The 60,948-nt window shown below is 35.9% G+C and overlaps 4 protein-coding genes across 4 annotated transcripts; all 4 read left to right on the forward strand.

The window, feature by feature from the left end:
- The first annotated feature begins 43,228 nt into the window (after positions 1–43,228).
- LOC108471850 (TMV resistance protein N-like) lies at positions 43,229–46,284 on the forward strand. Its single transcript, XM_053021438.1, has 4 exons — positions 43,229–43,905; positions 44,178–45,314; positions 45,414–45,454; positions 46,110–46,284. Exons 2-4 carry the CDS (start codon positions 44,382–44,384, stop codon positions 46,282–46,284), a joined length of 1,149 nt encoding a protein of 382 aa, XP_052877398.1. The 5' UTR covers positions 43,229–43,905; positions 44,178–44,381.
- LOC128283988 (disease resistance protein RPV1-like) lies at positions 43,418–43,909 on the forward strand. The gene has a single exon (XM_053021437.1). It carries the CDS (start codon positions 43,418–43,420, stop codon positions 43,907–43,909), a length of 492 nt encoding a protein of 163 aa, XP_052877397.1.
- On the forward strand, positions 46,237–48,096 carry LOC108471849 (disease resistance protein RPV1-like). Its single transcript, XM_053021580.1, has 2 exons — positions 46,237–47,620; positions 47,981–48,096. Exons 1-2 carry the CDS (start codon positions 46,435–46,437, stop codon positions 48,010–48,012), a joined length of 1,218 nt encoding a protein of 405 aa, XP_052877540.1. The 5' UTR covers positions 46,237–46,434; the 3' UTR covers positions 48,013–48,096.
- Positions 48,097–55,890: 7,794 nt separating this feature from the next.
- Positions 55,891–56,921, forward strand: LOC108471848 (uncharacterized). Its single transcript, XM_017773401.1, has 3 exons — positions 55,891–56,235; positions 56,332–56,599; positions 56,818–56,921. The coding sequence occupies exons 1-3, from the start codon at positions 55,891–55,893 to the stop codon at positions 56,919–56,921; spliced, it is 717 nt and encodes a 238-aa protein (XP_017628890.1).
- Positions 56,922–60,948: the final 4,027 nt, after the last annotated feature.

Raw genomic sequence — 60,948 nt, forward strand, 5'->3', positions numbered from 1 at the left:
GCATTTGTTCCGTGTAACGCCCCCACACCCGAGACCGTCGCCGGAGTCGAGTATGAGGTGTTACTAAGCTTAGTTTAACATTTTTAGAACTTTGAATTATTTGTTTCTACATTCACAGCTTTTAAGCTACTTGCGTCACAGTCACAAGAAAAATCATATCTCGAGTTACGAAACTCGAAATTAAGATCCGTAAATTTTCCTGAATATAGACTCATAAAACTATCTACTAATTTTTTCTATAATTTTTGTTGGGCCAATTAGTACAGTTTATTAGTTAAAGTTACCCCTATTTCAAGACTCGACTGGTCTGACCTCTGTTTACTACGAACTACATTTCTCTCTATACAAAATTCATATGACTATGAGGTTTGTTTATAATAAAACTAGACTCAATAAGGATTCTGAGGATATAAAATAAACCACCTAATTATATCTTTACAATTTATGGTGAATTTCTAAATTAGGAACAGGGGATTCAGAAACTGCTATGACTCTGTTTCACTAAAATTAAAATATATTCTAACATATACTTCCTTTACTTGTTTCATTTGTTTCATGTGAAACTAGACATAATAAGCTTCAATTTGATATGTATTTCACCACCAAATTCAATTTCTATGATTTTTAGTAAATTTTCAAACTCGCATTAGTATTGCTGTGGTATTCTGTTTATGGTAAATTTCATCCTTTTTATGAGTTTTTATGCACTAAGTATCTTAATAGTTTTCCTTAACATCAAACATAATCTAAACTAACCATTTTCATAATTTATCATTATCAAGCATTTCCTCAACCATTTCACAACCATACCATAAGATCATTTACACAAAATGGGTATATTGCTATACATGCCATACTTAAATTTACAAGCCATTTACCAAAAATCTTCGGATAGTGTGATGAGCCTTGACCTATCCCGACTCTGAGTGGCTTGTCCAAAACTACAATGAGTAAGAAGGAGGAGTAAGCATAAATGCTTAGTAAGTTCATATGCAAATAATAAGTAACATAACAAACAGTTATACCAGTCAACATTAGCATACATCACTAAAACACATATCACATTTTTAATCATTCTTCATCATCTTATTACCTTATCGTGGTTGTATCAATACTCAACCCGAGGGTTAAATACATACCTGTCCAAAATATCCATTTAACATCACTCACCAATACGTCTCTTTACATCTCGAATATTCCTCCATTGAGTAGAACTTTACCCGTTGAACACATCGGAATATAATTCGGATACATGGAAAGTTTGCACATAAGTGCCACGTATTCAATCAAGCAATCATGTAACCCGCCCATAAGCGAACTCGGACTCAACTCAACGAGCTCGGGCGTTCGCATCCATAAGTGAACTCGGACTCAACTCAACGAGTTCGGATGCCTAGTTACATCTCACGAACTCGGACTCAACTCAACGAGCTCGGACATTCGCATCCATAAGTGAACTCGGACTCAACTCAACGAGTTCGGATGCTCAACCATCCTAGTGACATGTCACTTGTATCCTAATCTATTCCTAAGGTTCAAATGGGCTTTTTCCTCGAACACTTATCCTTGCCGTCTTCCGTAGAATGCCAAAATCAATACTCGGTAACAATTATATTTAACAAGTAGTTCACATAATTTACGTATTATTTGAAATTAACCACAAAGCATACATTTCATAATAAAATTCAGCATAACACATAATTAATATCAATAACTTAAAAATAACAATTATGCTACATTATTTACACATGAACTTACCTTGGTACCAAAATACAAAGATTTTGCAATTTAGTCCACAATCTTTTCTTTTCCTCGATTGAGGTCGATTCCACGTCTTTCTTGATCTAAAATAACACATTTAGCTTATTTAATACTCACATTATCAAATTAATCCTTAACTCAAATTTTGGCAAAATTACAATTTTACCCTAAACTTTTGCATATTTACATTTTTGCCCCTAGGCTCTGGATTAAACTTTATTCCTTATTCTTATGTTTTACAACATGCTGATCACTTTTCTCTTCTATGGCAACATCAAATTCTCACTCTAACATGTACTTGTGACTATTAGGTATTTTTACCGATTAAGCCCTTTACTCGTTTTTGCTTAAAATCGAGTAGTACAAGTTGTCTAACATAATTTAAAACCTCATACTCTATCATAAAACATCAAAATACACAAATTTCACCTATGGGTATTTTTCCAAATATAAACCCTAGGTTGAATTATTGCTAACATAAGCTTAATCGAGCTACAGGATTCCAAAAGCGTAAAAATCATTAAAAACGGGCTTGGAATCACTTACTATGGAGCTTGGAAGCTTGAAACAAACCCTAGCTATGGAGAACCCTTGAAATTTCGGCCTAATGAAGAAGATGGACAAAATTGGCTTTTAATTTTGTTTTAATTCATTTTAATAACTAAATGACCAAAATACCCTTACTACTAAACTTTCCAAAATTCCTTCCATGACCTAATTTTGTCCATGAACTTAAAATTGGTCAAATTGCTATTTAAGACCTCCTCATTAATATTCCAAAACAATTTCATACTAAAAACTTCTAGAATGCAAGTTTTGCAACTTATTCGATTTAGTCCCTACTTTCAATTTAAGCACTTTAGGCATAGAATTTCATCACGAAATTTTCACACAATCATGCAATCATATCATAATCATCAAAATAATTATAAAATAATTATTTCTATCTCGGATTTGTGGTCACGAAACCACTATTCCGATTAGGCCCTAATTCGGGATATTACAACTCTCCCCCCCTTTAAGGATTTTCGTCCTCGAAAATCTTACCCAAAATAGATGTGGGTATTGATTTCTCATAGTTTCTTGATTCCCATGTAGCTTCTTCTACTCCATGCCTTTGCCACAACACCTTCACAAGTGCAACATTTTTATTCCTTAGTTGTTTGACCTCTCGAGCTAAAATCTTAATCGGTTCTTCTTCGTAGGTCATACACGGTTGTAGTTCAATTTCGTCGGTGAAACTACATGTGAAGGATCTGAACGATCTCGACGTAACATAGATACGTGGAACACATCATGAATCTTTTCTAATTCAGTGGTAATGCTAACCGATATGCTACCGGTCCAACTTTTTCAATTACTTCATACGGCCCAATAAACGCGGACTTAATTTGCCCTTCCGTCCAAATCTAAGGACTTTCTTCCACGGAGACACCTTTAAAAATACTTTATCACCAACTTGAAATTTAATGTCCTTTCGTTTTAAATCGCATAAGATTTACATCTGCTCTGAAGCGACTTTCAAACAATCTCGAATTACCTTCACTTTTCTTGACTTCTTTTATTAGATCAACTCCATAAATCTGATTTTCCTTGAGTTCAGTCCAATACAAAGGCGTTCAACACTTACGACCATACAATGCTTCATAAGGTGCCATTTTCAAGCTCGTCTGATAACTATTGTTGTAAGCAAATTCTACCAGCGGCAAATGTCTTTCCCAACTTCTTTGAAATTCCAATACACAACATCGAGCATGTCTTCAAGAATCAATTACTCTCTCGATTGTCCAGCGGTTTGTGGATGAAAAGCGATCTCGAATTTAACTTTGTACCTAACGCGTCTTGCAACTTTTGCCAAAATCGCGAGGTAAACCTTGGATCTCTATCTGAAATAATCGATAATGGTATTCCGTGTAATCTAACAATTTCTCTAATATACAGTTCAGCCAACTTGTTAAGAGAATAATCAGACGTCTCGGGATAAAATGAGCCGACTTAGTTAATCATCAACTATTACCCAGATGGCATCTTTCTTTCCGAGTCAATGGTAATCCGAAACAAAATCCATAGTAATCCGATCCCATTTCCATTCAGGAACCATAATAGGCTGGAGTAATCCTGAAGGTACTTGGTGTTTAGCTTTCACCTGTTGACAAATTAAGCATTTGGACACAAACTCTGATATATCTCTTTTCATTCCATTCCACCAATACATTTTCTTCAAGTCATTATACATTTTCGTACTACTCGGATGAATCGAGAAATAACCACTATGTGCTTCCTGTAGGATCTTTTGAATCAATTCCTCATTCTTCGGTACACAAATCCGATCTTTAAACATTAAGCACCCCAAGGTGAAAAACTCGGTCTCACAAAGCCTTTATCAGTCAACTCTTGCAACTGCGACTTTAATTCTTTCAACTCTGTTGGTGCCATTCTATATGGAGCAATCGAGATCGGAGCTGTTCCCATATCAAATCAATACCAAATTCTACTTCCACGATGAGGCAAACCCGCAATTCTTCCGGAAATACGTCCAAAATTCACACACAACCCAAGACCGATTCAACTTTCTTTTCAACTTCTTTTGTATTAATTACATACGCCAAATAAGCTTCATAACCCTTTCTCGATATCTTTGAGCCGACATTGAAGAAATCACACTAGGCAATGCCTCTGATTTATCCGATTCAACCCGCAGAGTTTCACCATTTCCACACTTTAATTCTATAACCTTTTCTTTGCAATTTACTATAGCATCATGCAATGTCAACCAATCCATACCCAAAATAACATCAAACTCATCAAACGGCAACAACATCAAGTCGGTAGGAAAGTAATGATCCCGAATCATTAAAGGACATTTCTTACATACTTTATCAACAATACACATTTGCCTAACTGATTCGACACTCTAATCATAAATTCGTATTCTCAACGGTATATTCATACTAGACACCAATTTCATGCACACATATGAATGAGTAGAACCGGATCAATCAAAGCAATAACATTAACATTATAGAGAGAAATGTACCAGTAATCACATCGGTGAGGAAGCATCTTCACGCTTTAATAGCATAAGTTCTAGCCGAGCCCTTCCTTCAGTCTAACCGGTGCATCCTCGCTACATTCTTCTTGCTTGTTTCACTTCCAACTTTTCTCGGATACCTTCCCTCGATCGCACCACTAGCTTTTACATTCTGAAATTTTTCTTTCTCGGCTCTCTCGGCGTCTCTAATAAAATGATCCGGAGAACCACATCGAAAACATTCATTTGCTCTGCACGGACCAAAATGATTTCTACCACACAGCTGGCACTCAGGTTTAACAATACTCGTATTTCCCACACTAACCGCAGAAGTAGTCTGAGATTTAGGACCCACATTTTGCTTCTTAAAATTTCCATATGATTGCCCAAATGAAACTTGGGAACGAGGATTCATATTTCTTGACTTTCCGGTTTCTTTGTGAGGTGCATTACTCATTGGTCTTTTCTTCCAATTTCGTGTTTGATTCTACCTTTTCTTTTCCTTCATAATTCTTCACCTTGCAAGCTCGATCGACAAGTACCACCATTTCTTTTAGTTCAAGGATCCCAACAAATACCTTAATGTCTTCGTTAAGCCCGTCTTCAAATCGTAGGCACATCTTGGCTTCAGAGGAACATATTCCCCGCATACTTACTTAATTGAACAAACTCTCTTTCATATTCGAGATCATCATATTACCTTGCTTCACTCAAGAAACTCTTTACATTTCGATCAATAAATCTTTCACTAATATATTTCTTCCAAACTCTTCTTGAAAGAATTCCCGGTTACCCTCTCTTTCGGTACCACCAAATCAAAGTCTTCCACCAATTATAGGCTGAATCTCTCAACAAAGATGTAGCACATTTCAAACATTCTTCGTGTACAAGATAATTCATCAAATACCGGATAGAATTTTCAAGCGAACTCGCTTTCTCGCATCATCATCAATATTTGCTTTAAATTCTTCAGCCCCTTGTTTACTTAATTCTATCAACGGGGTTCGTGAAATTTTATCATATCCACTCCTTGAGGCATTGGAGGCATAGGTTGAGGAATTGGGGAGGTAGGGAGGTCGTACATTTGGGTTCGTCTGAACGAACTCGGTGTACCATGCACTCATCATTTGGAGAAAGGCTTCCGATCCCTTTCTCCTCCTCCCGACCAATAGTAGGGGTGGGTTTTCATCGGCGCTGCTCCATCAGCCGAGCTGGCGCGATTACTCAGACTTCATCTGCCACAATGGATCGGGATCCATTTACTATATAAAAATTTCATTTAAAAGGTCAAGTCGTCACACTATTACAATTCATACATATGGCATGTATAGCAAAATCCGTACATACAACACGTAGTCCGAGAACCGACTAAACCTGCTCTGATACCACTAAATGTAACGCCCCCACACCCGAGACCGTCGCCGGAGTCGAGTATGAGGTGTTACTAAGCTTAGTTTAACATTTTTAGAACTTTGAATTATTTGTTTCTACATTCACAGCTTTTAAGCTACTTGTGTCACAGTCACAAGAAAAATCATATCTCGAGTTACGAAACTCGAAATTAAGATCCGTAAATTTTCCCTGAATATAGACTCATAAAAATATCTACTAATTTTTTTCTATAATTTTTTGTTGGGCCAATTAGTACAGTTTATTAGTTAAAGTTACCCCTATTTCAAGACTCGACTGGTCTGACCTCTGTTTACTACGAACTACATTTCTCTCTATACAAAATTCATATGACTATGAGGTTTGTTTATAATAAAACTAGACTCAATAAGGATTCTGAGGATATAAAATAAACCACCTAATTACATCTTTACAATTTATGGTGAATTTCTAAAGTAGGAACAGGGGATTCAGAAACTGCTATGACTCTGTTTCACTAAAATTAAAATATATTCTAACATATACTTCCTTTGCTTGTTTCATTTGTTTCATGTGAAACTAGACATAATAAGCTTCAATTTGATATGTATTTCACCACCAAATTCAATTTCTATGATTTTAGTAAATTTTCAAACTCGCATTAGTATTGCTGCGGTATTCTGTTTATGGTAAATTTCATCCTTTTATGAGTTTTATGCACTAAGTATCTTAATAGTTTTCCTTAACATCAAACATAATCTAAACTAACCATTTTCATAATTTATCATTATCAAGCATTTCCTCAACCATTTCACAACCATACCATAAGATCATTTACACAAAATGGGTATATTGCTATACATGCCATACTTAAATTTACAAACCATTTACCAAAAATCTTCGGATAGTGTGGTGAGCCTTCGACCTATCCCGACTCTGAAATGGCTTGTCCAAAACTACAATGAGTAAGAAGGAGGAGTAAGCATAAATGCTTAGTAAGTTCATATGCAAATAATAAGTAACATAACAAGCAGTTATACCACCAACATTAGCATACATCACTAAAACACATATCACATTTTAATCATTCTTCATCATCTTATTACCTTATCGTGGTTGTATCAATACTCAACCCGAGGGTTAAATACATACCTGTCCAAAATATCCATTTAACATCACTCACCAATACGTCTCTTTACATCTCGAATATTCCTCCATTGAGTAGAACTTTACCCGTTGAACACATCTAATATAATTCGGATACATGGAAAGTTTGCACATAAGTGCCACATATTCAATCAAGCAATCATGTAACCCGCCCATAAGCGAACTCGGACTCAACTCAACGAGCTCGGGCGTCAGATCCATAAGTGAACTCGGACTCAACTCAACGAGTTCGGATGCCTAGTTACATCTCACGAACTCGGACTCAACTCAACGAGCTCGGACATTCGCATCCATAAGTGAACTCGGACTCAACTCAACGAGTTCGGATGCTCAACCATCCTAGTGACATGTCACTTGTATCCTAATCTATTCCTAAGGTTCAAACGGGCTTTTCCTCGAACACTTATCCTTGCCGTCTTCCGTAGAATGCCAAAATCAATACTCAGTAACAATTATATTTAACAAGTAGTTCACATAATTTACATATTATTTGAAATTAACCACAAAGCATACATTTCATAATAAAATTCAGCATAACACATAATTAATATCAATAACTTAAAAATAACAATTATGCTACATTATTTACACATGAACTTACCTTGGTACCAAAATACAAAGATTTTGCAATTTAGTCCACAATCTTTTCTTTTCCTCGATTGAGGTCGATTCCACGTCTTTCTTGATCTAAAATAACACATTTAGCTTATTTAATACTCATATTATCAAATTAATCCTTAACTCAAATTTTGGCAAAATTACAATTTTACCCTAAACTTTTGCATATTTACATTTTTGCCCCTAGGCTCTGGATTAAACTTTATTCCTTATTCTTATGTTTTACAACATGCTGATCACTTTTCTCTTCTATGGCAACATCAAATTCTCACTCTAACATGTACTTGTGACTATTAGGTATTTTTACCGATTAAGCCCTTTTACTCGTTTTTGCTTAAAATCGAGTAGTACAAGTTGTCTAACATAATTTAAAACCTCATACTCTATCATAAAACATCAAAATACACAAATTTAACCTATGGGTATTTTTCCAAATATAAACCCTAGGTTGAATTATTGCTAACATAAGCTTAATCGAGCTACCGGGATTCCAAAAACGTAAAAATCATTAAAAACGGGGCTTGGAATCACTTACTATGGAGCTTGGAAGATTGAAACAAACCCTAGCTATGGAGAACCCTTGAAATTTCGGCCTAATGAAGAAGATGGACAAAATTGGCTTTTAATTTTGTTTTAATTCATTTTAATAACTAAATGACCAAAATACCCTTACTACTAAACTTTCCAAAATTCCTTCCATGTCCTAATTTTGTCCATGAACTTAAAATTGGTCAAATTGCTATTTAAGACCTCCTCATTAATATTCCAAAACAATTTCATACTAAAAACTTCTAGAATGCAAGTTTTGCAACTTATTCGATTTAGTCCCTACTTTCAATTTAAGCACTTTAGGCATAGAATTTCATCACGAAATTTTCACACAATCATGCAATCATATCATAATCATCAAAATAATTATAAAATAATTATTTCTATCTCGGATTTGTGGTCACGAAACCACTATTCCGATTAGGCCCTAATTCGGGATATTACATTCCGAGCCTTGGTGCAGTTTTGGAATTCTGCATATAAGTGTTTCACCTTTAGAGAAGTGGATTTGGTACTTACTATAGAGGAATACACTACGCTACTTAGGTGTCCAAAGATTCAGGTCCGGAAGACTTATGCCCGGGTTTTTAGTAGTCAGGCTTTTTTGAAGAAACTGATGAGCATTTCTGGGATGAGCGAGCCTTGGGTCACCGCTCGGATTCAGCAAAAAGGAGATAGCAAATGTGTCCCTTGGGAGAATTTGCGAGATTTGATCTTGACTCATTCAGATGAAAGAAAGAGGGTCGATATATTTGCCTTAAGCATCTACGGATTAGTGATCTTTCCTAAGGCTTTGAGGCACGTGGACGAGGCGGTCATCGACTTGTTCGATCGCCTTGAGAAGGGAATCACTCCAGTACCGGCGATATTGGTAGAAACTTTCAGATCTTTGAGCTTATGTCGAAAGACAGACGAGGGGCGATTTATTGGATGTGCTCAACTATTGATGGTATGGTTTCATGGGCACTTTTGGAAGGTAGACAAGGTTTCCTACCGAGTCTTTTCCGAAGGTTATTCCCTTTGAAGGAAGAAGCGACTATCTGAGAGGAGAGAGGATATCTCGGAGGAGAAATGGATGGATATTCTTCAAAACCTCAAGGAGGGGGATATTGAATGGAGAGCTTATTGGATGGTCCCTGATGAGATCATGTACCGATGTGGTAACTTCGATTGGGTGCCACTGTTAGGAATCTGGGGAGCTACCGGGTATACTCCGTTGATAGCCTTGAGGCAATACAAGTCGAGGCAGTTTGTACCCATGACCTACGGACTTGCTCAGAGTGAATTCTCTTTTAAGGGTGCTCATTATAAAAAGAGAGTTCGGGAGTTATCGGATGCTTGGAAGCAAACTTGTTGGATGAAAAGGTTAGCCGTTGGTTCCATGGTAACGCCCGAGTACAACGAGTGGTTTAAGAAGAGGATTAATGACAATATTCCTAGGCCAAACTTAGAGAGTGCTCGACCTATCGGGGAACAATTACAAGTCGCCCCATCAAAATTGGAAATTATAAAGCAAGATTTCGAGAAAAAGAGTTTGGAGCTTGGGAAGAAGATCAAGCAATTGGAAGAAGAAAAGATGCACTTAAGGTTAGACGCCGATGTTCAGAGGTCAGAGGCTGAGAAGTGGAGAAAAGGAAAAACCAAGGCCAAAAAAGACCTAGACAGCCTGAAGATGGACTACAAGAAGCTACACCTATCTATGAGGACTGCGGGCTTAGGTAAGACTTCCGAACAATGGCGCCATAAAATTCGGGAAGAAAAGGCCAATACCGACCTGTGGGAAAGGAAATTCCGAGAAGCTCAGGCACAAAACGAAGATTTGGAGAAGAGTCTGTCAGAAAGTAGAAACGAGCGAGGTGAATTAAGGGCTAGAGTAACAAAACTCGAGAAGTCTCTGCATCAGTACCGAAATCGTAACACCGCAATAGAGCTGAGGGCAAGTTTGAGCAAGATAGAAGAAATGAAAGGAAGAATAAGAGAGTTAGAGGCATCACTGCAGAACTGTGAGATGCGGATCTAGTTTTTCGAGGCAAACGAGGATCGTTGGAAAGAGCAGCTTCACCATGTGCAAGACCAAGTTAGAAACAGAGATTATCTTATGGGGGAAGCCATAACCCAAATTCGGGAGGTAGCCAACTAATTGCAGACTTTAGCGGTTCAAGTGGACACACTGAGCGTGAAATATGAGTTGGAGTCGGATCGCGGACAAGAGCTGGCCTCGTTGCTTAAAAAAATTAGGACTTTAAGTGTTAGAGCGAAATTTTATTTGTAACTCGACTTTATGTAAAATATTTTATTTTCAAGTAAAACTTTCTAAGGGCAATTGAATCAAAAAATTGATGCCTCCTTTGCATTCATGCATTTGCATTTGTATCATATCATTATGCATAAAAGGCCATAAGAGTTTTCTAATTAATTAATTAAAAATTATTTCAGTAACCTGGAAACCAATGAAAACCAACCAACCACACACCCCTACGATACAGGAAAAAAATCAATGGATAAGAGACTCAAGAAATTGGAGCAGATGCAAAAAGAAATACAAGAACAAATGCAGTCTCAGATGCAAGAGCAACTAGCCAAGATTCAGCCAGAGATGAAAGAGCAAATGATGGAGTCTCAAAGGGAAATGATGAGTCAGTTATCCCAGCTGCTGTTGGGAGGAACGGATAAGGGAAAGGGCCCTATGGACAAAGTTGAAGAAACTAACGAGGATCCTCAATACCCCCTGGCTTCACTCCGATGCATGTATCGATGAAGCCCAAGATTAATTTACCGAAACCATCTGTCACGATCATGCCCCAAAGAGTTCAGCCGGAGCTTGATGCATCGATGAATTTCAAACCGCTCAGCTCTAACTTTGTCAACAACCCGAACTATCCGCCCGTTCCCGACTTGGATGAAATTGTCGAAGAGGAAAAGGCGAGGATGGATTCAAAAAAACAATTGGAAGAACGATGCAGATGGCTCGAGGAAAAATTCAAAGCCATGGAAAGCACGGATCATCATCAAGGGATTGATGCCAAGGACCTGAGTTTGGTCCCAGATTTAGTCCTTCCCCCCAAATTCAAAATGCCCGAATTTGAGAAATACAATGGAACGAGCTGCCCTGAAGCCCACATCACTATGTTCTGTACGCAAATGACGGGATATGTTAACAACGATCAGTTATTAATCCATTACTTTCAAGATAGTCTGGTCGGGGCGGCGTCTAAGTGGTACAACCAATGAAGTCGCTCTAAGATTAACTCGTGGAAGGACCTGGCCCAGGCCTTTATGAAGCAATACAATCACGTGATGTACATGACCCCGACGTAATCACTCTCGAAATATGGAAAAAATCGAATGAAAGCTTCAGGCAATACGTACAAAGATGGAGGGAGGTGGCCATACAAGTTCAGCCACTACTTCTAGAAAAGGAGACATATTAATAACTTGAAGGCTCCTTTTATCACTCATATGTTGGGAAGTACCACCAAGAGCTTCTCTGATATAGTAATGATGGGAGAAATGATCGAAAATGCTGTAAGGAGCGGCAAGATAGAAACCGAAGAAAGTACCAGAAAGTCGGTCCCGAGGAAAAGAGACAATGAAGTGAACAACACGAGCACATCTAGCAAAGGTCAGCCTAAGTCATTCACTGTAAATCAACCCAAGGCGGTGACCACCAATCAGCAAAGCTCTATAAGACAAGAATCCAACGCAAGGGAGAATACAAAAAGATCACAATTCACCCCTATACCCATGATGTATAGGGAGTTGTACCAGAACCTGTTCAACGCTCATGTGGTCTCCCCTTTCTACCTGAAGCCACTGCAGCCCCCGTATCCCAAATGGTATGACGCAAACGCCCAATGTGAGTACCAGGCGGAAATCGCTGGACACTCTATCGAAAACTGTGCAGCATTTAAAAAATTAGTTGAAAGACTCATTAAGATGGGGATCGTGAGATTTGACAACCCAGCCACATCCAATATAGCGGGAAACCCGCTCCCTAATCATACCGACCAAGGAGTGAATGGGATATGTGAAGGCTTGAATAAGAAGACCAAGTATGAGGTTGCGGAAGTCAGGACTCCGTTGAGGCGAGTATGAATGGAGATGGTCAAAGAGGATTGATCGTGTTGGATTCGAGGGAAGAACCTGAAGAAGAGAGAAATTACTGTGAGTTTCACGACAAAGTGGGGCATGAAATCCAAGATTGCGTGGAGTTCAAGGCCCTAATACAAAACATGATGAATAATAAAGAAATGAAATTTTATGAAGAAGCCAAAAACTCCGTAGTGGGAGATATATGCGCATCAGAGGGAGAATCTACGGCACAAAATCGAACACCTAACTATCCTGTGGTGATCATTTCGAGACCCAAAAATAATAAAGCTGGAGTACAAATGCCACCGAGGGTCATAATCCAAAGACCTGCAGTCTTCCCTTACAAAGACAGCAAAAAGGTCCCATGGAATTATGATTGCAATGTGATGACACCGGGAAAGGAGAGCCCGATTGACGCTTCAAGAGGGGATCAGGACAAGGGATCCTATACACGTAGCGGGAGACGTTACAATACGGCGAATGAGAAGGCACAACCCACAAAAGGAAAAGCCCAGATGGTCGAGGAAATGAAAGGAAAAGCAACCAAACCTGTTAACGAGCCAGTTAACGAAGAGGAGGCCAAGGAGTTTTTAAAATTCCTAAAGCATAGCGAATACAGTGTGGTGGAACAGCTACGCAAACAACCAGCCCGCATTTCAGTGCTGGCCTTGCTTCTGAGCTCGGAAGTCCATCGCAGCGCGTTAATGAAGGTCTTGAATGAAATGTATGTTCCCAATGATATCTCCGTTAACAAGTTGGACCGCTTGGTTAACAACATCAGTGCCGATAACTATATCTTCTTTAATGACGATGAGATACCACCCGGGGGCATGGGGTCGACTAAAGCTCTGCATATCACCACACACTGTAAAGGGTATACACTGCCAGGCGTACTAATTGACAATGGATCCGCCCTGAACGTCCTGCCATTGACCACGCTGAATAGATTACCTATAGACAGCTCTCACATGAAGGAGTGCCAGAACATCGTGAAGGCATTCGATGGCACGGAGAGAAAGGTGATGGGCAGAATCGAGGTACCCCTTCAGATTGGGCCAAACACATATGAGGTGGATTTCCTTGTAATGGACATCAAGCCCTCATATAATTGCTTATTGGGGAGGCCCTGGATACATTCAACTGGGGCAGTGCCTTCCTCGTTGCATCAAAAATTGAAGCTGGTGTCGGAGGGAAGGTTGATAACGATTAAGGCTGAAGAAGATATTATTGCAGCTGTGAGCAATAATGCACCCTATTTGGAGACAGATGACGAAGCAATCGAATGCTCATTTTGATCTTTGGAATTTGTTAACGCGACGTTCATCGCCGAGGGAAGCAAAATTCTGGTGCCGAAATTGTCCAAAACCACGAGGATGAGCCTCTAGCTGACATTTGGAAAAGGGGCCCTACCCGGAAAAGGACTTGGGAGACATCTACAAGGAAGAACTGAAACGCCAATGCTGAAAGACAAGAGAGACCGCTTCGGCTTAGGATTTAAGTCGGATGCGAAACAAAGGAGAAGGGAGCTGGAAAAGAAGCAGGAAAGAAGGAGAACTAGATTAACGGGGAAGGAAATCAAGTGGGAACCAATGATATTCCCCCATATATCGAAAACATTTGTGTCCGGGGCAATCATCCATCCCGAAAGAGACACATCAATGATGGGAGCTATAGAAAAAAGCCTGGAAAGTTTGGACATCAACGTCATGTACAAAGAGGAGACCGGAAGAGAAAGTTTATCGGACATTGGCCCTTACACACCTGGAAGTGTTCTGGACAACTGGACTGCGAAAGAGATCCCTGTAATTTTTAGAACGAATACAGAGTAATGTCCAAAACACACTTATTGCTCTAGGCCTAGGAGTGATAAGAATCTTTTGTGAAATAGGATATTTCAATAAAATACATGGTTTTAATCATTTTTGAGCAGATGTTATCTCGTCCTTTCAATTTCATTCATAACCATACAAATGATTACTTTCAAATTCTTTTATTCTTGAAACATTTTTTAAATACTCTTTCATTCGTCATTCATAATCATATCACGCAAATAAACATTTCGAATTCTTTTGATTCTTTGTATCTGCCTTCGTCCTCATAACAGGTCCCCAGATATTAATGATACGAGTGACATTGCTAGCAACTCAGAATTTCCTTTCGAGCAAGATGTGTGTATGGATGATTCTTAGGATTTTGAAGATGACCAAGGCTGTAGCCTATCTCCTGATTTGCTGAGGATGGTAGAACAAGACGAGAAACAAATCCTAACTCATAAAGAATTAGTTGAAATTGTAAGCTTAGGAGAATGACAAGAGGTGAAGATCGGAACATGTATCACTACGGAGATAAAGCGAGACCTCATTGAATTACTTTAAGAATTCAAAGATGTCTTCGCATGGTCATACCAAGATATGCCCGGGTTGGACACTGACATCGTGGTGCATCGACTCCCCATAAAAGAAGAGTGTAAGCCAGTTCAGCAAAAACTCCGAAGAATGAGGCCCGATGTCTTGTTAAAAATAAAGGAAGAGGTCCGAAAGTAGTTTGACGCTGGATTTCTGAAGGCGGTAAAATACTCAGATTGGGTAGCCAACATCGTCCCTGTCCCTAAGAAAGATGGAAAAGTGCGAATGTGTGTGGACTACAGAGATTTGAATAAAGCCAGCCCAAAAGACAATTTCCCACTACTTCATATCGACACCCTAGTGGACAATACGGTGGGACATTCACTTTTTTCGTTCATGGATGGTTTCTCGGGATACAACCAGATTAAGATGCATCCTGAAGATATGGAGAAAACCACGTTTGTAACCATGTAGGGCACGTTCTGTTACAAAGTGATGCCGTTTGGACTGAAGAATGCGAGGGCAATTTATCAAAGAGCCATGGTAACCCTTTTTCACGACATGATGCATAAAGAAATTGAGGTCTATGTTGATGACATGATAGCTAAGTCCCGAACAGAGAAGGAGCACATACAAGTCCTGAGAAAACTATTCTTGAGGTTGAGGAAGTTCTAGCTAAAACTCAACCCAGCCAAATGTACCTTCGGAGCTAAGTCTGAAAAGTTGCTCGGATTTGTAGTTAGTGAGAAAGGGATTGAGATCGATCCAGACAAAGTTAGAGCCATACAAGAGCTATCCCCACCGCGCACTCAGAAAGAAGTTCGAGGCTTTCTAGGAAGATTAAATTACATTGCTCGGTTCATATCACAACTGACCGAGAAATATGACCCTGTCTTTCGCCTCCTCAGGAAACGTAACCCTGGTGAATGGGATGAAGAATGCCAAAGGGCTTTCGAGAAGGTCAAACAGTACTTATCCAACGCCCCGGTGCTGATGCCACCTAATCCCGATAAGCCGTTGATACTGTACTTGGCAGTATTTGAGAATTCCATGGGGTGCGTATTAGGTCAGCATGACGAGTCAGGAAGGAAAGAAAAAGCCATTTATTATCTTAGTAAAAAGTTCACAGAATGTGAGATAAGGTACCCGCCAATAGAGAAGTTATGTTCTGCCCTAATTTGGACAACCTGAAGGCTAAGGCAGTATATGTTGTATCACACCACTTGGCTCATATCAAAATTGGACCCTTTAAAGTACATGATAGAGTCAACAACCTTGAATGGAAGGATGGCCCGATGGCAGATTCTGCTTTCTGAATTCGACATAGTCTATGTGAACTAAAAAGCAGTAAAAGGAAGTGCAATAGTAAATTTTCTGGCCAGTAGAGCTTTGGAATACTACGAGCCTCTGAACTTCGACTTTCTGAATGAAGACCTAATGTGTATTGCTACGGCTGAAGAAGGTGCTCTGGAAGAACTTCATTGGAAATTGAACTTCGATGGGGCATCAAATGCTGTGGGCAATGGAATCGGGGCCGTCTTGGTATCCCCAAACGGAGATCATTATCCATTAACTAGTAAATTGGATTTTGATTATACAAACAATATGGCGGAATATGAAGCATGCATTATGGGTATCCGCGCAGCCATAGAACGCAAGATTAGAGTGCTAGAGGTGTATGAGGATTCCGCGCTAGTGATTTATCAACTCAAGGGAGAATGGGAAACCAGAGACCCCAAGTTGATCGACTATCGAAAACTGGTCCTTGAATTGGTTAAAGAGTTTGATGACATCACCTTCCACTATCTTCCACGAGACGAAAATCAGATGGCTGATGCTTTGGCTACTTTAGCCTCCATGATCAAGGTAAACAAACAAGAAGATGTCAAACCCATCCGGATGAGCATTTAAGAAATTTCGGCCCACTGTTACAATATTAAAGAAGTTGAAGAAAGAGATGATCACCCTTGGTATCACGATATATTGCGATACGTGAAGAATCGTGCATACCCGGACCAGGCGACCGAGAATGACAAAAGAATGCTAAGAAGACTGGCCATCGACTATGTCTTAGATGGGGATATATTATACAAAAGAAGAAAGGATCAAGTGGTACTAATATGTGTAGATGCTACAAAGGCTAAGAAAATCTTGGAAGAAGTTCATGAAGGCGTCTGTGGGACACATGCTAACGGCTTTACAATGGCCAGGCAAATTATGAGATTTGGGTACTATTGGTCCACCATGGAAGGAGACTGTATCAATTACGCTAAGAGATATCATAAGTGCCAAATCTACGGAGACAAAATTTATGTGCCTCTTCACCGCTGCATGTCATGGTTTCTCCATGGCCATTCTCTATGTGGGGCATGGATGTGATTGGACCGATATCGCCGAAAGCTTCCAATGGGCATCGGTTCATCTTCGTGGTTATCGACTACTTCACCAAGTGGGTAGAAGCCGCCAGTATGCTAGTGTGACCAAGTCGACGGTGAGCAAGTTTCGAAAAGGAGATTATATGTCGATATGGAATGCCGGAGAGGATTATATCTGACAATGCATTAAACTTGAACAATAGTACGATAGCAGAAGTCTGCAGTCAATTCAAGATCAGACATCACAACTCGTCGCCGTATCGCTCAAAGATGAATGGGGCAGTGGAAGCGGCCAATAAAAACATTAAGAAGATTGTGGGGAAGATGACCGAAACCTACAGAGACTGGCATGAGAAGTTACCATTTGCCCTCTTTGCTTATCGAACGTCAGTCAGAACTTCAATCGGGGCAACCCCTTTCTCCCTGGTCTACAGAATAGAGGCAGTGTTGCCAATCGAAGTCGAGATCCCGTCTCTTCGAGTGTTGCCAGAGTTAAAGTTAGAAGAAGCCGAGTGGATCCAGTCTCGATATGATCAATTGAACCTAATTGAGGGAAAGAGATTAAGAGCTATCCGTCATGGTCAGATGTACCAAAAACGAATGATGCGGGCTTATGACAAAAAGGTTCGCCCTAGAGAATTCTACGAAGGAGACTTGGTTTTGAAAAAGATCCTTCCCATACAGAAGGACTTTCGAGGGAAATGGATGCCTAATTGGGAAGGGCCTTACGTGGTGAAGAAAGCTTTCTCTGGAGGAGCATTGATTCTAGTCAAGATGGACGGTAGAAACTTGCCCAATCCTGTAAACTCGGATTCGATCAAGAAGTATTTTACCTGAAGAAAGAGAGGCCAGAGTGAAAACCTGCAAAGGGCGCTCTAAAAAAAAGAAGAAGAAGAAGGAGAGGCCAAGGTGAAAACCCGCAAAGGGCACTTTGGAACCAAAGGGGTTTTTGAGTTGAAAACCCGAAAACGGGCAGCTCAAATTTTGAATATGGGGCATATGGTAGTCTTGTCCTTCCAAAATCAACAAGACAGAAGAACAATACACCTTGGAGTATCAACAAAATGCGCAGGATCTCTTGAATACACATTTGGTTCAAAGGAACCTCTAAGAAATTAGAATAGTGAAACTCGTGCTGCAATATCTGGGGCATCTTTTTCTCATTTTTCACACCTTACCAGATTCGTTATCCTATGTATTCACATCAAACTTTGCTTAATAAAATGCCATTTGTCCATTATGATAATCACTTTCGAGCATTTTGTTGAAATCAAAATTTTTGAACATGTAATATCTACACACAAGATGTTATGCATATTACTCTAGAAAAGTCTCTAAATAGTACAAGGACCTGAAGCAGGGCCACTAGTCAGGACTAACCGGGCTCAAAGTTGAAAAATATTGGAAAAAGAGAAATCCAAATTAGGACTATTTCTTCAAATTTTCTGTCAGAGATAACGGCTAAGTAAGAAGACGCGATAGCATATCAATGATGGAACCCGGACGAGTTATGAGCAATGATGCCTTAAGTATTGAAAAAGAAATCACTCTCATAACATTTCTACATTCATAATCATTCATTTAGTTAGGAACACTTGATTCATCTCGATCATAGCATCCTAGTTATTTAACATACACAGATACAGGAAACCCATTTTACACGTCATGTCTTTAGAAGACAGTATGGCGACATTGGTAAATCCTGCAGATTTGGCGTCTCTGTATTGGCGGAGAGCAGATCAAAGATAGCAGATTTAGTGTCTTTGTATTGGCGGAGAGCAGATCGAAGATAGCAGATTTGGCGTCTCTGTATTGGCGGAGAGCAAATCGAAGATAGCAGATTTGGCGTCTCTGTATTGGCGGAGAGCAGATCGAAGATAGCAGATTGGGCGTCTCTGTATTGGCAGAGAGCAGATCGAAGATAGCAGATTTGGCGTCTCTGTATTGGCGGAGAGCAGATCGAAGATAGCAGATTTGGTGTTCTTGAGTTTTCAAGAAGCAAGTTGAGGATAGCTAATTTGCCACTCCTAAAGACATCAGAGTACCTTCGGGGAAGAAGAGGATCAAGATTTTAAGACTTAGCTAGATCGGGCAAATTTGGTCCTTTTTTATAGTTTTTGCTCTATTCTCGTTACACGACAATGAGCAAAGAGGGGCAGCTGTAAATAGGCCAATTTGCTCGGCCCCCTTGAAACCCAAAAATAAATAAATAAAAATAAAATATAAATAACCACGGTCCAATTTTACATTCCAATTACCAAGACCCATGGCCCAACTACAAGAACAGGCCCAAAATGCTAAGGTTACAGAGGACCCAATACCCCATTAGTCCAGTTACATGACCCATAGCCTGAAAGCCAAGCCAAACTTTGGCAAACCCTAGGGCAGAAGGGTCCTCGCGCCGCAGCCTTCACGAGCAGCAACCACATCGCCTCCGTACGCCCCAGTCTCCAGCAACCATGCCAACACAGCCCCGTATGCCTCACGCCAAGGGCCAACACACGTCCGTACTCTACCTGCAAAAAGGACAAACCACACGGCAGCAAACACAAACAAAATAGCAGAACAACAATTGAAAAAGGGCGTTTTTCATTTATTTTTCTTTTTTTCTTTTCTTCGACTATAAAAACCAAGCTTTTGATCATTGTAAGGGTTACGAACACATATACATTTTTACGCAAGATATACGAGCAATACAAAAAGAGCAATCAAAAATAGAAAAGGTGATTTTCCACTTTCGATTTCTATAATCTTTTCTCTTTTTTGCTATTTTTACTTCAATCTTTCATCATTATTTTTAAAAAAGAAAAAGGGAAAATAAAAGGAAAGGGAGGGGATGAACTTTACCTTGCTTTAGGGCCATTAGTTTTCCTTGGCTCCATCGGAATCGGAGTTTGGAGGAGAGCTTAGAGGCTACAAGGTAACCCCTCAGAACCGGAACTGGTCGATTGTTGCGTATGAAGGTAGATCGGCGCTAGTGCTAAAGAAGCGGGGTTTCGGCTGAGAAAAAGGAGGGGTAGGTTAGGGTTCTAGAATGGTTCTAGAAAAGGCATTATTTAGCCTTTATATGAGAGCAGATACGACGGCGTTTGGGCCAATCCCAATGGCTGCAATACGACACCGTTCTAAGAGCTATGACCTGATGATCCGACCCGAGTCCCCCTAGGATCCGTGCATTTTCGCGGTGAGGGGATATTTGCGCGCCAGACCCTCCCCTTTCTCACGCGCAATCAATCGTATCCCTTTTGCTTATTTGTTCTCTTTAATTCAGCCCCGAAATTTATGTTTGCTTGCAAGGGGATCCGCGCCTGGACGCCGCGTTTTGGGAGCTGGGCTATTTCCAGCTTAGTCCTTCGGCATTCATGCGCATTATGTGCTAGTCCTTAGTCCACTTTCAAGAATTCGCACATTGTCCCCACTTATTTTGAATCTTTTTAATTAGGTTTTATTTTTGTAAGGGTTTTGAAGCTTATTTTATCATGTTATTTGCATGACAGTCTGCATGATACCTTGTTTAAAAGATTTTTGGGCACATTTACACATACATTCTTTCTTTTGAATCCACGCGTATATAAATATATATAAACCTTATGTATATTTTCATTAAAAAATACTTTGCACATATGAGTATGCTTTTAGCCCATTTTGTATATGTATATGTGTATTTTGTATTAAAGTTGGTTTCATTTCATATGTATACATACTATTATCAACTTTTTATATAATCCTACTGAAATGCATCTCTTAAATTATTATTATGTGTATATATATATATTAATACTTATATTTTATCTAGATAGATATTATTTAATTCATGTATTTTACATAGTTTTCCTTATTACATATACATAAGTGCATTCAGTAGCTATTATATAATTTTTTATAAAATTAATTTAAGCATGCATGTATTTTATGTTTTTACAAATAATTATTTTTTAAAAATAAATTATTATTTATACATATAATTTATAGAACCATTATATTTTTAAAGACTATATCGTGTTATACATTTTTATTATTATTATTTGTAATATATTTTACACATATTTTAAATTTTTCATACTATAAATCCTCATTTTTTAAACCAATATTATTTAATGTTTTGGTATGATATCCGATTAATACATTCATTTTATAATATGTATCAAGTATATATATCCTAGTTTTTTTATATAGATTTAAAGTGTCTCAATTCATTAATTCGCATGTCGTATAAATTATTGGTTCATTAGATCGCCTTTGTTCCGACATCGTTTTATACTACTTTAACTTTTAAATTTTATTCTGTTAGCTTATTTTGTCGATTGTTCTATATTATAGCATATACATTGTCATCGCATGGTATTCATCCTGTTGATATGTCAATTATTATTATTAAACGATTGAAATTAGGTTAACTTAGATTAGTTATATTTAATTGCTTGTTCTGCTAGTTGATTAATATTTTCATTCGTTAAGCATTAAATCTCGCATGTACATATTACCCCATTCATTGTTTTCCTTTTGATTTTTGAATTATGGTTCTAAAACCCAAGTTTTATGATTTAACTTCGTCTTATTTCAAATCGACTTAATACGTCTTAAGCTAGATTTATAATCATTCATTCAAAAATTCTTCAAAATGAAGACGAGATTCGATGTTTGACAATTCGCGGAATCGTGCCCTAGCGCGTTGGGTTGCAATTTCGCGTTTGCTCAAAATAATCGAATATCACTTCAAAATTTCACTCATGTCTTCTAAAAATTATTTAAAATGAAGGCAATATTTGGCATTTGACAATTCGAGAATCATACCCTATCGTGCTGGGTTGTGATTTCTAGTTTGCTCAAAACGATCGAACATTCCGTTATTTTCTCGTTCATGTTTATAAAAAAAATACTTAAAAACGAAGACGATGTTCAATGTTTGGCGATTTGAGAATCGTGCCCTATCGTGTTGGGTTGCACTTTTTCATTTGTCCAAAATAATCGAATATCTCCTCGAAATTTCACACGTATTTTATAAGGTAAGGCAATGGTCAATGTTTGGAAATTCGAGGAATCGTACCCTACTGTGCTGGGTTTCGATTTTTCGTTGGACTAAATAGTTGAGCATCCTTTTGTGATTTTCAAATTATAAATTTTCGGTATCGAAACAAGAAGATTTTTGACAATCAACTCGGGTTACTCGAACGTTATTAGAAAAGAACCACATTTCCAAAACATTTTTATCTTAGACCTAAGGACAGTATTTAATCGATTTGGTACCAATTTTGGGCGTAGTGAGGGTGCTAATCCTTCCTTATACGTAACCGAATCCCGAGCCCATTTTCTCATATTTTCGTAGACCAAATCGTTATTCTAGTTAACCAAAACATTTTATTAAAATAACCAAATCCTTAGGTGACCTGATCACACCAAAATAAAAGATCAGCGGCGACTCCATATTTCTATTTCCCAAATAGTCAATTCCCCTATTTTTTTATTAAAACAAAAATTTCGAAATTCAAAATTTTTAATTCGAGGGATGGTTTCGACACCACACATTTAGAGAAGAACTGTTGGCATAGACCAGATGTTCAGTGCTGGAGATGTAAACAGTTTGGTTATGTTGAGAAGATGTGCAAGAATAAAAGGAAGGTACAAGGTCAGCAGTAAATGCAAGCTAAGGCTGCTGAAGACCTTCAAGCTCAGGAGGAGCGAGCATGTTTTCTCACATCCTGTTATGCAACTTAAAAAAAAATTAGTAATAACTGGTTAGTTTACAATGGTTGTTCTCACCATATGGCTTCAGATGAAAGGCTGTTCAAGAATCTTGACAAAAGGTTTACTTCCAAAGTCAGAGTTGGAAATGGCAACCTTATTGAGGCCAAAGGCAAAGGAGATGCAGTGATCAGCACACATTCAGGTAACAAAGTTATTTCTGATGTACTTTATGTGCCTGACATAGACCAAATCCTACTTAGTGTTGGTCAATTAATTGAGAAGGGTTATTCACTAGTTTTCAAGAATAACTCCAGTGTTGTTGAGGATGCATTTGGTCAAGTACTAGTTACAGTGGCTATGACTGATAGGTGTTTTATGCTGGATGTAAATCAGTTAGAGAAAAAGGCCTATGCTAGTGCTACTGACTTAGCTAGTTTATGGCACAAGAGGTTAAGCCATGTCAGTTACAAATCACTTGGTTTGCTAAATAGATTGAATTTGGTTGAAAACATGTCCAAAATTGAGGTCAGTGATGATGTTTATGAGGTTTGCCAACTTGGTAAGCAGGCAAGACTGCCTTTTCCAGTTAATAAGGCATGGAAAGCTCGAGGCAAGCTCGAATTAGTTCACACTGACATTTGTGGACCAATGAGGTCTTTCTCCTTGAATGACAACAAATACTTTGTGTTGTTTATTAACGATTTCACTAGATTCTGTTGGATTTATTTTATGAAGCAAAAATCAGAGGTGTTTGAAGTATTTAGCAAATTTAAAGCTCTAGTTGAAAACCAATCAGGCTACAAGATTAAAGCTTTGAGATCAGATAATGGTGCTGATTATTTTTTCGAGAAGTTTCAGAAGCTGTGTGAGCAAGCTGGAATTCATCATCAACTAACAATAGTTTATACTCCTCAGTAAAATGGAGTTTGTGAAAGAAAAAATCAAACAGTGCTTGATATGGCCAGATGTCTGTTATTTGAAAGCAAATTGCCAAGCAAATTTTGGGCTGAAGTAGCAAACACTTCAGTGTATCTGCTCAACAGGCTGTCTACCACTGCTGTCAAGGACAAAACTCTTTTTAAAGTTTGGCATGATCTCAAACCAACAGTGTCACACCTAAAGGTGTTTGGTTGTGTCTGCTACATCTTATACCAGCTGAAAAGAGAACCAAACTTGACAAAAGATCTATGCCTGGAATCTTTGTTGGTTACAGTAGCATTAATAAGGGCCATAGGGTATTTAATCCCTCAACAACGAAGATTTTGGTGAGTAGGGATGTGAGGTTTGATGAAGAAAAGGTTTGGAGTTGGAGTGATACAGATGCAAATTTGAATGAAGAAAATCAGTTAGATAGCAGTTTGGAACCAGCTGAAGAAGAACCAGCTAATGAAGTCTTTGATGAAGAACCTATGAGAGGCACCAGAACGATTGCTAACATCTATCAAATATGTGATATTGCAATAGTTGAACCTTCAGACTTTGAAGAGGCTGCCAGGGACAAATGTTGGAAGACGGCCATGGAAGTTGAATTGGAAATGATCCACAATAATGACACTTGGGAATTGGTTGATAGACCAGACCAAAAGAAAGTCATAAGTGTCAAGTGGGTGTTTAGAGCCAAGTACAATGTTGATGGCTCATTGAATAAGCACAAGGCAAGGCTTGTGGTGAAAGGCTATAGTCATCAATATGGCATTAATTTCATGGAGACATTTGTTCCAGTAGCAAGGCTAGACACAATTAAACTTCAGTTTACCTTGGCTGCACAGAAGCAATGGGGAATTTACCAACTCGATGTCAAGTCAGCATTCTTAAATGGCTTCCCAAAGGAAGAGATTTTTATTGAACAACCAGAGGGGTTCAAGGTTCCTGGTGAGGAGGACAAAGTTTACAAGCTGAAAAAGGCCTTATATGGTCTAAAGTAAGCACTAAGGGCCTGGTATGATAGGGTTGATGAGTACCTATCCAGGCTCGGGTTCGAGAAAAGTATTAGTGAACCTACACTTTTTATAAAGAAGTCAGAAAATGAAACTCTTCTGATTGTCTCACTTTATGTGGATGACTTACTTGTAAATGGAAGTAAGAGAGAGCTAATCGATGAGTTCGAAGTGCAAATGCAAGAAGTTTTTGAGATGATAGATTTGAGAGTCATGACATACTTCCTTGGCATTGAAGTGAATCAATCTGATCAAGGCATCTTCATTAGCCAACATGTTTTTACTTTGAAAATTCTCAGCAGATTTTGCATGTCCAATTTCAAAACAGTCAGCACACCAATAGCTCAAGGGGAGAAGCTGACTACTGTGGGAATCAAGAAAGAGTTGATGAGAAGGAATATTGAATCTTGGTAGGTTGTTTGCTTTACTTAATAGCTATTAGGCCTGATATTATGTATGTTGTTAGCTTACTATCCAGATTCATGCATTGCTGTGATGTTGTCCATTTTAAAGCAGCAAAGAGAGTTCTTGGATATTTGAAGGGAACTTTGAATCATAGAGTGAATTTTGAGAAGGCAAAAAAGCTCAAATTGATAGGGTATTCAGATAGTGATTGGGTAGGGTCCATTGATGACATAAAAGGTACCTCTAGATACTTTTTTACACTTGGCTTGGGAGTTTTCTGTTGGAACTCAAAGAAGCAACAAACTGTTGCTCAATCTACAGCTGAAGCAGAATACATTGCAGCTGCTACAGCTGTTAATCAAGCCATTTGGCTTAGGAAACTTTTGTGTGATTTGAATGAAGAACAAGTTGAAGCAACTGATATTAGGGTTAATAATCAGTTAGCAGTTGCTATAGCCAAGAATCTAGGTTTTCATGGTAAAACTAAACATTTTAAGATTAAGTTTCATTTTGTTCGAGAGGCTGAACAATCGAAGGAAGTAAATCTGGTTAATTGCAGGTCAGAAAATCAGTTTGCTGATATTTTAACCAAGTCTCTCAGTGCTACACGATTTGATGCTTTAAAAAGAAAAATTGGAGTTTGTTGCATACAGTCCAAGGATGAGTGTTAAGCTTTGGCTTGCAATGCAACATGCAAACTAGCATTGGAGCTGAACCAAATGAAGAAATATCATTTTGTTTATTTGTAACTTGTTTTGGTTGCTTTGTAATCTAACTTTTAAGTTAGTAGGATTTGGTCAAGATTTGAATGTGATAGCTAGTATGTCAGCTACATTTTGTTTGTAATTTTAGCTAAGCTTTTGACAAGCATTTATGGGAGCAGTTATGTTAGGTAACTATCAATTTTATTGTAACACATATATACTTTAGCCGGATGAAATGGAAAGAAAGAAAAATTTATTTTCTTCCAAAAATTTCTGCTTTGTTTGTAGTTTCTCTCTGCAAGTCTCAAGTCTTTGAAGCTTAAGCTTCTTTCATATTTTATCCGGGTTAATTACGTTGTTGCTATATTTCCAGAAGAGCTTCATACTTCATCCGGATTACTTGCTTTTGTTTTCCTTCTCTGTTGTTAAAACCCAACAGAAATAAAAGAGTTGCAATGCCATAGCGCAACCTTCTCCAAATTTTGAACACATCCACCAACACTCTTCTCATAACGATGGATCAGTAGGTTGCACTTCCCTTGTAAAACGCAAACATAATATCTATAAGGAGATGGAGGATGAAGGGCCACAGCCAAAACGGATGCAGAAATTCTTCAATTTTATAGTTGGCCAATCGAATAATAAGCATTAATTGTGGTTAACTGCTTCACTAGCTTTGTGCTGTTATTTCCTTTTCAGACATTTCAAGCTATGTTATTTACACTTTTTTTTATTTGATTTGAAGTATTCATTCATTTTCACATAATTGGAAACTTCTTATATGTAAACTTACATCTATATTTAATCCAATCAAGTCTGATGCTTTAGAACATTGAACAACCATTGCTTGGAGATTAAAACCAATGGGATGAAGTGTCCCAAGAAAAGAATAAAAAGCATGAGAAGTGAAATTAATGGACAAACTATAGGGTGCTTACTCACATGAAAGATTTGAAGTGCTACAAAGATAATTTGCAAGAGTGTTACATATTCATCAGCTCAAAATGCTTTCTCCAGATTAATGTTGATATAATTATGATTTTATTATGAGCTCACTTGAATCACAGGATTGGCTACTTTTGCATTGCCTTTCGGTTCAACTTTGGTCGCAATCTTAACTCTGGAAATTTTGTTTTACGTCTGTATATTTGAATAATTAATTAATAGTATCGATATATAGTTAGTGGCGGAGCTAGAAAATTTTTTGGGGGGCTATAATTAAATTGAATATTTTTATGATAGTAAAATACAATTTCATCATTTTAATAGCATATATATTTATAATTTTTAAAGGGTTAAATCATTTTTTATCATTTTAGGGGATAAAATATAATTTTACCATTACTAATTTAAAATTTTATAAATTATAAAGGGTCTAAATTAAAATTTTATGATTTTAGGAGCGGTTGGGTCTCTACTACGTTCCGCCACTATGCATAGTAACAAATAAGACAAATTTTGGATTAATTGTAATTTTTATGAGCTCTTTTTTTATTCCAAGCAATAGGGATATAAATGAGATACAAGTACTCACAAAGGTACCCAAGTTTGACATAAAAAAACTCGAACTTGATTTGATAATTATTAAGACGAGCTCGGACTCAAGCTATCAAATGAACCGAATATAAGTTTAGTAATACTCTGCTTGAACAACTCACGAGCCTTACTGATCTTTTTTAATTTTAACATACATTTTAAATATTTTTTATTAAATTACATTATTACTTAATATATATTATTAACCTTAAGTTTAATTATCGAGTCAAGCTCGAGCTCAAGTTTGATCTTGAGTATGAAAATTAATAAATAAGTTTAATCGAGTTCGAGTTTGAGTACAAAAATTGATAAATGAGCTTATTTGAATTCGATCTCAAACAACTGGATTATATCTTGAGCTTAGTTTAAACTGAATATCAAGCTTTAAATTTTGAGTCAAGCTTAAGCTTAATAATATTTGGAAAGTAGAAAATAATTAGAGAACGAGATATACGTAGATATGTTAATTGAGTGAATTGAGTTAATACGTTGTTGGAACTTGAAACAAAGCAGCAAGCAAAAACAGGAAGCTTGTGCACCTTGAGCTTAGTTTAAACTGAATATCAAGCTTTAAATTTTGAGTCAAGCTTGAGCTTAATAATATTTGGAAAGTAGAAAATAATTAGAGAACGAGATATACGTAGATATGTCAATTGAGTGAATTGAGTTAATACGTTGTTGGAACTTGAAACAAAGCAGCAAGCAAAAACAGGAAGCTTGTGCACCAAGCCTCGTGGTTTGTGGAAGAAACAAAGACAGAATTTCAAAGGAAAACAAGAACAGAAAAACGAAAGCAAAGAAAATGGAGCATAAGTTGAATGAAATTCAATAATTTTTCATTAACTGAACAATGGCATAATGCCGATACATAAATCAAGCTTTTGCTTGTCAAAATCAACATGTGGTCAACTAATCTACACCAACTACCACTAATACATTAGAACTTAAAAAACTAAACTTGTACATATAAGAAAAGCTGGTTAACAGCTCATTCACATTAGAAATACATCAAACTTCTACCTAATATAGTTCAATATGAACCAAAAAGAGTTGCATTGACTAAAATAACAAAATGAACAACAAAAATAGACTCTAGCACTTGGCTCGGCAGCTTCTGGTCTTGGCCTGCTCTGCATGGTTTGATGGCTGGTGCATGAGCTGCATGGAGGGCCACATTCTAACACTCCTCCTTGGTCTCCATACTGCTAACCCCAAGTTTTTTCCTTAACTTATTGAACCTTGAAGTACTTAGGCCCTTTGTGAAAATATCAGCAACTTGGTCCTCTGAATTGCAATGAACCAGCTCTATCTCACGAGCTTGTTCCATCTCCCTTACCACATGCAACTTAATGCTGAAATGTTTGGTTCTACCATGGAAGACAGGATTCTTTGCAATTGCAACAGCAGACATGTTATCATAATAAATCTCTATTGCTTCTTTTTGATATAGGTTTAGATCAGCAAGGATTTTCCTAAGCCAAATGGCTTGATTCACTGCTCCAGCAGTAGCCACATACTCAGCTTCTGCTATTGACTGAGCAACTATTGATTGCTTCTTGGAACTCCAGCAAAACATAGCTGAACCAAGGGTAAAAGCATACCCTGAGGTACTCTTCAAGTCATCTTTTGATCCAGCCCAGTCACTATCAGTATAACCAATGAGTCTTAGCTCTTTTGCCTTGATATAATGCAGGCCATAGCTCAAGGTACCTTTGATGTACCTGAGCACTATTTTTGCTGTCGAAAATGGTCCTCATTGCAACAGTGCATAAATCTTGATAACAGACTCACTGCAAACATTATGTCAGGTCTTGTGGCTGTTAAATACAGCAAGCATCCAACCTGGCTTCTATAGGTTGTCTCACAAACCTTTTCTGAGTTGCTTTGACTTGTTAATCTTTCTCCAACAGAAACTGGAGTGCTTGTTGCTTTGCAATTTTACATTGAGAACTTATTCAGTATCCTCATAGCAAAAGTTCTTTGACTTAGAAAGAATCCAGCCTGTGATTGTGTCACTTTCATGCCTAGAAAGTAGGTCATTCTTCCAAGATCAGACATCTCAAACATTTGATGCATTTTACTTTTGAAATCAGCAAGCATGGCTTGATCTCCTCCTGTAACCAATAAGTTATCAACATATACAGACACAATAAGCTGTGTTTTACCATTTTCCTTCTTAACATACAAGGTAGGCTCACTGAGACTTCTTTCAAATCCCAAACCAATCAAATAACTATCAATCCTGTTATACCAGGCCCTAGGAGCTTGTTTCAAGCCATACAAGGCTTTCTTCAGCCTGTAGACCATGTCTTCCTTTTGTGGCACTTTAAAACCTTCAGGTTGATCCACATATATCTCTTCTTCTAGGTAGCCATTGAGAAAAGTTGATTTTACATCGAGCTGATGGATTTTCCACCCCATTTGAGCTGCTAAGGCAACCAGCAGCCTGATGGTGTCTAGCCTAGCCACTGGTGCAAATGTTTCCAAGTAGTCCAGGCCATATTGCTGGCTAAATCCTTTGACTACAAACCTGGCCTTCAGTTTGTTCAAGCTCCCATCAGCATTTTGCTTAGCTCGATAGAACCATTTTACTCCAATAACCTTCCTCTTGGCTGGTTTAGAAACCAGTTCCCATGTCTGGCTCTTTTCAATCATGGCTATTTCATCAGACATTGCCTGTTTCCAACCTTCATATGCTTCAGCATCTTCAAAGTAGCTTGGTTCTTCTTGTGCAACATGAGCCCTTTCATAAACATCAGCCAATGTTCTTGTACCCCTGACTGGTTCATCATCAACATCCATGTCAGGATCATTTTGGTCAGTTTCAAACTGATCTGTCATGAGTTCTTCAGAAATAGCTTCAGGTTCATTTCTTTCCTAATTCTAGTAAGCCTTCTCATCAAACACTACATCCCTGCTCACTTGAACTTTGTTGGTTGAGGGATTCAAGATCCTATAACCCTTTTTGACAGAGTTGTAGCCTACCAGAATACCAGGTTTGGCTCTTTTTGATAGCTTGTCTCTCTTCACTGCTGGTACATGGTTATAGCGTAGGTAACCAAAGACTTTCAGGTGAGCCAATGAGGGTTTAAGTCCGAACCAGGCTTCAAATGGAGTATTGTGCTCAATTGCTCTAGTTGGTAGCCTATTCTGGATGAAAACAATAGTGTTGACTACTTCAGCCCACATTGTCTTGGGCAGATTCTTCTGAAATAGGAGACACCTAGCCATATCCATGAGACTTTTATTTTTTCTTTCACTCACCCCATTCTGTTGAGGTGTATAAACATTAGTCAGTTGATGTTTGATGCCAGCATCATTGCACAAAGCTTGGAATTGAGCTGAGGTGTACTCAGTTCCATTATCTGACCTAATAGTCTTTATCTTGCAGCCTATTTCTGTTTCCACTGTAACTTTAAACTTCATAAACACTTGAACAACCTCAGACTTATGCTTCAAAAAATAAACCCAACAATATCTGGTATGATCATCAATGAAGAGAATAAAGTACCAGTTGCCACTAAGTGATTCAGTCTTCATGGGGCCACAAACATCAGTGTGCACCAATTCCAATTTACTTGAGGCTCTCCAGGTTGTGTTTGCAGGAAATGGAAGCCTTGCTTGCTTTCCCATTTGACAAACCTCACAAACTTCTTCATTCTGAACTATATTGGTGAAGTTTTCAACCATTTTCTTACTGACCATCTGAGCCGTGGATTTGAAGTTGGCATAACCAAGTCTTTGATGCTGAAGCTTAGTATCTTCTGTTGAGGCAGTATGGGCTGAGTATGAGTCACCTGACCAGTCAACTTCAAAGCATTTGTCACTCATGGTGACTGTCATAAGGCTTGATCCAAAGGGATCAGTGATTTTGCACTCCTGACCCTTGAACACAACTGAGTACCCTTTTTCTAGTAGTTGAGAGATGCTAAGAAGGTTCCTGTCAATCTCAGGTACCAACAGCACATTTTTTATGATTTTGTCACCTATGGCAGTGCATATCAGCACTTCTCCCTTACCTTCAGCATTGATGAACTGACCATTTCCAATTTTCACCCTAGTTTTGCAGCTTCTGTCCAAAGTTTTGAAAATTGTTGCATCTGGTGACATGTGATTGGTGCAGCCACTGTCCAGCAACTATCCTTTTGAGCCTTTGCTTTGACCAGATAGACATGACACAGCAAAGACCTGCTCTTCATGGTCACTGCTGTCTTCAGCCACTTGAGCTTCTTCACTCTTGTATTGTGGTTGGTTTTGGCTAGGTCTGCCTTTTTCTTTGCAGACCCTTTCAACATGACCCTTCTTCTTGCAGTGTTGACATACAGCATTTGGTCTGAACCAGCATTTGGTCTCTGGATGGCCAGGTTTTTTACAAAATCTGCAGAGTCGATCTCCTCCTCTTGCAGCATCAGGCTTAGGCCTTTTTTTCCAGTTCTTCTTGCCTTTATAGGCTGAGGTGCTTGAGACTGCTTTGGCCTTAGCTTGGAAAGCACCACCCTAGTGCTCTTCCGTTCTACTGGCTCTCCTTTGCTCTTGAGCATAAAGAGCATTGATAAGCTCAGTTAGGAAGATGGTTGCCAAGTCTCTCGAATCCTCCAAGGATGAGATCTTTGCCTCATATCTTTCAGGTAATGTTGAGAGCACCTTCTCCACAATTCTTGCCTTACTGAACTGTTCCCCTAGCAATCTTATGCTGTTGACCACAGCCATTATCCTGTCTAAGTACTGCTTCACTATCTCTTCTTCCTTCATCTTGAGATTTTTAAAGTCTCTTCTCAAGTTTAGCAACTGTTGCTGCCTTGTTCTTTTAGTGCCTTGGAACTCTTCTTTGAGCTTGTCCCAGGCCTGCTTGGGAGTCTCACAGGCCATGATTCTGATGAAAATAACATCAGAAACACAGTTCTAAATGCATGACATGGCCTTGTGCCTTTTGGTCCTCTCATCTGTATGCTGTCTAATTTGAGCCACTGTTGGATTGGCTCGAAGTAAAGCTGGCTCGACATCAGTGTTGACAACTTCCCACAGACCAAAGGCCTGTAGGTAAGTCCTCATCTTGACAACCCATATGTGGAACCCCTCACCATTAAAGACTGGTGGTGCTGTAGGAGAAAAGCCTGATGATGCCATTCAGTTTACTACAACAGGTCATCTGAGATGAAAGCTCTTGATACCAATTGCTGGAACTTGAAACAAAGCAGCAAGCAAAAACAGGAAGCTTGTGCACCAAGCCTCGTGGCTTGCAGAAGAAACAAAGACAGAATTTTAAAGGAAAACAAGAACAGAAAAATGAAAGTAAAGAAAATGGAGCATAAGTTGAATGAAATTCAATAATTTTTCATTAACTGAACAATGGCATAATGCCAATACATAAATCAAGCTTTTTCTTGTCAAAATCAACATGTGGTCAACTAATCTACACCAACTACCACTAATACATTAGAACTTACAAAACTAAACTTGTACATATAAGAAAAGCTGGTTAACAGCTCATTCACATTAGAAATACATCAAATTTCTACCTAATATAGTTCAATATGAACCAAAAAGAGTTACATTGACTAAAATAACAAAATGAACAACAAAAACAGACTCTAGCACTTGGCTTCGTAGCTTCTGGTCTTGGCCTGCTCTGCATGGTCTGATGGCTGGTGCATGAGCTGCATGGAGGGCCACATTCTAACATACGTCAATCATATTATATATTCACTTGTCTGCTTTCAACTTAACCTGTACTTGAACAATATCCACAATCAAACACACTGATATGAACTAACACCCTAGTCTTCCCACGATATTTGTTATAATCAACATTATGATCCCTAAATGCTACTCTCCCTACCCTTAAGCAGTAAATACAACCGGATATTATTAACTTAACCAAACTGCAAGCTCAACTTCTCTGAAATTTAAAGATAGAGACACTAGTGTGACAAACTTTAAGCTCACAGAAATCGAAGCCAGTAACAGTAAAAACATTCAGTGAAACACTAGAATTGATTCAAACTGGCAAGAGAAATATAAATAACATCACCTTCTTAGCAAGGAAAAATATAGCATCAACAGTTCCTTCCGCGTATATCGATCTGCCGCAAACATTATGCTAAAACTCAAACGACACTCTGCAGAAGATTTTTCAATCGAAGATCAACGAAAGGTCATTTGATAGTTACATTTTGAACAAGTGGAAAGTATGGGTGAAAAAGCTAATTCAATACGTTTGATCAGGTGATGTTAGATGATACAAATGAAAGGCATGACCGGACAGATGTTCTTCTGGTACTCCCACTATCTCAATCTGCTGCTTGGGTTCACGGATCATTTGTATCTGAAAAAAGAAAAGGAGACAAGTTAGAAGTCCAAAACCTTGAAAGAACCATATAATAAAGGAATTTATGTCATCCCTAAGGGTCAAAATCTCCCAACCTTCTCTTACCCTCCTCCGCAACCCCTAACCATAAGAAAAAAAGAACTCGATTTCTTTCAGTTACAATTAAGAATATGTAAGAGCCACACACCTGATCCATGTCAAATGACACCCCCAATTTCTGAAAGTAAGAAATAATAGCCTTAGCAGTACCAGAGGTATCCAATTTGCCTGCTTGATGGGACTCCATCACCTAATCAAGATTAATAAAGATTAGCAATATGCAACCAATATGACAAAACGCTAAAGATGGTGCTTAAGAAAACTTATTATAAATAATATTTAAGAAAAGGAAGCATTCCAAAGGACTATCATATCCGAAGACCAAGATAAGCAACAGTAAACACAAGCCCAATAAAACTTGTTACAAACAAATTCCTTATGGTATGTAAACACTAATGGATAAATCCATCCACAAATGTAAGATCCAAAAGTTAACTGCTCCAAGTCGTGCTATTTCTTCACAATGTATAAAACCAGCTTCATGATATTACTTCAAACAGTTGTATTGTGCAGCCTCAATTGTTTACAAGTTATAACATTGTCGGTTATACCTAATCAACCTAATTTGAAATATTGTTTTTTCAAGCACTTTCAAAACAAAGAACCTTAATTAAAGAAGTACCTGTAGGGAATATCTAGAGAAGGCTCCAGGAAACTGCTCAGCTATGATCTTCATAGCTGCAAGAAATGCAACAACCTAAAAAACCAATCAGTATTAAGCAACCAAAAAAGGAAATCTATATTTCCAACAGTTAAAATAGTAATTCAACTGATTTTTCTATTTTAGAAAATTTATGTATTTTAATTTTATATAATTTTAAAATTATGATTGACTTTTTTTGGGTAAACTACAAATATAGTCACTTTTGTTTCACTCACTTTACATTTTAGTCGCTTATGTTTGAAATATTATGTTTTAGTCACTTACGTTATCGTTTTGTTACGAAGTGGTCACTCTGCCATTAGGCTTCGTTACCTTCCTAACGACAATCTTACATGGTAGCCCAAATGGATTTTAAATGCCAACTTGGATGTCTAATTGGGACGAGAATAGATTTTTAATTAAATAAATTTAATTAATTAAAAATTTTAAATTAATTACACGTTGAACTAAAAAAGAAAAACCATTCATCTCTTTTTGTTTTTCTTTTTCATTTTGATTGAAAAAATTATTCGTATCCTAATTGGACATCCGAGTTAGTATTTAAAACCCATTTGGACTACCATGTAGGATTACTGTTAAGGAGATAATAGAGTTTAATGGTAAAGTGACTACTTCGTAACAAAACAGTAATGTAAGTGACTAAAACGTAGCAATCAAACATAAGTGACTAAAATATAATTTACGGCAAACAAAAATTACTATTTTTATAGTTTACCTTTTTTTGAATTTTAGAGTGTTGAAAATGGCCAACCATGTTGTTGTTATGTTTTTGTTGAGTGCATACAGCTTGTATGCATGCTGCAGCAATTGTGCATGTTGTAGCAACATATTTTTTATTTACTTGCAATATAGTTTAGTTTGGTTGAAAATGAACTTAGTTGTTGATGTTTTGATGGTTTTAGGTGATGATTGAGTTGATAATTCAGCTTATTGATGTGTACAAGCAATGTTTATCAAGTTACTAGGCTACTTAGTGGTGTTACGTGAATGTTTAGGTGATGTAGTTGACTATATATCTATTGTTTTTCTTATTGAAAAATTAAGCTAAATGAGCTGAAGCCATAGCTCCCTTGCTGCACATTTGTGAGCAAGTAAAAATACTGCCTTGTTCTGTCCTATTTTCTTCCTCTGCTCCTCCTCCAAAAATCCCCAACAATTGGTATCATGAGCCTTAGTCTTAAGGGCCATTGATTTTGCTTCCGCTGCTTGTTAAAAGAAAGAAGTTGTCAAAACAAGTCATCAAGGATTGCTTGAAGAGAAGACAACATCAGCTCAACCTTAAAGACTCCCAAACAAGCTTGAATAAGCTGAAGGAGGAGTTTTCAAGGAAAGAATGCGAGTTTTCCAATGTGCAAGTTGCAAGCTTAGCAAGATGTCAAAGCTGCAAGCTTAGCGAGAAGTGCAAGCTATGAGTTCATCAAAAGGTGCGACCCCTGTATAGTTGCGAGCCTGTTGAAGACACCTTAAGAGACAGTAAGCAAAAATGCGAGCCTGTCAAAGGTGCAAGCTTAGCCTAGTGCGAACAGCAAAGTTGAAGACACCTTAAGGGACAGTAAGCAAAAAATGTGAGCCTGTCAAAGGTGCAAGCTCAGCCTGGTGCGAGCAACAAAGTGCAAACATGTCGGATTGCAAGCCAAAATGGCAGACTGAAGGTAAGCAAACTATACTTGCAAGCTGTATATGCAAGAAGAAACAGTGTCGAAACCATTTTCAAGTCGAGTTTTGGAAAATGGGAATCGACTTTTTTTTATAAAAAAACAAAAATGGGAGTCGCCACCAATCTTTTTAGGTGTAATTGGATCACCTTATAAAATGTTTTGTTTTAAAATCATTAGTTTTGGTCTACGAAATCAGAAAATGGGTTCGGGAGCCGGTTACGTATGAGGAAGGGTTAGCACCCTCGTAATGCCCAAAAATTGGTACCAAATTGATTATCAAGTGTCTTTAATGTCGGAAATTTAAAAAATTTTAAGATATAATCCTCTTTAAAATACTTTGATTTTGAAAATTTGGGTTCACTCAGATCAAAACATTGACACTAAGTTAACCTTTTGGAAATCCCTATCTCAAACGACAAATCGCCACATCCAATAAGTTAGGACACAACGCTTTGAAATTCCAAGACAGCTTACTCGTATTTTGAAAATCTTAAAACTTAGAAGGGTACTTGACTATTCGAACTCAACGAGAAAAGTTGCAACCCAATAAGTTAGGGCACTACTTTTCTCAAGCTTTCAAATACTAAGCATTGCCTTTTTATTTTTATAAACTTTTAAATATTGTTTTAAATGACCTTTTAGAGTGACAATTCTATATTACTTAAACATAGATATTCAAATAGCGTATATTATAAAGTATAATAACACTTTATATAAATGCAATCACTATATAGAGGGTAAAATAGAATAATAAAATAATCATGCTAAGCAAATAGGAATATATCAAAAGAAAGCATAATAAATGCACTAATTATATACAATATATCATAAATAAAACATTAAATAATATAAAAAAACATGGTAAATATTAATGTGTAAAATATGTATGAGTAAAAATAGATGACATGCATAGCAAATGGATAAATAGAATTTACATAAAATATAAAATCCAATAATTTAATGTACACATGAATGGATTAATAAATAAAATGATACATATAATACAATATATCAATGTACATATATAAAAATATGCATTTGAAAGTAAATTATAAAAGTCTAAGATATTACATAACATATGAAATACATAACATAACAATAATACATTAATGCTAAAATAAAAACAAATATTGTATAATAATAATAAAAACATAAGTTTTAAAAATATATGTATAATATAAACAATTGATAAATAGAATGAGCATATAAAAAATGTGATATTTAATAATAAATTTAAAATATAATATATAATAAAAAATATATTTATAAGAATAATAATTATATAAAAATATAAAATATATTGGTTTAGAAAATAATGTATAAAATATCAAATATGTAAAATAATTTATATTTATAATGAAATGATTATATAATATATATACATGCATAGAAAATATATATTTGAAAATAAACTATATAAAAGGTTAAATATTATGATATATAAAATACATAATCAAATGTATAAAAGATAGGAAAAATATACATATTTGAAAAATGAAGAAATTAAAATAAAAAGAGTTGAAAAACTAAGATAGACGAAGAATAAAATAAGAACAAACCACGAGAGTAAGAACGCAAGAGGAGAGAAATTTGAGTGAATGCTCTTCAAGAATTCTTATTGCTTCCCAAAACTCAAGTGTTTTACAATGAAGGAGAGGCCTCTATTTATAGTTGAGCCTCCCCAAATCCAACGATGAGATCAATTACATCAACGGTTAAGATCAAAGGATATCTACAAATTAAATCTCCAAGATTACAAAATCATATCTTCTAAGATTGTATATCATATCTAATATTGCAATCATATCTAAGATTATATCATATCTAAGATTGCAATCATATCTAAGATTGTATCATATCTAAGATTGCAATCATATTTAAGATTGTATCATATCTAAGATTACATATCATTGAAGATTATATTTCCATATGAGTCAAGCTTGTAGATGGACCTTAAATCTTTTCAAGTAATGGGTCATTCCGATCGGGCCAAATTATATTTGTAATTCTGGACTGAACTTGGACTTCGTTTTTTTTTTGGGGTTTATTATTTTAAATACTGAAATGGGCCGGGCAAAATTGAGTGTCTACAAACAGGATTGTAATGAACAAAGGAACAAGGTAAGATGTGTTTAAAGGCAAGTTATTTTTGTCGGATGAAGTATGAAGTGCTTGTGCAGGTTCAGCTTGAAACAAGGCATCTAAGGACTACCAAGCTCAAAAAACTTGATGAATGATTGGTATTTGCAGTATGGAGTCTAAGGAGGAGTGTTGAAAATGGCCAACCATACTACTGTTATGTTTTTTTTTTAGTGCATACAGCTTGTATGCATACTGCAGCAGTTGTGCATGTTGCAGCAACATATTTTCTATTTAGTGGCAATGCAGTTTAGTTTGGTTGAAAATGAACTTAGTTGTTGATGTTTTGATGGTTTTAGGTGATGATTGAGCTGATAATTCAACTTATTGATGTGTACAAGCAATGTTTATCAAGTTACTAGGCTACTTAGTGGTGTTAGGTAGATGTTTAGGCGATGTAGTTGACTATATATGTATTGTTTTTCTTATTGAAAAATTGAGCTAAATGAGCTGAAGCCATAGCTCCCTTGCTGCACATTTGTGAGCAAGTAAAAATACTGCCTTGTTCTGTCCTGTTTTCTTCCTCTGCTCCTCCTCCAAAAATCCCCAACATAGAGTTTAGGTTCATTTTGTGAACTTTTCGTGGAGAGAACATCTATCATCCCCCAATTTCCACACCTATGCACTTGAGGGCAATGAGGTTGTTGTTTTGGGAGGTTCAAAGGTGAGGGGGAGCTGTTTGGGATGGTGGCCGGTAATGGAAGATGAGAGTGATGAAGCCCGAGTGTATTGGTGATGTTGATGGTAGAGATGGGAGCCTCGAGTGATCGAGAGAGAATGGTGAAAAGGCCCCTGGGTTATCTTAGAGATGAAATTTTCTGCTATTGTTGCCTCCAAACACAGAATTGCTAACCTACCTCGCTTGAATTCTGTAGATTGATTTTATAACAGAAATCAGTGGAGCATGTTGTGTGTGCTTGCAGTGCAACAAAAGGAATTGGCATTTTGTGCTGCTGAAGATACCCGTAGTGGCTGAGGAAGGTGTACTGGTGCAAATGGGTGGCCATTGACTGGCTACCTGTAATATCCCGAATTAGGGCCTAATCGAAATAGTGGTTTTGTGACCATAAATCCGAGATAGAAATAATTATTTTATAATTATTTTGAGGTTTATGATATGATTGCATGATTGTGTGAAAATTTCGTGATAAAATTCTGTGCCTAAAGTGCTTAAATTGAAAATAGGGACTAAATCGAATAAGTTGCAAAACTTGCATTCTAGAATTTTTAGTATGAAATTGTTTTGGAATATTAATGAGGAGGTCTTAAATAGCAATTTGACCAATTTTAAGTTCATGGACAAAATTAGGACATGGAAGGAATTTTTGGAAAGTTTAGTAGTAAGGGTATTTTGGTAATTTAGTTATTAAAATGAATTAAAAACAAAATTAAAAGCCAATTTTTGTCCATCTTCTTCATTAGGCCAAAATTTCAAGGGTTCTCCATAGCTAGGGTTTGTTTCAAGCTTCCAAGCTCCATAGTAAGTGATTCCAAGCCTCGTTTTTAATGATTTTTACGTTTTTGAGATCCCGGTAACTCGATAAAGCTTATGTTAGCAATAATTTAACCTAGGGTTTATATTTGGAAAAATACCCATAGGTGAAATTTGTGTATTTTGATGTTTTATGATAGAATATGAAGTTTTAAATTATGTTAGACAACTTGTACTACTCGATTTTAAGCAAAAACGAGTAAAAAGGGCTTAATCGGTAAAAAAACCTAATAGTCACAAGTACATGTTAGAGTGAGAATTTGATGTTGCCATAGAAGAGAAAAGTGATCAGCATGTTGTAAAACATAAGAATAAGGAATAAAGTTTAATCCAGAGCCTAGGGAAAAAATGTAAATATGCAAAAGTTTAGGGAAAAATTATAATTTTGCCAAAATTTGAGTTAAGGATTAATTTGATAATGTGAGTATTAAATAAGCTAAATGTGTTATTTTAGATCAAGAAAGACGTGGAATCGACCTCAATCGAGGAAAAGAAAAGATTGTGGACTAAATTGCAAAATCTTTGTATTTTGGTACCAAGGTAAGTTCATGTGTAAATAATGTAGCATAATGGTTATTTTAAGTTATTGATGTTAATTATATGTTATGCTGAATTTTATTATGAAATGTATGCTTTGTGGTTAATTTAAAATAATATGTAAATTATGTGAACTACTTGTTAAATATAATTGTTACCAAGTATTGATTTCGGCATTCTACTAAGACGGCAAGGATAAGTGTTCGAGGAAAAAGCCCGTTTGAACCTTAGGAATAGATTAGGATACAAGTGACATGTCACTAGGATGGTTGAGCATCCGAACTCGTTGAGTTGAGTCCGAGTTCACTTATGGATGCGAATGTCCGAACTCGTTGAGTTGAGTCCGAGTTCGTGAGATGTAACTAGGCATCCGAGCTCGTTGAGTTGAGTCCGAGTTCACTTATGGATGCGAATGCCCGAGCTCGTTGAGTTGAGTCCGAGTTCACTTATGGGCGGGTTACATGATTGCTTGATTTCATATATGGCACTTAAGTGCAAGTTATCCATGTATCCGAATTATATTCCGATGTGTTCAACGGGTAAAGTTCTACTCAAATGGAGGAATATTCGAGATGTAAAGAGACGTATTGGTAAGTGATGTGAAATGGATATTTTGAACAGGTATGTATTTAACCCTCGGGTTGAGTATTGATACAACCACAATAAGGTAATAAGATGATGAAAAATGATTAGAAATGTGACATGTGTTTTAGTGATGCATACTAATGTTGATTGGTATGACGGTTTGTTATGTTACTTATTATTTGCATATGAACTTACTAAGCATTTATGCTTACTCCCTCCTTCTTACTCATTGTAGTTTTGGACAAGTCAGCTCAGGAGTCGGGATAGGTCGAAGGCTCAGTCACACTATCCGGAAGATTTTTGGTAATGGCTTGTAAATTTAAGTATGGCATGCATAGCAATATACCTTTTTTGTGTAAATGATCTTGTGGTATGGTGATGGAATGGTTGAGGAAATGCTTGATAATGATAAATTATGAAAATGGTTAGTTTAGATTATGTTTAATGTTAAGGAAAATTAATAAGATACTTAGTGTATAAAAACTCATCAAAAGGGATGAAATTTGCCATAAACAGGATACTGCAGCAACACTGACGTGAGTTTGAAAATTTACTAAAAATCATAGAAATTGAATTTGGTGATGGAATATATATCAAATTGAAGCTTATTATGTCTAGTTTCATATGAAACAAATGAAACAAGTAAAGGAATCATATATTAGAAGATATTTGAATTTTTGTGAAACAGGGTCATAGCAGTTTCTGAATCCCCTGTTCCAACTTTAGAAATTCACCATAAATTGTAAGGATAAAATTATGTAGTTTATTTTATATTCTCAGAATCCTTATTGAGTCTAGTTTCAGTAGAAATAAACCTCATAGTCATATGGATTTTTTACAGAGAGAAATATGGTTCGTAGTAAACAGAGGTCAGACCAGTCAAGTCCTGAAACAGGGGTAACTTTAACTAATAAACTGTACTAATTGGTCCAACCAAAAATTCTAGAAAAAAATTAGTAGATAGGTATATGAGTCTAGATTTAGGGGAAATTTACGGATCTTGATTTCTAGTTTCGTAACTCGAGATATGATTTTTCTTGTGACTGTGATGCAAGTAGCTTAAAAGCTGTGAATGTAGAAATAAATAATCCAAAGTTCTAAATATGTTAAATTAAGCTTAGTAACACCTCATACTTGACTCCGACGACGGTCTCGGGCGTGGGGGCGTTACACTACCACCTGTCCCAAGCTATTAGAAACACATTAGGATCTGTTTGTAAAGTTAATAAAAATTTGGGGACCTTTATTCAAAATTTTAACTTTTGATTTTTTTTTTCTATTCTTCTTGTATTTTTTTTTAAAAAAAGCATATGGTAAAATGTTTTATACATAATAATAAAAAGAAAAAAACCTAAATGAGTGAAAAGTCCAAAATGTACTAAAAAGGAGAAAAATTGGCCAAATCAAATATAGCTTAGTCCAATCAACTCAAAATTATATCAAATTAGTAAGTTTATGATTTCATATTTTTTCAACATATAACTCTAAGTTAGTGAATTGTTGGACTTTTAAGCTCAACAATTAAAATCGAATTTATCACAAAATAATTAGATGTATGTTACATAAGAAACTAGTTAAGCATGTAAAACACAATTAGTTAATACTTACTAATTATAATGTAAAACACTTGAATTATTACTTACAATTATTGTAGGCTCCATTTTGTGAACTCTTTCTTGGATTGTTCCGGAAGAGAACATCTATGATCCCCCAATTTCCACACCTACGGGCTTTCATTTGGAAACAAAGGAAATGTATGGAGAAATTGCTTAGAAAAATTTGATCTATTTCTCTCCTTCATGCTCATTTACTATACTATATTGAAAATATATTAAATATATTAGGTGATGCTTATATCCTTAAAAGAGACAAGTTTAATGTTCATCAATGCCTCAAGATTGGTTTTAAGATTAAAGAAATGGATTACTTAATATTAATTGGTTTTAAGATTGGTTATATATGTGTAAAAATATTGCATACATCATTAGGATGTTGGGTAGATATTTGAGAAATTTGAGTAAAACACAAACCGTCCTTATTACTTAATAATAATTGTAGGCTCCATTTTGTCTACTCTCACCTTGTTGGAGTCTTCCCGGAAACAATATCTATAACCCCGAATTTCCACACCTACTCCCTTTCATTTCGACAAGTAATGTTTTTAATTATTATCTTTCATTGTTAAGTACATAAAATACAAACCCTCCAACATTTTTAACTCTTACCTTCATGGAAAGAACATATCACCTCTCTTCTTTTTTTTATATGTTTTTCCTCATATATTCATTATTTTCTAATTTTGAACACCAGATTGAAATCTCCTTCTCCTTTCATACATCCTCATGTTCTCGTTACCTTCAACTTCTTCCTCCATTTCTAGAAAAAAATATGATGTTTTCTTGAGTTTCAGAGGTGAAGATACCCGCAACAACTTTACCGATCATCTCTATGATGCTCTAAGTAGGAGTGGGATCGTCACTTTCAGAGATGATCCAAAGCTGGAGGCCGGTGAAGAGATCGCACCTGAACTCTTTAAAGCAATTCAGCAATCATGGTGCTCGGTAATCGTTTTTTCACAAACTTATGCCTTTTCAAGTTGGTGCTTGGAGGAGCTTGCTGAGATTGTTAAACAACATAACAACGACGGCCATAAAGTGTTTCCAATTTTTTACCATGTTGATCCTTCTGATTTAAGAAAACAAAAGGAGAAAGTGGAAGAAGCCTTTGCCAGACATAAAAAGAGATACAAAGAAGATAGTGAGAAGATCCAAAGATGGCGAAATGCTTTAATTCAAGTGGCTGCAATCAAGGGATGGCATTTAAATAACAGGTAATTCTTTCATTTCTTCTTTATTTTCTAGTTTTTTGGATATATATGTATAACTTTTTGTTTTTCTTTCTAATCCTATGTGTTTAACTGAAAAGTGTCATATTTCAATAAAAGAGCAAGTTTTGTATTCTGGCTCCGCAACAGATCTTGCTTTCTTATTCTTGGTTCTTGTTTGCTTCAAAACTATATTATGTTATTCATTGAAAAAGAAAGGGAATTTGAAATATCAACAAAATTTTATTCAAAACATTAAAATTTCCTCCTTTTTTCAGGCATGAATCAGAATTTATTAAAGACATTGTTAAGAAGATATCAGCAAAACTATGTCAGACATATCAAGTTACTCATAGCCAAAACTATGTCAGACATATCCAGTTACTCATAGCGACTTGGTTGGAATTAGTGAACGCTTGGAGGATTTATATTTGAAAATAAACATTGGGGAAGATGATGTCCGCGTTATAGGAATTTGCGGAATGGGTGGTATCGGTAAAACGACACTCGCAAGAGTTGCTTACACTCAAATGTCATCTCATTTTGAAGGTAAAAGCTTTATTGCTGATATTCGAGAAGTTTCAGACAAATGCGGACTAGTTTCTTTACAGAAACAACTTCTTTCACAGATCTTTCATGGTGAATGCTTCAACTTTTTCGATGTTCATGAAGGGAGTGCCATAATTAGCCATAGATTGTCTCACAAAAAGGTTCTTGTTGTTCTTGATAATGTTGATAACATACAACACTTAAAATGCTTGGTTGGAAGGCACGATTGGTTCGGATTAGGGAGTAGAATCGTTGTAACAACAAGAGATGAACATTTGCTTCGATCTTGGCCGGTTGATGATGTGTATGAGCCCACAACATTGAATCCCAAAGACGCACTTCAACTTTTCAGTCTGAAAGCTTTCCATAGTGATACAGTGCTGAAAGATGATTTCGTTGAGCTTTCTATACATGTTGTAAATTATGCTGGTGGGCTCCCTTTAGCTCTTGAAGTTTTGGGTTCCTTTTTGTGCGGAAGAGATGCGGCTCAATGGAGAAGTGCGATTGAAAGACTTAAAAGAGATTCTAATAAAGAAATTCTCGATAAACTTCGAATCAGTTTTGATGGACTAGAAGAAAGGGAGAAGAATATATTTTTAGATATAGCATGCTTCTTCAATGGGGAGAAGAAAGATTTTGTAATCAAAGTATTAGATGGTTGTGATTTTTTTCCTGATATTGGAATTGATGTTCTCATTAAAAAATCTCTCGTAAAAGTCGATAAACACAACAAAGATTTGAAGATGCATGACTTGTTGCAAGAAATGGGAAGAACAATTGTTAAAGAACAATGTGTTGATGAACCTGGAAAACGTTGCAGATTGTGGGAGGAAAAGGACGTCCATCATGTCCTAACAAAAAACACTGTAAGTCATTCAACAAAAGTTACATACTATTTCTTTTTTATCCTACATTATTCACCATTTATTTTATTTTCTTATTGTTTGTTCTTGATTTTTTTTTAGGCTACAGAAATGATTGAAGGCATAATCATCGATAATAAAAGGTAAGAAGACACACATAAACTTATATCTATGTGTACTATAAATAATTATTATTTTTAAATATGATAAAAAACTATAGTAAAACTTTTGACATTCAATATTTCAATGTTTAATTATGAAATTTATCTAGCAACATATTTACTTTTTCAAAAGAATCAAAAAGAAATGTATGTATTTTTGAAATATTAATGGTATATATGTTTTTTGTGAAAATTAATGGTATATATTTAATGTACTAAAAGTGTATATCAATGAATTAGATTATAACATGTCATCAAAAAAATTTAATGAAATTGTTTCATTTTTAATTATGTGTCATTGTTTGGGTTATTAACTTGTAAATTATGCATTGTTTGCGGACCAAATAAAAATTAACATATTAATTCAATTTTTAGGATTAGGTAATTTAACATCGGATGTGATTGTTAGATACAAGTATCTCTTTAATATGGGTATATTTAAAAATAATTTAAATTTTTTTTCACGCATTTAAAAGGTTCTTTAAAGGATCATATCTTAATACCCATATACGAATGTGCATTAGATATAAGTATTGGATACGAGTACTTAAAAAACAATATCGATGCAACATAGCTTTTAGATATTAAATGTTTTGTATATTTTGAAGCTCATTCTTTTTTTGCTCATGGATATTAGGGAATCGAGTAAGATGCTCAATTTGAGTGTGGATACCTTCTTGAAGATGAAAAAACTGAGATTGCTCAAAGTGCTTTGCCTCTCAAATTGTGATGATCTCAAATATTTTTCTAATGAATTACGACTTTTAGATTGGACAGGATACCCTTTAAGATACTTGCCTTCAAGCTTTTAACTGGATAATCTTGTCGCACTTCTTTTACCACATAGTCACATTCAACAACTATGGAAGGGAAATAGAGTAAGAATTAACTTATCTTTGTGTTTTAGCTTATTTTAATATAAATTATTAAACTTTGATTAAGGTAAAACAAAACAAAAAAAAATGAGCACTGTTATGTTTTCTCATTTCTTTCTAATTTATTATGGTTTTCAACAGCCCTTGTTTAACTTGAAAATAATGAACCTCAAAGGGTCCCAAAAACTGATCAAGACACCAGACTTCACAACAGCATCAAATCTTGAAGTTTTGATTTTGGAAGGTTGTACCAAATTAGTGGATGTTCATCCATCAATCGGAGTGCTTAAGAGCCTTATACTTTTGAATTTAAGAGATTGCAAAAGTCATAGGAGTCTTCCAACCAAAATTGGAATGGAATCTCTTGAAATATTAATTCTTTCGGGTTGCTCAAGTCTTGTAAGGTTTCCGGAGATTGATGGAAATATGGAACGTCTAAAAACTCTAGATCTTTCCTGTTGTTATAGAGTGGAAAATTTATCGGAGAATTTGCAGCAAGCAAAGTTTTTGGAAAAGCTCGACTTGAGTGAAACAGCCAAAACAGAACCACCATCCTTCATTTGTCAATTTAAAAATCTTAAAGTTCTGTCTTTCAATGGGCGCAAGGGACCATCATATAAGTTATTATCAAATTTACCTTCTCTTTTCAAGGTAATCCAAGGAAGAAGGACGAATCCCATGGCTCGGATGTTGCCTTTGTTGTCAGGTTTGAGTTCTTTAACAGAGCTAAAACTAAGGGACTGCAATCTTTGTGAAGGAGATATTCCACGTGATATTTCTGGTCTATCTTGTTTGGAAAAACTTGATCTTAGTGGTAACAATTTCATCAGCATACCTGCATCTCTTACTCGACTCTCGAAGCTTGGATATCTTGAATTGTCAAATTGCAACATGTGCACTCTTGGTGAAGCAGATACTCATAGTGATATTTCTGGTCTATCCTCTTTGTGGCATCTTGATCTTAGTGGTAACAATTTCATCAGCATACATGCATCTCTTACTCGACTCTCAAAGCTTGAAAATCTTATATTGTCAAATTGCAACATGTGCACTCTTGGTGAAGCAGATACTCATAGTGATATTTCTGGTCTATCCTCTTTGCGTCATCTTGACCTTAGTGGTAACAATTTCATCAGCATACCTGCATCTCTTACTCGACTCTCAAAGCTTCATGTTCTTTACTTGTCAAATTGCAACATGTGCACTCTTGGTGAAGCAGATACTCATTGTGATCTTTCTGGTCTATCCTCTTTGATACGTCTTCATCTTAGTGGTAAGAATTTCATCACCATTCCTTTAGCTCTTACTCAACTTTCCAGGCTCAAATTGCTTAAATTGTCAGGTTGCAAGATGCTTAAATCGTTGCCTGAGCTTCCAACAAGTATACCAGTTCTGTGTATAGATGGTTGTTCTTCACTTGAAGTAGTTGCAAGTCCATCAAAAGTATGCAACTTAGTAGGTTTTAATGACATTACAGCCATTAACTGCTTTAAATTGGCTGAGAAAATCAATGCATTAACACTGCTGAAAGAACATATTAAGGTCGATCAATCTATTTTTTTCTCCCTTACAAAATCTCATACTTGAGAATTTATGGTTTTAGTTACCAAATGACTTGTGTTTTATTTTGCAGGCACTTCCAAATTCAAGAAAAAATTTTCATAAGGGCTTCTTTGATATTATGATGCCCGGAAGTGAAATTCCAGAATGGTTTAGCCAACAAAAAAGTGACTCTTCAATTAAGATACCCCTACCTATCAACCTTCGGAAAGATGGTGAATGGATTGGAGTTGCTTGTTGCTGCATCTTTGTCAATAATGATGCTTCAAGGAATAACGAGTCAATCAGCTGTGATGGATCTATTTTTCGAGGTAGAAATTGTCGACCAATTTGCTGGAGAAACCGGTGGGTAGGTCGACAATTTGACAAGCCCATAATGAAAGATCACCTTTTTCTTCGTTATTTTCCGCGTGATCAATTATATCCATTTTCCTTGGATAAATATGGTGACTGTGAAACCAATAATTTATGGGCAACAGATTGCTTAGATCAAATATGTGATGAGCTTAAGTTGTGTTTCAATACCGAATTTGGACCAAATTACCATTGTGTTAAGGTGAAGAAGTGTGGTGTTAGAATAGTGTATGAGAAAGATTTGGAAGAAATAAAAGAGTTGCAGTGCTATACCACTCAATCTTCTCCAAATTTTGAACATATCCACCAACACTCTGCTCACAACCATGGATCAGTAGGTAGCACTTCTCACATGAAACGAAAACGTAATATCTATGAGGAAACGAAGGAAGAAGAGCCGCAACCAAAATGGATGCAAAATTTTTTCAATTTTGTAAAGGGCCAATCAAGAAATAAGCATTAACTGTGGTAAACTACTTAACCAACTTTGTCCTATTAATTTTTTTTTTTTTTACACATCTTGTATTTCATTTAAACAATTATTCTACACTTATTTTGTGTATGAGATATGATCCTTCCATTATATGCCAAAATATTTTAAAAATTTTATTCATACTCATATTGAATATGTACGTATCTCAAATGTTGATAACATTTTTTTATACCATTTAAAATTTTAGTCACTTAATTCATTCCTTTTACATAATCGAAATGTGTCCATTTTAATTGGTTTCACTTTTTTATTTTATTAAAATTTTATTTTCATTATATATATTTACTTACATCTATATTTTATTTGTAGGTTGAAGACGAAGCAATTTGAAACAAAATTGTGAGACACTTTTTATTTTATTAAAATTTTATTTCCATTATATATATTCACTTACATCTATATTTTATTTGTATGTTGAAGGCAAAGCAACTTGAAACAAAATTGTGAGACAAAAATGGAGACGAAACAAGTAATAATAAAGTGAGAATCCTTTAATAAGGATCGATCATAATTTCAGTTGAGTTAAAAATCAGTTTATTTTTATTGGAGACCAACTTATGTGTTCAATTTAATTAGTCAAAAATGTTTTTATATATTTGGAAGATTAATTATAAATCCTTAATAGTACTTAAATAGATTTAATTCCTTCTAATAAAGTATCATTTAAATTTCATGGCTTGAAGTACCAATAACATTATTCCAACTCTTCAGTTTATATTTTTTATAAATTATTTATGTTTAGACATTTATTTTAATATTTATTCAAATATGAATACAAAGTATGCTCTTTTATTCAATTTGAAAATCTTTTCTGTGTGAGACACTTATTCATTGTTTTGTACTTGTCTGTAACACCCCCAAATTTCTTATGTCTGTTTCTATTAAATTTTGACACTAATATGTATCTGTTTCAGTGGTTAAGTCTTTTAGGTGTGTGTGTGATATCCCCCTGCCTTTGGGTTTTCCAAAAATTCTTCTCCCTTTTGACCTTTTTTTTTCCTCATCTTCCCTTTTCATTCATCTTCTTTTTCCTCTCATTTTCGACTATTCAATTCGTGTTGTTGTGTGCAATTCCCGATTGTGTTCTTTTCTGTAAGTCATGTTTCGTTTAATCCTTACGCTTTTGGTTAAGTGTTTGATAAAAGGGTTGTTTGTCGCTCTCAGTTATTTGGCTGGGGTTCCTGCAGCAAATTAGGTGTTGGGGTTTCTGTCGATAACGATAAGTTTTCGCGTACGTTAACTGGTGTTGTTCGGCTTTGAGTTGTGAATTGTTTTTTTTTCGATTGAGTTTCCGTTAGTGTTTCTAAATTTGAACTTTGAAAATGTCTATTATAGGTTTTGAAAGGCTCGAGTTTATTTCCACATCAAAATGATACCAGGTGTGTACCCAAAACGTAAAAAACAAGGTTTCGACAAAAGCCGAAAAAGATATAAGTTGTGTAAAGCAGATTGCTTCCTTGCTACACGTTTGTGAGCAAGTAAATTGTTCTTTATTTCTTCCTCCTTTGTTCTCTGTCTTATTCACTTCTTTTGTTCCTGTTAAAACCCCAACAATAACAACATGTTTGGTTGAAGGTAATGGCTAAGCCATTACATGTCTATTACCAGCCTATTCTTTAGGCCCACTTAAACTGGCGTTTGGTTTAATGGAATACCCTATTACGGGTGTATTCCATTCCGGGTTAAAGCAGAGATTTTTAGGGATTTCTATTCTTTTCCCTCTTCACCGTTTAGCCATTCGTTGCTTAAAGAACCCTATTCTACCCTTACAAAAAATTCACCTCAAAAACACTCTTAATCGGTAGCCATTTCTCATACCCGACTCCGGTATTCCTCCCCTATCAGGTAAACATTTTTGCTTCTTCTTCCTTCACATCATCTTACTTCATCATCTTAACTTGAACTTTGTCTTTTGCCTTTTCATTTTTATTTTATGGTTAAACGGTGTGTTCCTTACTGATTCATCAAAAGAAACAATGGCAGAGCCTTGAAGAAGTAGAGTATCTCGACGTTCTCACGAAAAGCTAACATAGATGTTATGGGCCAAATTCTTATTTCATTTCGTTCCTGCCTTATCTTTATCTTATTTATATTCTATTTTATTTATTTCTTTTTTTTATTTATCCATCTTCCATAAAGGAGCCGAATGAGGTGGGGGTCTACGATGTGATACTCAAGTATGACCCGGGGAGATACATGCTAACTATGGGTAGGAAGCAGGAACCATTATGTAAATAACTTCGGGGGGGTTAAAGATCTCTTATACTACCATCGATCGACAGAGCGGAACGACCAGAAAAAGAAGTGAAGTTAAAAAGCCGTATGATAGGTGGTAACTATCTTGTACGGTTCGGGGGGTAATCGGCGTACTCCGATCAGTGGGGGGGATCTTTGGCTCTATCGAACATACAGGGAATTGGAGGTAGCATTCCACCGATGTTAAGTCATAGCTTATTCAACTTGCAGTCAATTAGGCAGAGCCTTGAAGAAGTAGAGTATCTCGACGTTCTCACTAAAACCGGTAAAAAAATCGGCGTTTCCAAGCCCAGGCATGTCCCTTCATTCTAGTCCATTTCTGGATTATCTGTTTTTGATCTTTCAACATAAAGGATTACTTTACAACCTTTATTAAAAAACTTTTGGTATTAAAAAAATTCTCAAGCTTTTTGTATTTTAAGATTATTTTGTCTTGCTAATAAACTTAAATGTCAATGCTTTTAGGGTAGGAGAGGCACCCCTCCCTCAAATTCCTGCAAAATTCCTAAAGATAAAGTAATTTTCTTTAGCTTGAGTCTTAGAATAGCTCATTATATATTCTTCTTTTTGGCTGAAGATTGAAAATTTTTATCTGTTGTGTGAACACGATGATTCTGATCTGTTGGCTTCCTTCTTTTTTTTTCTGTACCATAATCTCCTAGTATATGGCTTGGCATACATAAACCGATTTAGAGACCTCTTAAAGGAATTCAATAAGTAACACATGTTGGAGTCTATAAAGTCATAGGCATAGACAACTTGGAGTCACAAAGGAAATGTTTAAAGGACAGTGAGAGCGGGATACAGTCTATAAGGGCTGTCGTGATACATAAGGAACCTACTAGATGATGAGCTTAGGTTCCCTTTAGTGGTTTAGTGTGTTATAACTATCTAAACCACTTATATTAAGTTATTTCAACTATAGATGCATACTTCTGCCGATTTTTGTGCCTTTTTCCCTCTCTTCTATACTGCATGTCAAGTTTACATTTTGATTCTGCCATGAGTCGATGACCAAGTTTTCACCGAGAATTCGAAACTAAATGATGGTTCCTTTTCGTTTTCGCTTAAGATATGTTCCATAACCAATCTGGTTAAAATATTTTGGTAAGTGTTGCTACAAAAACTTAAAATTTGAACTTATTATTTTATTTTTGAAGTGGTAGAATGATCCATATTTAGTTATTACTAAAAAAAAATTCTTGTCCATTTTTGGATTGCCTGGTTGGTTCCTTTTTCTCTTAACTGGCTAAGCTTGAGCTAGTGGGTTACTAAATGAAATTAAAATCATGTCAAAAGTGTTGTATGTATCATCCTGTATCTATTCTTTCTTTGAAATCAAAATGAATTTCCCACCCTATACTCTGTCTCGTTTGTTTAAGAATAGAATCTGCATAGGTTGCATTTTGATAATTTGTTTTCCCACAGTAGGGTGAAATATAAAATTAAGATTTTATTGTTAAATGAGCATAGTGTTAAATGAATCTTAAACAATATGAGCAGATTATATTGTTAACTGAGCACTTGTGGACGGAGAGCGTTTGGGATAAAATTGCATCCTTTGAAGATATGGAATGAGTTACAGAGTGTTGGTGAAATGAATCCCTTGAAGATATGTAATTTTATTGGTATTTTCAATACCCTGTAACAAGCTGCTCCTACCTCTAAGAAGCTTTGAATCAGTTACAGAGTTTTTTTTTTTAATTTTAATGAAAAAAAAAAGAGCAATAGACCCCTAAACCAGCAAACTTTATGGAAGTTCCAATATATTACTAAAAATTGAGTTGGTTCCAAAAGTAACTGTGATTAAAAATTAGACAAAGATGTTCATAATTAAAGACATTTCTTTTCTTATATTTTTGGGTCTATGATAGTTATTTAATTTGATTTGGACTGTTATTTTTCTATTCATAGATATATAGCCTTTGACTTTGACATTGAAATTGACTTGCATTACATTTTATGCTTAATCCACATGGGAAAGAAACACTTCTGTTTTCTGTTTCTATAAAATTGTGCTAGTATGTTAGGTTTTGATTATTTATGAACAATTTATATTCAAGGTACATAGTTGTCCTTCTCAATAATGCTACTTTCAAAGTTTGAACATGAATCTTCTTGTTGGGAGTGTGATGTACCTTACTATTATACTCAACCATTTATTACTGATTTTATTATTTTATTTACTTTTAATAAAAATAACTTTAACATAAAAAGTTATATTTTGATCCTCCTTTTCTTTAAAAACTAATTTTTTGTTGATACATAAAAAAAGTCATCATCAGCCTCAAATCTTCTATTATGTTCATTTAAAGAGAATATTAGGTGCTCAATAGAATATATAACATAGTAGAAAAATATTGCACCAAAGCGAAAGCAAAATCAGATAGGTTATAAAAATTATGAATTGAGTTATAGAAATGTATTTTTATTAAAATTGTGAATTGAGTTATACATATATATATATATTTATTTATTAGTACTTTATTATTTCATATCTTTGTTATGGAATATTATTTATAAAATATCTAAAAATAATGATCTTTTTCATGATTCAAAAGTTTACACTAATGTACTTTATTTTATTACTTATATCATTGTTATAAAATTTTCAATTCCATATTTATACATACAGAATATTGCTTATAAATCTCAAATGACTACATGTGAAATATTTATAATGTTTCAATGACTACATGTAAAATATTATAAGTGATTTAACAATTATAAGTGAAAGAGTATAAGAATTGAGTTATGTTTCTTAGTTATTAAAAGTTGTGCCTCTTAAACTTATTTGAATAATTATATTTATTGTTAAAAGATGTGAGTATTCAAATAAACATTTATTTGGATAATTGTATTTATATAAATAAACATGAAATTCTTTGAAAATAAGATCAATTTCAGTTGCAACAAACTTTGAAACTTTGAAAATGATATTACTATTGTACACTACTAGATGCTTGATAAATTATTTACTTATACATAAGCAAATATATTTTTAAATAGACTTATTCTATTTATTAATATGTATTGTTCATTTTTTCTTTGACAGTTTGTTATTGCTTCCTCTTCTTATTTGGCTTGTTTGGTTACTTCCTCACCTAGAGTTGAGCATCTTGTATTCACTGAATCACTTTAAGTTCTTTGGCAATTAAACTCTTTGATTTTGTTTTACTATTATTGAAATTAGTATTGGAGAAATGTGACCCTTTTATTACAATTTGAAGATATGTAACACTTTAATATCTTGCAGTAATGGCTCGTCTGCCTTTAATAGTACAAAATGAGAGGCGTAAAAGAATTGGTCTTGCTATTACAATATGGTTGCAAATGTGTACAGTTGCGAGTTTGTTCTTAGTTGCAATGGGTGCCATTCATAGCCTACATACTTATAGACCAAGGGTTAGATCCTATATTTTAGATTTTTATGCAAAACGAGATTATGTGAAAAGACTTGTATATGCTAGTGACGAGACGTGTATTGAACAAGTTAGGATGAATAGAACTGCCTTTTTTAAACTATGTGAGATGTTACAAACTTTAGGAGAATTGAAGTCGTCAAAGAACATGCTTGTTGATGAGCAAGTGGCAATGTTTTTACATATCATTTCTCATCACCTTAGAAATCGAGTTATCAAGCATCATTTTAGCAGGTCTAGGGAAACTGTTAGCAGATCATTTCACAATGTTTTAAATGTTGTCATACGCTTACGAGATGTGTTATTTAAAAAGACAGAGCCAACTACAGCTAATTCTACAGACCCAAGGTGGAAATGGTTTAAGGTATTGGAGTGAGTTCTATATATATCTCGTATATAATTTAGTACATTTGGATTTAAATATAGTATTCTAACTTGGGATTTTATATATGTGATGTAGAATTGCTTAGGTGTTTTAGATGGAACCCACATCAAGATTAAGGTTCCAACAGTTGATAAACCTAGATATTAAACTCGAAAAGGTGACATAGCAACAAATATGTTAGGTGTTTGTACACCTGATATGCAATTTGTTTATGTTCTTCCTGGTTGGGAAGGTTCTATTGCTGATGGACGAGTTCTTCGAGATGCCATTAGTAGGAAACATGGACTAAAAGTTCCTCATGGTAAAATGCAAAAATTAGAGGAATTGGAATTAATTTTTAAAATCATACTTTTTTGGGAAATTAACCATGACAAATAGTTTCTTTTTATAGGTTGTTATTATCTTGTTGAAGCTGGATACACAAATTGTGAAGGATTTCTTGCTCCTTTTAGAGGACAAAGATATCATTTGAATGAGTGGCATCAGGGTTACCAACCAAATACTCCGGAAGAATTTTTCAATATGAAACATGCTTCAACGCGTAATGTTATTGAAAGATATTTTGGGTTATTAAAACTTTGATGGGGAATACTTAGGAGTCCATCATTTTATCCTGTAAGAGTGCACAATAGAATTATTATTGCATGTTGTTTGCTCCATAATTTTATTCGAACCTATATGAGTCTAGATCCTATTGAAGAGGAGTTGGGAGAAGGATTACCTAGTAATGTGATAGATGACGATGAACCGAATATCATAAATATTCATCCGTCGGATGCATGGGCTACTTGGAGGACGGAACTAGCCAACCAAATGTTCGATGAATGAAAAGCATTTAGAAATTAGTTAGGTTTAGGGTAAAAATAGTAAACGTTTCTTTATGTTATTTCATATATCTAGTTTATGAAACTTGGTGGTGTTTGAATTTTTATTTTTTTTTGTATTGTACTAGACTTGTCAAATGATAATTTATTTTCTTTTGATTCATCATGTGTTATAATTTTATAAAGTGTTGACCTTTTGATGCATAATATTGAACTTAATTTTCATTTGCGTTTTTTCTTAAGATAGTTATGTCAAGTTTTTCCCAATCAAGTGTTTCTTCCCAAAATTCTCGAGGAACCAAAAGGAAATGGGTTCCAGAAGAAGATGTTGTGTTGGTTGCTTGTATGGTCGACTTGCACAATGCCGGAACCTTTAATACGGATACAGGATTCAAAGCCGGCTATTTAAATGAGTTAGAAAAAATGTTAGAAAAAGTTTTACCCAATGCCATGTTGAAGGCTAAACCTAATCTTGAATCGAGGATTAGGACGTTAAAAAGGGAATGGTCAATCGTTTATGACATGCTTAGTGGAAAAAACAATAGCGGCTTTGGTTGGGATGAGCATAGGCAGCATGTTGTTGCTGAAGATACGGTGTGGAACTCATATCTAAATGTAAGAATTATTTCAATTATTTATTATCTTATTTTGACAAAACTTATATCTAATATGAATTTCTCATTTTTATAGAGTCATAAAGAAGCAGCTCAATTCAGACATCGGAGTTGCCCTTATTATGACCAACTTACTGCCATCTACTCAAAAGATCGAGCCACTGGAAAAGATGCTCAAATAGCTGCTGATATTATTGAAGAAATAAATGCTGAGGATGAAACTGCTACAAATACTCTTGAAGAAAGAAACGATTTCCATGGATCCGAAACTGATGTTTCTTTGGATGACATGGATCTTTCAGCTACACAACTGCAACCAGAACTGCAACCAGCTAAAAACCAAGGTGATTCTGCATTTTCAAAGAAGAAAAAAAGATTTCTGATGCAAATGATTTTTCTACTTCATTTAATGATACTGCCGCTTTATTGGTGGAAAATATACGGACCGTTGGCCTTGAAATCAGTAAGAGTATTGCATCCGAGGTGGTAATTCAACAAAGGTCAGAAATGACCATTCAAGAAAGTGCTCTGAAATTATACTCAACATTATGTGAACTGGAAGGTTTAACTGAGGATGAACACTATCGAGCATTGAGCAAAATTCCAGATCATCCAACGCAAATGCTCATTTTCTTTAGTTTACCTTCTGCTGTGCGATTGGAATAGGTCAGAAGATTTCTTGCTGACCATTAAAAATCATGGTTGTATTGATATTTTGGTAACTTTTTGTGTTTGTAATATTTGGATGGTATTATGACATGATAGAATGTCATTACAATGATGTAACTTTTTGATGTTGTAAAATTTTAAAACATATGGATTATGACATATAAACTAATGAAATCATGTAACTTTTGTTAATATATGAATATTATGCTTGGATGTGAAATATAATTCTCAAGTTATTTATTACTTTTTAGCAATGAGTTATTTCTTACTTCTAATATTTAATTATTTTTATTGTTGAATAATTAAATTATTTGTTTCAAGAATGATATTTTAGCACATTAAATATGTATTACAGTCTAAAAATAATAAAGTAGATTATATATATTTTTATAGTATTATATATTTTGATTTTTAATTCATATAATAATAATTATATTAAGAATGTTATTAAATTATATTTTTATTAAATTATATTTAATAATAATTATGTTAAAATATGGTTAAACTATTTATTATTTTTATTAAATTATTTTCAATAATAATCTTATTAAAATTTAATAACAATAATAATAATCATCTACCTTAAAAAATTACATTAAGGGTATTCGGTCATTTTAGTTTTTTTCCTTATGCTATTACAACATCATTCCATTCAACCAAACACAAGAATACTATTACAGTTCTATTCCATTCCATTCAACCAAACAGTTGAATTACTTATTACAGCTCTATTCTATTACACCTCTATTCAATTACAGCGCTATTCTATTACAGGCAACCAAACGTACTGTAAATGTTAAATATAAGACAATCTTTTGACTCCCTACCCAAAGCGCTAATAAAGGTTACGATGATACAGTAAAAACATAAATCACTACTACCACCCACTGTAAAAATTCTAAAATCACATGCAAAATTCTTTCAAGCTCAAGTGTTTTAGCATTTAAAAATAGAAACTAAAATAGATGCCTAAACAAAGCCCGAACACGGTGGTGAGATACAAGAGATAGGAAATCAATCATACTGTGCAAGACTTAGACCTCATCCATTCCTGCGGGTTGATCTCTCCTCGCTGGACCTCCAGTTGGTTTCCCCATTATAATCTGCAAACATTGAATCAACGGCATTACTGAGCTTAGTGGAAGAAAATGTTGGGAAAATGAAATACAGATGCGATCCTAAGCAATAAATACAGCTTTGCATGAGAACCTAATCCCATCACCAAACTATTTTAAGTGCTTGGAACTTGAAAATGAGAGCTCTTGCTTATCCTGCTCTATCTTCTGCGACTGATGTAAAAGAGTTACAACAATGCATACACAAACAAAACGAATATGGCGGCCTTCAGCTTCATCAATACACTAAATACGCCTAGGTGATCAAGATGGAGGGCTATACTTAAGATGTTGCTCATAGAAGCTGATGAACTGCAATGGAAGAAAAAAAAACAAAAGAAGTGCAAGAATTGTCAGCTTCTGGAGTCAATTTAATGAAGGAAAAGATCAGGCAAGAAAATGATCCATTACCAGCAGTGGATTGTTAGCTTTAAGATATTGGTTGTCCACCATAACCTCTTTTTTGTCGGACCTGTTGATGAGCATTGGCCTGCAATGCAACATGTGACCAGCAGCTCACCAAGCTGACTTGCACTAGAGCAGAACCGAGAGCAGTACCAACTTGGTCCATTTTGATTTATTTTGTTCAAATGTAACTTGCCTTAGTTGAATTGTAACTTGTAATCAAAGTTAGTAAGATTTTTGATGTAATTGATGTAATGGCTGATCATATCAGCTTACTTGTGTATGTGGTTCACATTTTGAAATTGTTAAGCATTAGTGGGAGTAGTTAAGTCATTAGGTAATTGTTCATTGACTTCGTAATTCATATAAGCTATTTTTCAATGAAATGAATTATTATTCACCATTCTTGAGCTCAAGTCCTCTTTGTTTTTGCTTGTTTTTCAATCCTTTCAATTCTCTTAAGTTTGTATGAGAGTGTTGTTGCGCCAATGTTCCAACAAATGGTATTGAGCCTAAGTCTTTGAGGGCCTCTGCTTTTGTTGGTTTCTTTGTTGAAAAAAATATAAGCTTGAGAAGGAAGAAATCGAGGTCATTAAGTTTGCTTCAAAGAAGATGAGCTTTACAAAGACCTCCACCTCCAAGATTTGTTGGTGAGAACTACCACATTTGGGTAGTTAAAATGAAGACCTATTTCCAAGCTCAAGACTTGTGGAGTGTAGTAGAAAACGACATCGAACCACCTCCATTGAGGGCTAATCCCACAATTGCTCGAGATAAGGCAACATGCTTGAGGAGAGCACTAAGAAGCACAAAGCTTTAGCTTGCTCGCAGAATGGAGTGTCGATACAATCTTCACTCGGATCATGGCTGCAAAGACACCTAAGGAAGCATGGGAAAGGTGAAGGAGGAGTTCATGGGGTCGGATAAATCTAGGCAGCAACAAGTCATCAACTTGAGGAGGACTTTGAAAACTGAAGATGAAAGAGTCCGAGAGCATTAAGCAATACTCGATGAATCATGGCCACTGCTACAAAGATAAGGTCGCTTGGTGAGGATTTCATGATGCAGAGTGGTTGAGAAAGTTATCACCACACTTCACGAGAGATTTGAGTCTAAAATCTCATCACTCGAGGACTCAAGGGACTTGACAACCATCTCTTTGTCTGAGTTGGTGAACTCCCTTTATGCATTGGAGCAGAGAAGGGCCAACAGGCAGGAAGACCATCCTGAAGGAGCCTTCCAAACAAAGGCCAAAGAGAGCTCCAGCACAAGCCAGAAAGGAAGGAAGCCTTGGCTTGACAAGAGGGATAAGCTAAAGAGAGACTTAGGCAAGAGGAAGTTTCCACCATGTGTCCACTGCAAGAAGACCACACATTCTGAAAGGTTTTGCTGGTTCAGGCCAGACATCCAATGTAGAAGCCGCAAGCGCTTTGGACATGTTGAGAAAGTTTGTAAAACAAACCAAAGGCACCAAAGACAAAGAATGACTCAAGCTCAAGCTCTCAAGAGCTTCAAGCTCGGGAGGAGCATGTGTTCACGACCTCTTATTTTCATTTTCAAACAAGGTCAAGTAATTGGTTGGTGGATAGTGGTGCTCACACCACATGGCGGTGATGAAAGTCTGCTCAAAGATCTAGACGAAGCCATGTCTCTAAAATCGAATTGGCAATGGTGAATTGATTGAAGCCAAAGGCGAGGCGTTGTTACATCAAGACTTGTACAGTAACAAAGTCATTTCGGATGTGCTCTTTGTGCACGATATTGATCGAATCTATTGAGTGTTGGTCAGTTGGTTGAAAAAGGGTATTCCCTAGTTTTCAAGAATGACTCATGTGTTATTAAGGACTGTCATGGTTAAGAAATAATTACAGTAGGCATGGTAGATAAATGTTTCATGCTAGATGTTAATCAGCTTGAAAACAAAGCTTATGCAAGCTTGGCTGATAATGCTGGTTTATGGCATAAAAGATTTGGCCATGCTAACTTTAGATCACTTGATCTGTTACAAAAACAGAATTTGGTAGAGGACATGTCTAAAGTAGAAGCAAATGACAGTGTCTGTGATGTTTGTCAGTTTGGCAAACAAGCCAGATTGCCATTTCCAGTGAGCCAAGCCTGGAGAGCTCGAGAAAGGCTTGAACTGGTGCATTCTGATATTTGTGGACCAATGAAGTCCCCTTCTTTGAATGACAGCAAGTATTTTATGCTGTTTATTGATGATTTGACCAGATTCTACTGGGTTTACTTCATGAAACACAAATCTGAAGTGTTTGAGGCCTTTATCAAATTCAAGGCACTAGTGGAGAATCAATCAAGCTGCAAAATCAAGACTTTGAGAACTGACAATGGGACTGAGTACTTGTCTGAGAGGTTTCAGAAGCTTTGTGAGCATGCAGGGATCCATCATCAGCTCACGACTGTTTATACCCCATAGCAAAATGGAGTTTGTGAAAGAAAAAACAGAACAGTAATGAATATGGCTAGATGTCTGTTGTTTCAAAGTA

Source organism: Gossypium arboreum, chromosome 11, assembly GCF_025698485.1.
Source record: "Gossypium arboreum isolate Shixiya-1 chromosome 11, ASM2569848v2, whole genome shotgun sequence".
Taxonomy (NCBI): domain Eukaryota; kingdom Viridiplantae; phylum Streptophyta; class Magnoliopsida; order Malvales; family Malvaceae; genus Gossypium; species Gossypium arboreum.

Bases quoted from the DNA above. Each gene is read 5' to 3' on its own strand.
- LOC128283988 (XM_053021437.1), top strand. From the start codon at position 43,418: ATGTTCTCGTTACCTTCAACTTCTTCCTCCATTTCTAGAAAAAAATAT.
- LOC108471850 (XM_053021438.1), top strand. From the start codon at position 44,382: ATGGGTGGTATCGGTAAAACGACACTCGCAAGAGTTGCTTACACTCAA. The intron at 45,315-45,413 runs GTAAGTCATTCA...ATTTTTTTTTAG, and splicing joins ATGTCCTAACAAAAAACACT to GCTACAGAAATGATTGAAGG. The intron at 45,455-46,109 runs GTAAGAAGACAC...CATGGATATTAG, and splicing joins ATAATCATCGATAATAAAAG to GGAATCGAGTAAGATGCTCA.
- LOC108471849 (XM_053021580.1), top strand. From the start codon at position 46,435: ATGAGCACTGTTATGTTTTCTCATTTCTTTCTAATTTATTATGGTTTT. The intron at 47,621-47,980 runs GTAAGAATTTCA...TTTATTTTGCAG, and splicing joins GATACGTCTTCATCTTAGTG to GCACTTCCAAATTCAAGAAA.
- LOC108471848 (XM_017773401.1), top strand. From the start codon at position 55,891: ATGTCAAGTTTTTCCCAATCAAGTGTTTCTTCCCAAAATTCTCGAGGA. The intron at 56,236-56,331 runs GTGTGGAACTCA...TCATTTTTATAG, and splicing joins ATGTTGTTGCTGAAGATACG to AGTCATAAAGAAGCAGCTCA. The intron at 56,600-56,817 runs GTGATTCTGCAT...GTGAACTGGAAG, and splicing joins GCAACCAGCTAAAAACCAAG to GTTTAACTGAGGATGAACAC.